At 36.9% G+C, this 72,089-nt stretch overlaps 2 protein-coding genes across 5 annotated transcripts; one reads left to right on the top strand and one right to left on the bottom strand.

Moving 5' to 3' along the window:
* Positions 1-20,567: 20,567 nt before the first annotated feature.
* Positions 20,568-29,456, top strand: SETD9 (SET domain containing 9). Of its 3 annotated transcripts, none has more exons than XM_079145049.1 (6): positions 21,613-21,868; positions 23,310-23,692; positions 25,083-25,206; positions 25,455-25,570; positions 26,409-26,514; positions 29,087-29,456. In XM_079145049.1, the coding sequence occupies exons 1-6, from the start codon at positions 21,771-21,773 to the stop codon at positions 29,172-29,174; spliced, it is 915 nt and encodes a 304-aa protein (XP_079001175.1). In that variant the 5' UTR covers positions 21,613-21,770; the 3' UTR covers positions 29,175-29,456. The 3 variants fall into 3 exon arrangements, with proteins under 3 accessions (XP_079001177.1, XP_079001175.1, XP_079001176.1); XM_079145050.1 differs by having other exon boundaries at positions 21,614-21,868; positions 23,310-23,677; XM_079145051.1 differs by lacking the exons at positions 21,613-21,868; positions 23,310-23,692 and adding an exon at positions 20,568-21,597.
* A 2,149-nt stretch (positions 29,457-31,605) lies between these two features.
* Positions 31,606-63,500, bottom strand: MIER3 (MIER family member 3). 2 transcript variants are annotated; one of them, XM_079145046.1, is made up of 13 exons: positions 63,425-63,500; positions 60,722-60,746; positions 57,786-57,931; positions 48,559-48,693; positions 47,098-47,218; positions 46,004-46,089; positions 45,744-45,816; positions 43,869-44,020; positions 41,151-41,232; positions 39,638-39,729; positions 36,168-36,295; positions 35,745-35,887; positions 31,606-35,634 (listed from the first exon to the last, which is right to left on the bottom strand). In XM_079145046.1, exons 1-13 carry the CDS (start codon positions 63,482-63,484, stop codon positions 35,177-35,179), a joined length of 1,701 nt encoding a protein of 566 aa, XP_079001172.1. In that variant the 5' UTR covers positions 63,485-63,500; the 3' UTR covers positions 31,606-35,176. The 2 variants fall into 2 exon arrangements, with proteins under 2 accessions (XP_079001172.1, XP_079001173.1); XM_079145047.1 differs by lacking the exon at positions 63,425-63,500 and adding an exon at positions 61,582-61,778 and having other exon boundaries at positions 39,638-39,732.
* Positions 63,501-72,089: the final 8,589 nt, after the last annotated feature.

The raw sequence follows: 72,089 nt of genomic DNA, 5'->3' as shown, positions 1-72,089 counted from the left end.
CCAGAACTTCAACTATACTACAAAGCAATAGTAACAAAAACAGCATGGTGTTGACACCAAAATAGACAGGTAGCTCAATGGTACAGAGTAGAGGACACGGACACAAACCCAAATAAATACAATTTTCTCATACTAGACAAAGGTGCCAAAAATATGCAATGGAGAAAAGATAGCCTCTTCAACAAATGGTACTGGGAAAACTGGAAATCCATATGCAACAGAATGAAACTAAACCCCTATCTCTCACCCTGCACAAAAATCAACTCACAATGGATCAAGGACCTTGAAATCAGACCAGAGACCCTGCATCTTATAGAAGAAAAAGTAGATCCAAATCTTCACCTTGTTGGCTTAGGATCAGACTTCCTTAACAGGACTCCAGAAATAAAAGAAGAATCAACAACTGGGATAGATTCAAACTAAAAAGCTTTCTCTCAGCAAAGGAAACTATCAGCAATGTGAAGAGAGAGCCTACAGAGTGGGAGAAAATCTTTGCTACTCATACTTCAGATAGAACACTAGTTTCCAGAATCTATAAAGAACTCAAAAAACTCTACACCAAGAATACAAATAACCCAATCAACAATGGGCTAAGGAAATGAATAGACACTTCACAGAAGAAGATCTACAAGCATTCAACAGATAAATGAAAAAATGTTCACCATCTTTAGTAATAAGAGAAATGCAAATCAAAACTACACTAAGATTCCATCTCATCCCAATTAGAATGGCGATTATCAAGAATACAAGCAACAATAGGTGTTGGAGAGGATGTGGGGAGATCTGTGGTATATATATATATATATATATATATACAATGGAATATTACTCAGCTATAAAGAATAATAAAATTATGGCATTTGCAGGCAAATGGATGAAATTGGAGAATATCATGTTAAGTGAGATAAGCCAATCTCAAAAATCCAAAAGATGATCTCACTGATAAGTGGATGATGACACATAATGGGGGGTGGGAGGAGGGCGGCAAGATTGGAGGAAGGAGGGATTGTATAGAGGGAAAAGAGAGGTGGGAGGGATGGGGGGACGGAAAAATAACAGAATGAATCAAACATCATTACTCTATGTAAATGTATGATTATGCAAATGGTATGCTGTTACTCCATGTACAAACAGAAACAACACGTATCCCATTTGTTTACAATAAAAATAAATTTAAAAAAAATTAATTATGATGACATATGAATAAGAAAGCACACTGCACACAAAAACTACATACACAAAATACTACAAGTATTACATATCTGTGTAAAGATGAATATTCTTATTCATTTGAAGTAAAAAATTATATATAAATATCAAGATAGTTGCATGCCATACACATTTTGAATAAATGTTCTTGAAATTTTTTTTTTTAAAAAAGCTATATGCATAAAGAGAAAAAAAGAATGATGTTGGCTGTGGACTTAGCATAAATAGCTTTTACAATGTTGAGGTATGTTCCTACTATCCCTATTTTTTCTAGTGTTTTTTAGCATTAAGGGGTGTTGTATTTTGTCAAACACTTTCTCTGCATCAATTGAAATAATCGTATGATTCTTAATCTTAAGTCTATTGATCTAATGTATAATATTTATTGATTTCCGGATGTTGAACCAACCTTGCATCTCCGAGATGAACCCCATTTAATCCTGGTGCACTATTTTCTTAATACAGTTTTATATGCAATTCACCAGAATTTTGTTAAGGATTTTTGTGTCTATATTCATCAGAGATATCAGTCTAAAATTTTCTATCCTTGATGTGTCTTTGTCTGGTTTGGGTATTACGGTGATACTAGCTTCACAGAATGAATTTGGAAGGGTTCCCTCCTTTTCTATTTCACTTTGAGGAGTATTGGAATGAGTTCTTCTTTGAAGGTCTTATAGAACTCAGCTGAGAATCTCTCTGGTCCTAGGCTTTTCTTGGTTGTAGGCTTTTAATGACTTCTTCTATTTCGTTGCTTGATATTTATCTCTTTAAATTGTGTATGTCTTCCTGATTCAGTTTGAGAGGATCATATGTCTCTAGAAATTTGTCAATGTCTTTGATATTTTCTATTTTGTTGAAATATACATTTTCAAAGTAATTTCTCATTATGTTATGTATTTCAGTTGTGTCTGTTGTGATATTTCCTTTTTGGTCATGAATTTTAGTAATTTGAGTTTTCTCTCTCCTTCTGTTAGTGTGACTAAGAGTTTGTCTATTTTGTTTACTTTTTCAAAGAAAAATTTTTTGAATTCTTTTGTGTCAATTTCATTGATTTCAACTCTGATTTTAATTATTTCCTGTCTTCTACTACTTCTGGTGTTGTTCTATTCCTCTTTTTCTAGGGCTTTGAGCTGTAATGTTAGGTCATTTAGTTGTTGACTTTTTATTCTTTTCTGGAATGCGCTCCATGCAATGAATTTTCCTCTGAGTACCACCTTCATAGTGTCCCAGGGATTTTGATATGTTATATCATCATTCTCATTTACCTCTAAGAATTTTTTCTCCTCCTTGATTTTTTTCTGTTATCCATATTTCATTCAATAGCATATTATTTAGTCTCCAGGTGTTGGAGTAATTTCTGTTTTTTTATTTTGTCATTGATTTCTAATTTCATTCCATTATGATATGATAGAACACAAACCAGTATCTCTATTTTTTTTTTTTTTTTTTTGCTTTTATCAAGGGCTGCTTTGTGGCATAACATATGGTCTGTTATAGAGAAGGATCCATGTGCTGCTGAGAAGAAAGTGTATTCACTCATTGATGGATGGAATATTCTCTATATGTCTGTTAAGTCTAAGTTATTGTGTTATTGAGTTCTATGGTTGCTCTGTTTAGTTTTTATTTGGAAGATCTATCCAGTGGTGACAGTGGTGTGTTAAAGTCACCCAGAATTATTGTGTTGTGGTCTATTTGATTCCTGGAATTGAGAAGGATTTGTTTGATGTACAGGGATGCACCATTGAGGTATAAATATTTATGATCATTATGTCTACCTGATTTATGGTTCCCTTAAGCAATATGAAATGTCCTTCTTCATCCCTTCTGACTAACTTTGGCTTTAAGCCCACTTTATATAAGGATGGAAACCTCCACTTTTTTACAGAGTATGTGTGCATGGTAGTTTCTTTCCCATCCTTTCAGTCTTAGTCTGTGGATGTCTTTTTCTATGATATGAGTCTGTTGAAGGCAGCATATTGTTGGGTCTTTCTTTTTAATCCCATCTGCCAGTCTACATCTTTTGATTAATGAGTTTAGGTCATTAATATTCAGGGCTATTACTGAGAAATGATTTATATTCCCAGTCATTTGGTCTTATTTTTGTTTTTTAACTTGACTTGGTTTCTCCCTTGATTGACTTTTCCTTTAGGGTAGTTCCTCCCTTTGCTGACCTACATTGTTGTTTTTCATTTCCTCCTCATGGAATATTTTTTGTAGAGAATATTCTGTAGTGCAGGCTTTCTATTTGTAAATTCTTTTAACTTTTATCATGGAACGGTTTTATTTCATCTTCAAATTTGAAGGTTAGTTTTGCTGGGTATACGATTCTTGGTTGGCAACCATGTTCTCTCAGCCTGAAACATGTTGTTCCATGCCCTTCTAGTTTTTAGGGTCTGGGCTGAGAAATCTGCTGATATCCATATTGGTTTTCCCCTATATGTACTCTGATGCTTTTCTCTTGCAGTCTTCAAAATGCTATCTTTATTTTTTTATTTTAGACATTTTCATTATAATGTGCCTTAGTGTGGATCTGTTGTAATTTTGTGCATTTGTTCTGTAAGCCTCTTGTATTTGATTTTCCATTTCATTCTTCAGGTTTGGGAAATTTTCTGATATTAATTCATTGAATAGGTTGTTCATTCCCTTGGTTTGTATCTCTGTGCCTTCCTCAATTCCAATAATTCTAAAATTTGATCTTTTCATGATGTCCCATAGTTCTTGGAGAGTCTGTTCATAATTTCTTACCATCTTCTCTGTTTGATCAACTTTATTTTCAAAATTAAACCTTTTGTCTTCATTATCTGAGGTTCTGTCTTCCAAGTGGTCTAGTCTGTTGGTAATGCTTTCAATTGAGCTTTTTATTTGGTTTATTGTTTCCTTCATTTCAAGGATTTCCATTGGGTTTTTTTGTTTGTTTGTTTTGTTTTGTTTTGTTGAGAATCTCTATCTCTTTGTTGAAATGATCTTTTGCTTCATGCAGTTGCTCTTTAAACTGCTTATTGGTATGATCATTCATTGCCTGCATTTTCTCTTTTATCTCATCCTTTGCTTCATGAATCATTTTAATTATGTATAATCTGAACTCCTTTTCTGACATTTCTTCCCTCATGCTGTCACTGGATTCTATTAATATAGAATCTGAGTTTGTTTGGATCATTTTATTCCCTTGTTTTTTCATGTTTTTCACATACCTTCCCCTCTAGCAGTGCAGATCTGAGTATTGCAATTTTCCCCCTATAGACTTATAGTGGCCCTAAAGGGTTTCCAAAAACTCTTCTTTAAGGGGGAGATTAATATTAGTAGCACCCAGTACAGAAAATATGCAGCCCAAACCCAATAGCCCCTATGAAGATGTTAACAATATTGTCATAATAATCAGAGCAAATGAGTTTAATTATTATCTACAGTATAACAAATAGATTTGCAATAAAGTCTGCAGTTTCTAATGGAGGACAAAGATGATGGGGAGGGGTGTAGAATATAACTGTTAATGGGATAAGAAAAGAGTACATGGAAGTTTTAGATCATAGAAAGAGTGAAAGTGTAATCAAAAGAAGTTGGTTGTTAGTATGAGAAAAGGGAGAGACTCTGAGGAAACAGGTAAAGAAAAGGAAAGTAGAGAGAACAAGAAAAGTAAAGAATTAAAAACTTAAAATTTTCATAAAAAAAAGAAAACACTATAACAGTCATATAGTATTCAAACCTCCCAGTCTTCAGTAGCCTGATGCATGAGAGGAACCTGAAAATGAGCTTCCAGTCTCCAGCAGGCATCTCAGGATGGGATTTGACCCACCTATAGATGGGAGCTACTGCTTCCAGGATAATCCAAGATGGATGCTCTGACTTCCAAATGTGTTGGCAAATGGGGAGCTGCAGCTAGAGGTTTGGGCATGATCAGCCAGGGGTCCTGGAATTGGGGTGTGGATGGTTGGGCAGGGATCCTGGAGATGGGGTGTGGTTGGTCTGGTTGATGGGTCCTGGAGTTGGGGCATAGTCAGTCTGGATGTCCTGGAGGCAGGGTGATGTAGGTTGGGCTGAGGGGTCCTGGAGATGGGGCTTTGTCCATTAGTCGGGTGTCCTGCAGGTCTTGGTTGTTGTCTCAAAATGGCAGCAGCCATGTGTAACCAAACCTGCAGGTACTGTGACAGTGGCCTTCCAGGCAATAGCAGGCAGCTGGTGATCCACTGGCCATCTGCAGTCATTCTGCAGCTACGGAGGACAATCAGCAGGTGGCCCTTGGGCAGTGGGTGATGGGTAGGTGAAAGGCAGGTGATGAGCAGGCAAGAGGAAGGCAAATAGTGGATGATAGGCACCAGTGAGCAATCTGCACTCAAAAAGTAGTTGATATACTGGCAGACTGCAGGTGATTACAGTGGACAAATGGGGTAAACAGCAAGGATTGATAAGCAACAAAGACTGCCTCATTGAGAAACAGATATCCTCTACTTGAAACCTGAATTACAGAGCAACAAGGAATGCAGCCTTCTTGGATCCTCCACTAGTATGCCATCTTGGATCTTCCTATCTCCTGCTTCACTTTTCTTGCTAAGTATTGTTTTGACTGTTCTAGGTCTCTTCTTTGCCCAAATGAATTTTATGATTGCCTTTTCTATTTCTATGAAGAGTATCACTGAGATTTTAATAGGAATGGCATTAAATATGTATAACCCTTTTAGTAGTATGGCCAATTTGACAATATTAATTCTGCTATCCAAGAAGATGGTAGATCTCTCCATTTTCTAAGGACTTCTTCAACTTTTTTACTATTCTTTAGTTTTCACTCCTCTTAGATCAATTCCCAAGTTTTTTGTTTTTGTTTTTGAGGCTATTTTGAATGGGGTAGTTTTCTTAATTTCTCTTTCAGTAGATTCATCACTGATGTATGGGAATGAGTTTGATTTATGGGTGTTGATTTTACATCCTGCTACTTTGCTGAATTCATTTATGAGTTCTAGAAGTTTTCTGGTGGAATTTTTTTGGATCTTCTTAAATATAAAACCATGTCATCAGCAAATATCAATAGTTTGAGTTCTTTACCTATTTGTATCCCTTTATTTCTTCAGTCTAATTGCTCTGGCTATAGTTTCAAGGACAATGTTGCATAGAAGTAGTGAAAGAGGGCATCTTTGTCTTGTTCCAGGTTTTAGAGGGAATGCTTTCAATTTTTCTCCATTTAGGATGATGCCTGTCTTGGGTTCAGCATATATAGCTTTTACAATGTTGAGGTATGTTCCTACTATCCCTAGTTTTGCTAGTGTTTTGAACATAAAGGGGTGCTGTATTTTGTCAAATGCTTTTTCTGTATCTATTGAGATGATCATATGATTCTTATTTTTAAGAATCATATTGTATCTATTGATATGATAAATCATGTTTATTGATTTCTGTATGTAATACCAACCCTGCATCCCTGGGATTAGCCCCATTCAAAAGCACTATCCTTTTAATATGTTTTTGTATGCAATTTGCCAGAATTTTATTGAGAATTTTTGCATCTATGTTCATCAGGGATATTGATCTAAAGTTTTCTTTTCTTGATGTGTCTTTGGTTTTGGTATCAGGGTGATACTAGCCTCATAGAATGAGTTTGCAAGTGTTCCCTCTTTTATATTTCATGAAATATTTTGAGGAGTATTGGAATGAGTTCTTCTTTGAAGATCTTGTAGAACTCAGCTGAGAATCTGTCTGGTCTTGGGCTTTTTGGTTGGTAGACTTTTGATGGCCTCTATTTCCTTTCTTGTAATTGATTGGTTTAAATTGTGGATATCCTCCTGATTCAGTTTGGGTAGGTCATATATCTCTAAAAATTTGTTGATGTCTTCAATATTTTCTATTTTTTTAGAGTATACATTTCAAAATAGTTTCTATTATCTTCTGTATTTCAGTCATGTCTGATGTGATATTTCCTTTTACATCATGTATTTTAGTAATATGAGTTTTCTCTTTTTCTCTTCATTAGCATGGCTAAGGGTTTATGAATCTTATTTTTTCAAAGAACAAACTTTTTTGTCAATTTTTTAAATTTTTCCTTTTGTTTCAATTTCATTGATTTCAGCTCTGATTTTAATTATTTCCTGTCTTCTACTGGTTTTGATTTTTGATTTATTTATTTATTTATTTATTTATTTATTTATTTTTTTTAGGGCTTTGAGATGTAATGTTAGGTCATTTATTCATTGACTTTTTATTTTTTAATGAATGAGCTCAATGCAATGAACTTTCCTCTTAGTACTGCCTTCATGTGTCCCAAAGGTTTTGATACATTGTATCACTATTCTCATTTATCTCTAAGTATTTTTCATTTCATCTTTGATTTCTTCTACTATCCGTTCATCATTCAATAGTATATTATTTAGTTTCCTTGTGTTAGACCAGCTGCTATTTTTTATTTTATCATTGACTTCTAATTTCATTCCATTTTGATCTGATAGAATGCTGGGTATTATCTCCATTTTTTTGTATTTACTAAGAGTTGCTTTGTGGCAAAAGATATGGTCTATTTTAGTGAAAGATCTGTGTTCTGCTGAAAAGAAAGTGCATTTGCTCATTGGTGGATGAAATAGTCTGTGTCTAATAAATCTAAATTATTGATTGCATTATTTAGTTCTATAACTTATTTCATTTTTGTTTGGGAGATCTGTCCAGTAGTGAGAAAGGTGTGTTAAAGGCACCTGGTATTATTGTGTTGTGGTCTATTTGATTCTTGAAATTGAGAAGGGTTTGTTTGATGAACATAGATTCTCCATTGTTTGGGGCATAAATATTTACAATTGTGATGTCTTGCTGATGTATAATTCCCTTAAGTAGTATGAAATGTCCTTTTCCCCTCTGATTAATTTTCGCTTGAAGTCCACTTTATCTGAAATGAGGATGGAAATCCCTGCTTGTTTATGTAATCCATAGGAGTGATAGGTTTTTTCCCCCATCTTTTCACCTTCCATCTGTGAATGCCTTTGCCTATGAGGTGAGTATCTTGGAGAAAGCATATTGTTGGGTCTTGTTTTTTAATCCAATCTGCCAGTCTATGTCTTTTGATTGATGAGTTTTGATCATTAACATTCAAGGTTATTATTGAGATATGATTTGTATTCCTGGTAATTTTGGTTAATTTTTGGTTTTTAATTTGGCTTAGTTTCGCCTTTGACTATTCCTTTAGTGCAGTTCCTCCCTTTGCTGGTTTTCACTTTTTTTTTTTTTTTTCACTTCATTCTCATGGAATATTTTGTTGAGAATGTTTTGTAGGGCAGGCTTTCTATTTGTGAATTCTTTTACACTTTTGTTTATCATGGAAGGTTTTATTTCATCTTCAAATCTGAAATTTAATTTTGCTGGACATAAACTTCTTGGTTGGCATCCATTTTCCTTCAGAGTTTGAAATATATTATTCCAGAACCTCTTAGCTTTGAGGGTTTGGATTGAGAAATCAGTTGAGATCTGAATTGGTTTCCCCCTATATATATATTGATTCTTTTTCTCTCACGGCCTTTAACATTCTATCTTTAATGTGTGTTTTAGTCATTTTCATTATAATGTGTCTTGGTGTGGGTCTGCTGTAATTTTGTACACTTGGGGTCCTGTAAGCCTCTTGTATTTGATTTTCCATATGGTTCTTCAGGTTTAGGAAATATTCTGATACTATGTCATTGAAAAGATTGTGAATTCCTTTGGTTTGTATCTCTACTCCTTTGTCTATTCTGATAAATCTTAAATTTTGTCTTTTCATGTTATCCCATATTCTTGGAAGTTTTGCTCGTCTTCTTACCATCTTCTCTGCAGGTCAACTTTATTTTCAAGATTATATATTTTGTCTTCATTGCCTGAAATTCTATATTCCAAGTGGTCTAGGGTTTCCATTGAATTTAAAATTTGGTTTATTGATTCATTTATCTCAAGAATTTCTTTTTTTTTTTTTTTCAGAATCTCTAACTCCTTACTAAAGTGATCTTTCACTTCCTGTATTTTCTCTTTGATTTCAATTCCTTATATCATTCTTTACTTCACAGATCAGTTTAACTATGTACATCCTAAACTACTCTGACATTTCTTCTACTGTGTCATCAGTGGATTCTGTTACTGGAGCATCTTGGTTTGGGGCACTTTATTCCCTTGTTTTTTCATGTTTGTGTGTTCTCCCATCTAATAGTATGAATTTGAGGCAATACAAGATTCTATCCTATAGACTTACATTGTCTATGGAAGGTTTTCAGTACCATGTGTTTAAGGGAGACCAATACCAACAGCACCCAGTGTATCCAATATATAACATTAACCCTAATAGCTCCCACTAAGGAATCTCCTGCTTTCTCATAATAAACAGAAATGATGAGTTAAATCACTGTCTACAATATAAACAAAATTTGCTAAAAGGGTTCACAATTTCAAATGGTGGACAAAAAGAGAACTGAGGTAGTATAGGATGAGATGTTCATGAGGGAGGAGGAAAGATGCTAGAAGTAAAAATCCACAGGAAGAGTGGTTACTGGCTATTGGCTGAAGAAAGGGTAGAAAGAGAATCCAGGTGAGAGGAAGAATACATACAAAGAAAAAAAAAAACCATAAGAATACACAAAACTGCAAAACACCATTCAAATATCGTTCTCAACAAACTGATGCATGAAAAATACCTTGCTCCAAATATGGTAGAGATGTCAGCAAAGAAAAAACTAAAATAAATCTCAACAGAAAATTGAACAACTCTCTCCATCAGCATTCAAAAGTTTCTCAGCCTATCTCTTACTTCTCAAGGGATTGTCAGTCCCGACTGGCCTTTGCAGACCCAGTCACTATTCCACAGATCTGGGCTTCAGATACCCCAGCATCAGCCATGTTGCAGTCCCAAGATCTCGATCCCAATTTGCAGAGAGATCACCAGAGATGGGCTCACACAAGGGAGCAATCCTAAGAAACCCCAGGAAGACGGCAGCCACCAGCACTCCAGCAGGAAAACTTTGGAGCAGTGAAACCTGCAGGCACCTGGACACTGGACCTCCAGGTCCCAGCCAGTGTCCCAAGATGGATGTCGCTGCATGGACTCAAACCTGCAGTCTCCCTAGTGGGCCTCTGCGTGGTGGTGGCAGTGGTAGTGGTGGAGGGTGAGTGGCAGCTGCACTGGGCAGTAGGTCAGTGGCAGCAGTAGCAGCAGTAGGTGACAGTGGGGGCAGCAGCACCAAAGAAAAGACCTCCAGGTGACCTCTGGGCAGGGGTAGCAGTGTTGGCAGCCAGCATTATTTCTTCTTTAAAGGTCTGGTTTCTTCTTTAAAGGTCTGGTAGAACTCAGCTGAGAATACATCTGGTCCTGGGCTTTTCTTTGTTAGAAGGCTTTTAATTGCTGCTTCAGTCCCATAGCTTGATATTGGTCTGTTCACATTTTCCATATCCTCATAATACAATTTAGGTAGGTTATTCTCTGTCTAGAAATTATCAATAAATTATAGATTTTCTAGTTTGAGTATAAATTTTCAAAATAATTTCTAACGATCCTCCGGATTTTAGAGGTGTCTGTGGTGATATCTCTTTTTCATCCTTGATTTTGTTAATTTGAGTCTTCTTTATTTTGGCTAAAGTTTATCAATTTTGTTTATCTTTTCAAAGAACCAACTCTTTGTTGCATTGATCCTTGCTTTCTTTTTCTTTTTTTTTTTTTTTTTTTTGGTTTGTTTGTTTTCTCAATTTCATTAATTTCATCTCTGATCTTAATTATTTCCTGTGTTCTACTGATTTTGGAATTAGCTTGCTCTTTTCCCAGGGTCTTGAGATTTAATGTTATATTATTTATTTATTTTTTTTTTTTTAATGCAAGAAAGTTAGGGCTGGGGAGATAGCTCAGCTGGTAGAGTGCTTGCCTTGCAAGCACAAGGCCCTGAGTTCAATCCCCAGTACCACGAAAAAAAAAAAAAAGTTAGTGTTAAACACTTTCCTCTGTCTTCATATAACTTCTTACTGTCAGAAATTTTGATATCTTGTATCTCTATTCTCATTTGTTACTAAGAATTTTTTTGTATTTCTCCCCTGATTTTTTCTCTGATCTGTTCCTCATTCAAAACTCTATTATGTAATCTCAGGCATTAATTTTTTAAAAATATTTTTGTTGTTTTATAATTTCACTCCATAATGATCTGATAGGATGCAAGGAATTAACTCTATTTTTTTGTATTTACTAATATTTGGTTTGTGTCCTAAACTATGACTATAAAGAAAGTTCCATGTGTCACTGAGAAGAAAGAGAATCCTATATATCAAGCCTTGAAAGGGAACAGGGGCCAATCAAGATTGCTAAAACCAGCTAAATTGTCTTTCAGAATTTAAGATGAAATAAAAACCTTCCATGAGAAGCAGAAATGAAAAGAATTCATAACCACTAAGTTTCCACTATGTTCTCTGCCATTCCTTTTAATTCCTAAGTAATCTCCTTCCTTCCTTTAGCTAAAGTCTCTAATTTTATCTCTAACTACAGCTTTGGAGCTCCAGATGTGAATATTCAATTAGTTATGTGACATTTCTTGATGACATTTCAAAAACTTCATCCCCCACATCCAATTCATCAGCAAGTTCCATCAGTCCTCTTGTGAAATATATCCTAATCCATCAACCTTCTTCACCTCCACAGTTACCACCTGAATCAAAGCTACCATCATCTCTCAACTGAATACTGTATTAACCTCCTACCTGAACTTCCTTGGTGTACTGGTTGTGTTCATCTATTCTCCATCTGATTCTCCAAGTGATCTTTTGAAATGATGATCAGATTGAATCATCCCCACCCCATGCCTAAAATCTTCCAACAGCTTCCCATTACACTAACAACATTACACTTCTAACTCCTTCCAGAGAATGCAGGATTTGGCCTTCCCTCTTTTACCCTGACTTCATTTTTCCCCTTTTCTTTTCTTAGCATGTTCCAGTCACACTGGAACAAGGGCTTTTCCCTTGTTTGACCATGTCAAGCTTTTCTACCTCAGTGCCTTTGTGGTTCCTATCCAGAGAGTCCACAGAAATCTTTCCAACTCTGGTGACTTCTTGTCATTTAGGTCTCAGACATTCATATCATCACCCTTTCCAATATTACAATCCGTATTTCCACCACAGGTGACCCATCTAAACAGAGATGGGTCCAGCAGTAAACAGATGACACAAATTATGACAATTTGAGAAAAACTGTATAAGGGAAAACACAAAAAGAAGGTACTGAATGATGATGAAAATGTAACCCATCAAGATTCCTAGAATTCAACTGAAGAATGTTTGGAAGGAAATTTATAACTTTAGACACTTATATTAAAAGAGGAAAGGACTAAAATGAGCAACCTAATATTCTACTTTAAGAAACTAAAAAAAGAATAAAATAAACCCATAATAAGTAGAAAATATAAAATATTAAGAACAAAAATCAACAAAAAATATGGAAAAAAACCAGGGAAAATCAATAAAGTTCAAAGTTTCTTTAAAAACCAACCCCAATGACACTCATGAAGAGAATAAAAATTCCCCAAATGAGTAAAAAAAGTGGGGTCATCACCATACATAATACAGACATTAAAAAGAGTATTTATGGAGGTTTCAAGATGGCGGCCTAGAGGGTGGCTGCATTTCATGTTGTTCCAGGACTCAAGATTCAAAAGAGGAGATATTGAGACACTTGGAACCAACTCAAAGCAGCCGGGTGACTCTCACCCGTTGGGAAGGCGTCCCGGATGGGACGGTGGTCCCGGAATGCAGGAAACTTTGTGAAGTAGAGCTGCCGGCAAGACACCCCTCCCCGCGCTGGAGCAGTGAACGCGGACAACTGGGAGCGCCGTAGGGGAGGCCGCTCGGCACAGCGCTGGGACTCGGAGCAACCACTGGGGCTCCGGCAGCTGACCAGGGGAGGAGTGACGAGGAGAGCTATGTGGACTCAGGACACCGGGGCCTGCCCTGAGGAGGAGGAGGAGGAGCATGGCCACTTGGATTCGGAGTGACTGCACCAGAGCTACAGGCGGTTGCCAGAGGAGAAGCCACGCGGCGAGCAGTTTGGACTCAGAACGACTGCTTCTGAACACCTGGGCCTGCCCTGGGGACGATGAGGAGGAGGAGCATGGACACTTGGATTCGGAGTGACTACATCAGAGCTGCAGGCGGTTGCCAGAGGAGGGGCTGCGTGGCGAGCTGTTTGCACTCAGACCACTTCTGAACACTGGGGCCTGCCCGGAGGAGAAGGAGGAGGAGGAGGAGGAGCGCGGCGGGTCCTTTGGACTCGCAGTGACTGCATTAGTGCTCCAGGCGGCTGCTCAGAGGAGAAGGCGAGTGGTGAGTTGTTTGGACTTAAAGCGACCGCTCCTGAACACAGGGGGGCTGCCTGGAGGAGAAGCGTGGTGGGTCACTTGGTCTTGAGTGGCCGCACCAGAGCTCCGGGCGGTTGCCCAGAGGACCCGTGCAGCAGGTCACGTGGATTCAGAGACACTCAGAGCGACCGCTCCTGAACACTCAGGGGGTTATCTGGAGAAGGAGGAGGAACGGGGAGGGTCACTTCGACTCGGAGTGATTGATTGCCCAGGGCTACGGGCGGTTGGTGGGAGGTGGAGGCACGCAGTGAGTTTCTTGGACTCCTAGTGACCGCACCGGAATACTGGGTGGCTGTCTGGAGGAAGAGGCGTGTGGCGGGCCTCTGGGACTCAGAGCGATTGTACGGGGCCCCAGGTGGCTGCTCAGAGGAGGGGCCGCATAGCCAGGCGATTGGGTACAGAGCAGGGTCCCAGGATCTAGGAGGCTTCTTGGTGGAAGAGCCGCACAGAGACAGGCTTAGGGCGGAGCGAAGGTTCCAGACCTGCGGGCAGATTCTCTGAGGAGGGGCAGCCTAAGGAGATTCATCTGTGAAGGGTGAGGCTCCCAGGCCCAGGAGGTAGGGCCGGGCCCCTGGGAACTTTGCAGAGGAAGGCAGCCCAGCCCAGGCGGTAGCTGTAAATTGAGGGGAACCTCTAGGAGGGAACTAACCAGCGAGACCTCCCCACCGGGTGAGTCTTCCCTGCCGGGTGAGGTTTCCCCACAAAGACGGTAAAACCAGAGAATCAGGCCCAAACAGGCCTTGCCTCAGCCCGCAGCCTAGGTCCCCTTTGGATGACCATTGGTCAACAAGTGGAGGCACCTCTGCCCACTAGCAGGTAATATACCCCACCTGAAGGCCACCACTCCTAGAGAGGCAGCTTCCTTGTGGAGCACCGCATTATCAACTTCCTCCAAGACTTCAGCCTACTGAAGGGTAAGGGGGGATACATATAGAAATCTTCAGGGACATTGTAAGTCAATAGAGGAAATCTGCAATATCTCAGCAGTCCACTGAAACCTGAACAATATGAGAAAACAAGGAAAGAAAATGCTGCAAACAAATCTAGATGTTACATCAATAAAACCCAATGACAGCATGGCAGAAGAAATGACAGAAAAGGACTTCAGAATGTACATAATTAAAATGATCAGAGAAGCAAACGATGAGATGAAAGAGCAAATGCATGCACTGAATGATGAGATGGAAGAGCAAATGCAAGCATTGAATGATCGCACCAATCGACAGTTAAAAGAGCAAATACAGGAAGCAAAAGATCATTTCAATAAAGAGTTAGAGATATTGAAAAAAAACCAAACAGAAATCCTTGACATGAAGGAAACAATAAACCAAATTAAGAACTCCATAGAAAGCATATCCAATAGGATAGAACACCTGGAAGACAGAACCTCAGACATTGAAGACAAAATATTTAACCTTGAAAACAAAGTTGAACAGAGAAGATGGTAAGAAATCATGAACAGAATCTACAAGAACTATGGGATATCATGAAAAGGCCAAATTTAAGAATTATTGGGATTGAGGAAGGCCTAGAGAAACAAGCCAAAGGAATGAACAATTTATTCAATGAAATAATATCAGAAAATTTCCCAAATCTGAAGAATGAAATGGAAAATCCAGTTCAAGAGGCTTATAGGACTCCAAATACACAAAATTACAACAGACCCACACCAAGGCACATTATAATGAAAATACCTAACACACAAAATAAAGACAGAATTTTAAAGGCTGTGAGAGAAAAGAACCAAATTACATTCAGGGGGAAACCAATACGTATATCAGCAGATTTTTCAATCCAGACCCTAAAAGCTAGAAGGGCCTGGAACAACATTTTTCAAGCCCTGAAAGAAAATGGATGCCAACCAAGAATCTTATACCCAGCAAAACTTACCTTCAAATTTGACTATGAAATAAAATCCTTCCATGATAAAAACAAGCTAAAAGAATTTACAAAAAGGAAGCCAGCATTACAGAACATTCTCAGCAAAATATTCCATGAGGAAGAGATGAAAAACAAAGAAGCAAATCAGCAAAGGGAGGAATTATCCTAAAGGAATTGTCAAATAAAGGAGGAAACAAGTTGTATCAAACAAATAAATAAATAAAATTTAAAAAATGAACCAAATGACCGGGAAACCAAATCATATCTCTATAATAACCCTGAATGTTAATGGCCTGAATTCATCAATCAAAAGACATAGACTGGCAGATTGGATTAAAAAGAAAGATCCAACAATATGTTGCCTGCAAGAGACTCACCTCATAGAAAAAGATACCCATAGACTAAAGGTGAAAGGATGGGGAAAAACATACCATGCACATGGACTCAGCAAAAAAGCTGGAGTATCCATCCTCATTTCCGATAATGTGGACTTCAAGCCAAAGTTAGTCAGAAGGGATAAAGAAGGTCATTTCATACTGCTAAAGGGAAGCATAAATCAGCAAGATATAACAATCATAAACATCTATGCCCCAAACAGTGGCTCATCCATGTATGTCAAACAAATCCTTCTCAATTTCAGAAACCAAATAGACCATAACACAATAATACTAGGTGATTTTAATACACCTCTCTCACCACTGGACAGATCTTCCAGACAAAAATTGAACAAAGAAACCATAGATCTCAATAACACAATCAATAATTTAGACTTAATGGACATTTATAGAATATACCATCCAACCAAGAGCGAATACACTTTCTTCTCAGCAGCACATGGATCCTTCTCTAAAATAGACCATATATTATGCCACAAAGCTAATGTTAGCAAATACAAGAAGATAGAGACACTACCATGTATTCCATCAGATCATAATGGATTGAAGTTAGAAATAAATGAAAGAGTAAAATAAAGAAACTATTCCAACATCTGGAGATTAAACAATATGCTATTATATGATGAATGGATAACAGAAGATATTAGGAAGGAAATTAAAAAAATCTTAGAGGTAAATGAGAACAAAGAAACATCATATCAAAATCTCTGGGACACTATGAAAGCAGTACTTAGAGGGAAATTTATTTCATGGAGCGCATTTAATAAAAGAAGTAAAACTCAACAAATAAACGACCTAACACTACAGCTCAAAGCCCTAGAAAAAGAAGAACAGACCAGCACCAAAAGTAGTAGAAGACAGGAAATAGTTAAACTCAGAGCTGAAATCAATGAACTTGAAACAAAAGAAACAATACAAAAAATTGACAAAATAAATAGTTGGTTCTTCGAAAAAATAAACAAAATTGATAAACCTTTAGCCACACTAACAAAGAGAAGATGAGAGAAAACCCAAATCACTAAAATTCGGAATGAACAAGGAAATATCACAACAGACAGGATTGAAATACAAAACATAATTAGAAGCTATTTTGAAAATCTATACTCCAACAAAATAGAAAATTTCGAAGACATCAACAGGTTTCTAGAGACATATGAATTGCCTAAACTGAACGAGGAGGACATAAACAATTTAAATAGACCAATTTCAAGTACTGAAATAGAAGAAGTCATCAAAAGCCTACCAACAAAGAAAAGTCTGGGACCAGATAGGTTCTCAGCCGAGTTCTACAAAACCTTTAAAGAAGAGCTCATTCCAATTCTTCTCAAAGTATTCCATAAAATAGAAGAGGAGGGAACCCTCCCAAACTCATTCTATGAAGCCAATATCACACTGATACCTAAACCAGACAGAGACTCATCAGGGAAAGAAAATTTCAGACCAATATCCTTAATGAACATCGACGCAAAAATTCTCAACAAAATTTTAGCAAATCGCATACAAAAACATATTAAAAAGATAGTGCACCATGATCAAGTGGGTTTCATCCCAGGGATGCAAGGTTGGTTCAACATCAGGAAATCAATAAACGTAATTCACCATATTAATAGACTTAAAGTCAAGAATCACATGATTATTTCAATAGATGCAGAAAAAGCATTTGATAAAATACAGCACCCCTTCATGCTCAAAACACTAGAAAAAATAGGGATAGTGGGAACATTCCTTAACATTGTAAAGGCCATTTATGCTAAGCCCATGGCTAATATCATTCTAAATGGTGAAAAACTGAAAGCATTTCCCCTAAAAACTGGAACAAGGCAGGGATGCCCTCTTTCACCACTTCTATTCAACATCGTTCTTGAGACTCTGGCCAGAGCAATTAGACAAACCAAAGAAATTAAAGGGATACGAATTGGAAAAGAAGAACTCAAACTATCCCTGTTCGCTGATGACATGATTATATATTTAGAGGAACCTGGAAATTCCACCAGAAAACTCTTAGAACTCATAAGTGAATTCAGTAAAATAGCAGGTTACAAGATCAATGCTCATAAATCCAACACATTTTTATACATAAGTTATGAATCTTCAGAAAGAGAAATTAGGAAAACTACCCCATTCACAATAGCCTCGAAAAAAATAAAATACTTGGGAATCAATCTCACAAAAGAGGTGAAAGACCTCTACAATGAGAACTATACAACACTAAAGAAAGAAATTAAAGAACACCTTAGAAGATGGAAAGATCTTCCATGTTCTTGGATAGGAAGAATTAATATTGTCAAAATGGCCATACTACCTAAAGTGCTATACAAATTCAATGCAATTCCAATTAAAATTCCAATGACGTACCTTACAGAAATAGAGCAAGCAATTATGAAATTCATCTGGAAGAATAAGAAACCCAGAATAGCTAAAGCAATCCTTAGCAGGAAGAGTGAAACAGGGGGTATTGCAATACCAGATCTTCAACTCTACTACAAAGCAATAGTAACAAAAACAGCATGGTATTGGTACCAAAATAGAAAGGTAGATCAATGGTACAGAATAGAGGACACGGACACAAACCCAAATAAATACAATTTTCTCATACTAGACAAAGGGGCCAAAAATATGCAATGGAGAAAAGATAGCCTCTTCAACAAATGGTGCTGGGAGAATTGGAAATCCATATGCAACAGAATGAAACTAAACCCATATCTCTCACCATGCAAGAAACTAAACTCAAAATGGATTAAGGACCTCGGAATCAGACCAGAGACCCTGCAGATTATAGAAGAAAAAGTAGGGCCAAATCTTCACCTTGTTGGTCTAGGGTCAGACTTCCTTAACAGGACTCCCATAGCACAAGAAATAAAAGCTAGAATCAACCACTGGGATAGATTCAAACTAAAAAGCTTTCTCTCAGCAAAGGAAACTATCAGCAATGCCAAGAAAGAGCCTACAGAGTGGGAGAATATCTTTGCCAATCATACTTCAGATAGAGCACTAATCTCCAGAATCTATAAAGAACTCAAAAAACTCTACTCCAAGAATTCAAATAATCCAGTCGACAAATGGGCTAAGGAAATGAATAGACACTTCACAGAAGATCTACAAGCAATCAACAATCATATGGAAAAATGTTCAACATCTCTAGTAATAAGAGAAATGCAAATCAAAACCACCCTAAGATTCCATCTCACCCCAATTAGAATGGCGATTATCCAGAATACGAGCAACAACAGGTGTTGGCGAGGATGTGGGGAGAATGGTACACTCATACATTGCTGGTGGAGCTGCAAATTAGTGCAGCCACTCTGGAAAGCAGTGTGGAGATTCCTTAGAAAACTTGGAATGGACCCTCCATTTGACCCAGCTATCCCACTCCTTGGCCTATACCCAAAGGACTTAAAATCAGCATACTACAGAGATACAGCCTCATCAATGTTCATAGCTGCTCAATTCACAATAGCCAGACTGTGGAACCAACCTAGATGCCCTTCAATTGATGAGTGGATAATGAAACTGTGGTATATATACGCAATGGAATATTACTCAGCCATAAAGAATGATAAAATTATGGCATTTGCAGGCAAATGGATGAAATTGGAGAATATCATGCTAAGTGAGATAAGCCAATCTCAAAAAGCCAAAGGACGAATGATATCGCTAATAAGTGGAGGATGACACACAATGGGGGGGAGGGAAGGGTTAGTGTTAGGGTTAGAGTTAAGGTTAGGGAGGGGGGCAAGTATGGAGGAAGGAAGTACTGTATAGAGGGTAAAGAGGGGTGGGAGGGGTGGGGGGAAGGGAAAAAATAATAGAACGAATCAAACAACATTACTCTATGTAAATTTATGATTACACAAATGGTATGCCTTTATGCCATGTACAAGCAAAGAAACAACATGTATCCCATTTGTTTACAATAAAAAAAGAGTATTTATGAACTTTATGCCAAAATTGATAATCTGCCCAAAATGAACAAATTTCATGAAAAATAGGTTACCAAACTTGATTCAAATCAAGATAAACAAAAATTGTGAATAGATCAATATCGTTAAAAGAAATTGATAAGAAAACTAAAAATCAAGATGGCTTCACTGGTATATTCAATCTGAAGATTTAAAAACACTTCAAAATAAATATAGGATGACAATAGCATAGAAATAAGACTGACAAAATATATCAATCTGGTAACTGCTGAGGGATCTGTGGAACGCGTAAGTATAGGGTTTGGTTAACGGAAAATTTAGCTTGATCCATCATGTTTCCGTTTGTTCTTAAAGTGTTGTTCTCATGAGCTAACTAAAAATTAATTTTAATACCATAAATCTAAAAAGCACTGGAAATATATTTAAAAACTGTTCGTTTTAAAGACAAGTACATTATTGTAGGAAAAAAATTCAACTAATTATTTTTGGTTCTTGGTAAGTCTGGAGATCATAAAGAATTTCAGCTGGCGCTCAACTGACTTCATTTAGCAAATCAGGTCAATCTCAACAATGCTAAGTTACCAAACAAAGAGTCCAAGGAAAAAGCCCTTAAACTTTGCCAATACCCTACATAATATTAGGATTGAACTAGAGATGTTGGCAGATAACTTTATTTCCCTTTCTTTTAGAATAGAACAAAATATTCCTTAGGCCATGCACCTTTCTGAATTTTCACTAGATCTGAGCTGTTCGATTTCAACTTTAGGTTGGGATTCCCTCTCACTCTCAGGCAAAGACTAGGAAAGCCAAGGAAATGGCACCAACACATTTATTTTCTAATAAATATGGGTCGATTTGAAAATTATTAAGCGATAGTTGTAGTTTGTTCTCATTGGAATTGAGCTTTGTCCAAACCTGTTTTGTGTGTGTTTGTGTGTATCGGAGATGAGTTGTAAAAGTCTTTTCAAATATCACCTATAAAGCGAGTATTTTCTCCATTCTATTTGGTATCACTCTAAATACCAAAAACAGAAAAAGGACAAGAAAACTACAGACCAATTTCTCTCGTGAACAAAGATGCAAAGTTCTAAACAAAATTTTACCAAATGAACCCAAGGATATATTAAAAGGATAATGCATCATTATCAAACTAATCTAGTGACACAAAGCAGATCAATGGTTGCTTGGGGGTTGGGGAGAGGGGCTGGATGAAGGGGTTATAGAAAGTCAAAAGGGACCCTTTGGGAATGATGGATATCCTCCTTATCTTGATAGTGGTGATAATTTCACAAACGTGTCAAAAATTTATCAAACTGATCATTTTAAATATGTGCAGTTATTCGAATGCCAACTAAAGCCGCCTTAAAAAAAAAAAGCTTTGTCTATGTAGACTTGGGTGTTTGGGAGAATGAAGAGAAAAACCAGAGTGAAAACAGGGCACCATCCCATTTCGTCCCTTTAGGTCACGTTCACATACTCTCGAAATCCCCACGTTGGTAACTTTGAGGGAGATGCGCTGGCTGGGAAGGAAGGGCCTGACGTCTGCGGTAGGACTGAAACTGTTTCAGGGAGACGGCTACGGCTGAGAGGCAGCGGGCAGAGGCGAGAAGGAGCGCAGAGCGGAGCCGATCTTGCGGAACACAGAGCAGACTTGCTGGGCGAGATCAGCAGGCGGGACCAGCTGGACAACAGAAGGAAACCAGGAGCCCACTCCTCGCACGCCTTCCTCCAGGCCAGGGTGCCCCTGGAGCCCTGCGACCCTTCGCGCACCATCGGGCCTCGTGTGCGTGTGTACGAACGAAAATACACAGTGGCTGGAGGCAGGAATGGGGACCAGGGACCCCTCCAGCTCCACGCGACTGCTGCGGCCGGCTGGTCAGTAAAGGGGACGAACCGCGCGGGCGAGAGCAGCCAGGCGGTGCCAGGGACGCCGAGGGCGGAGAACCAGAGGGCGGGACAGCGCGCCCCGCTCCTCCCCAGGCCGGGCGGGCCCGACACCGCGACCCGCCTTTCCGGAGCGGTCTCCGTCACGGCGCCAGGCAGTAGCCATGGCGGGCCGTCTGCTGCGGGGCCTGTGGCAGCGATGGCGCCGTTACAAGTACCGCTTCGTTCCCTGGATCGCGCTGAACTTAAGCCACAACCCGAGGTGAGAGAGCTGGGCGGCGGAACCAGACGTCTTCATTCAGCCGGCGGCGCCGCGAGGGTCGCCGGGACTGAGGCGGGAGGAGCCTGAGCCAGGAGGAGCCGAGGCAACCGAAGGGCCCGGGGTTGGCTGGCCCCGGCGTTGGCCTGAGACCCCGTACTAGTTTGGCGGAGGAGGAGCCGGAGGCAGTCCGAGGGGGCGGGGCTTTGGTGGGCGGGCCCACGGTGGGCGGGGCCTGCTGCGGGCGTGGCTGAGGCGAGTGGAGTCCTTGGCGGGCTGGAGGTCTGAAGCGGACGCTGGCCGTAGGAGGGCGGGGCATGTCTCCTCTTTCCCAGTGTGCGCCGCGCTGCGAGGCCTGCGAGGCTGGGGTCGCCCGCGGCTGGTGGCGCGTGTGCTTTTCTGGCTCGCGCTTGCTAGGCTGCTGTGTCTGGGCAAAAATTAGAAAGTTAAAAAGTGTTTACCGCGTGAGAGTGCTGGCTTTTCTCCGCCCAGGGATAGTTAAATGCTCGAACTTCTGCATTGACTTCTCCATAGAAGTAATATCTGGGGTGTAAACAACACAGCTCGGCTTCAAGGATAACAACCTTGGAGTAGCTAACGGGTTACAACGCGCACAGAACAACCGAAAACACGTCGAAGTGTTGGGTTTATGATAGGGGGTCAGTCCCGCTAGCTGAATGAGTCGTCTTGGGGTCAGTGTGATGACTGGCATTAAGAGTGTGCAAGAATCAAGAAGCAAGCAGCGCACTCACCAAGTTGGCAGACTGGTCTCCGAAGGCCAGTTTCTGAAAACTGGCAATCCAGAAGAGCTGGCCCAGAGTTTCATACTACAGAAGATGAATTCTGGTGCATCATTCCCACAGAATGATGAAGCCGGATGTGCTGCCTTTTTGTTCAGAAGTACAAGTACCATTAATACAAGGAAATTGTTATGGAAATAAAAGTGATGTCATTAAAACCTGTACTCCTGGGAGGGAATATGGCAAATGATATAATGTTATGTTTGTCTTTGAAACTGCAAGCCTGAGAAAAAAGCAGTTGCAATATGAGGATTCTCATAATATTCAAATGGCTATTGGGTGTAATGAGGAATAAAAAACTGAGCTACATTTTTCTTTCTGACTCTCCACTTTCGGCTTTAGGACTAGGGGCAAGTTCCCTAACGTCTCCCAAGCTTCAGTTTCTTTGACTGTAAAGATGGAATAGTGTTTAAGGACCCAACAGCCTGTGGCACAGAATAGGCCTGTCATAAATATCGGCTACTTGTGTTGGAGTTAGGTAACGAGAGCTACTCCCAAACAATTCTTTTCTGACCTTAGTTGTATGCTCTCTACACACGTGAGAATAATCTTACAGTTCATTAAGGCCAGTAACGTAGAAAACATCAAGATAGTCTGGCTTCTGTCAGTTGAAGGGTAGTGAATGAAACTTTTCCCATTTTCAGGACGCTTCGATATGTTCCAGAGGAATCCAAAGACAAAATTATCTCAGATGAAGATGTCCTAGGAACATTACTGAAACTTTTCCAGGCTCTATTCTTAAATGATTTCAATAAACAGTCAGATATCTTGACTATGCTTCCAGAACCTGTTAAGTCAAAATATCGAGACCTGCTGGCAGTTCAGCATCAAAGGGTGAATCTACTTGAAAACAAACATCAACAGCAAAATGTCTTTAAACCAGAAGAAATCCTTTATAAGACATTGGGTTTCAGTGTTGCTCGAGCAACTAGCTCACTGATTTCTGCAGGAAGAGGTGTCTTCGTTACTAAAGGATTGGTACCAAAAGGCGCAGTTGTATCTATGTATCCTGGTAATAGCTCAACTAGTACTGCCAGTAGTTTCTTTTAGATCAATAAATAAAAGTTCAGCAAATGTCTAGCCCTGTAATTCTTAGAGTAAGGGGTTGAACTGGAAAGATTTCCATATATTTTTAAAGTTCTAATTTGGTAATTAACTTCATAAATAAATTTTGTTCAATAAATTATGTTGTGTGTTAGATAGTATTCTGGAGTATTTGTTGAGATAATTTTTTTTTTTTTTTTTTTTTTTGGTGGTGGTGCTGGGGATTGGACCCAGGGCCTAGTGCATGCTAGGCAAGCACTCTACAAACTGAGCTATATCCCCAGCCCCTAAATTATTTTTCTTTTAAGGAAATCTTTCTAGTCAGTATTTAAATTTAGAACACAATATGGCCCACTTTGATAAGTTACTTAGAAAGCATTAGAGGAATAAGGCTTAGTTGATAATTAAATATAAAAATGGTATGAGTTGAAACATAAAAGAATTCAAACTCACAAATCACTGAATAAAAACCTTCCTGCTGTTTATACATGTGAAGTATACAAATAAAGCAGCTTCTCTGAAAAAGATTATTGACTAGAATGCTCAGTAGAATATGTTATTTATTAAACTAACTTTCTGTTATTTGAGTATAGTGAAAATGTGTGAACATTTGAGTTAGACTTATGTTTTTAAAAAGTCATTCTGTTAATTTCTTATTTTACATCCGTAAACACAGAAATCTGTTTCTTCCTATACAACTAACCCACCTCTGTAAAGATTCAACAGAATTATTCAACAAACAAATTAATACTAAAATGAATTTAAGATTAATATGCCTGGTACATAGGAAACATCCAGTGTATATTAATTTTCTCCTTTCTCTTTTGCCAGTGAAAGGAGAAAAAGCCTGAATATCAGATTCTTCTATTGCTGCATATGACTACATTATTTATTAGCAAATTGCACTTCTTAAAATACCCTATAGTAAAAAATAATAGAATGAATCAAACAACATTACCCTATGTAAATTTATGATTACACAAATGGTATGTCTTGACTCCATGTATAGACAGAGAAACATGTATCCCATTTGTTTACAATAAAAAAAAATACCCTATAGTAGATGTTAAATCCAATTCTACTTTAAAGTATATATTTATATATGACTTTGTAAAACTGGGTCTAAAATGTAACATATTATCATTAAACCAAGATAGTTATATTTTGTTTTGAGGTGTGGACTGTTGGTTCTGTGCTTTATCTGCCTTTGGGTGCAGTCTCTTTGAAGAGGGAAAGTAACCAAGAGAATGTGATGGAGAAATTAAAACAGATTTTTCTATTTTATATTCATGTACCAGAGAAAGGAAATCCTGAATAGTTTTTTTATGATTTTTACATGTTGCTATAATATGTCTTATTTTATTGTATAATAGGTACAGTATATCAGAAGTATGAGCCAATCTTTTTCCAGTCCATTGGCAATCCATTTATTTTTAGATGCCTGGATGGGGTGCTTATTGATGGAAATGACAAGGGGATATCAAAGGTTGTGTACAGGTAGGTGATGCCCATATTTAAATGTAATTATAGGATAAAGAACCACACTTACTGGCATAATTAAAACCTATAGCATTTGTACTTTAAATAAAAATCTATTTAAGTGACTACTATGTAGCAACTCAGATGTGTTGATTGATTAGACAAGCATTTTTAAAAGAGAAATTCCACTTGTTTAGTTGTAGGGTTAATTTTGTATTTTATTGGAAGATACAGATGCCCCTTAGCTGATGTTTTACCTGTTTCAGATCTTGCAATGGAAGAGATCGACTTGGACCTTTAAAAATGAGTGACAGTACATGGCTAACATCAGAAATTCATAATCCACTGGCTATAGGACAGTATGTCAACAACTGTTCAAATGGTAAGTTGGCATTGTGGGGCTGAGATGAGGTGCAGCAATGGCCAATTCTTTTCCATATGTGCCAAAGGCAGTTGTGTCCTTACAGCTACTCAAAGTCTTTAAGCAACTATAACTTTTTTTAAGAGATGGTATCACAGAATTTGGGGAAATAATGATATACATCATTTGGAAATCTTTAATTTATGATTTTTGTTCAGATATTTCAGTGGACATGGACAATTGACTGAACCCTTTTGATCATTATTATTTTAGCATTTTTTGAATAATTTAGCGATTATTTTATCTGTGTGTTGACATAGCCTTATCACTAGATTGGCATTCCCTTTTTGTTGCTAAATTTATGAGTCACCTTTTTTAAGACTTAAATTTCTCCTAGGTAAAAGTTTGATCATCTGGCTATAACTAGCATATCGGCTTTGGTGTTTAGGAGACATGAACTCGAAGTCTGACTCCTTTATTTAACCATTAACCATTCTGAGTCTTTATTTCATGATATGTTAAAAGTATACAGCAAAACACATAAATATTATATAGTTTATATATATGATATAAATACATATACTTTATTATTTACTTTTTAAATTTTAGTTTATTTCCATTATATTAATTATTCACTACTTTTTGAATATTTATTTTATATATTATCTATTCATGTCATATATATTAAATATGTATATGTAAAATCTAACAGTACCCGAAGCATAATAGTAATTATTATTTTGAGTATGTTCCAATAATTCTGAAAATCATACATTAGGTATGATTAATCAATACTGTGTTTTCCATAATCTTATATCATGCATGGCTCTTTTTCTCAAAATTATGTGCCAATTCCTAGACAGAGCAGCTAATGTCTGTTATCAGGAATTTGATGTGCCTGCAGTTTTCCCTGTAGAACTGAAGCAATATCTTCCCAACATTGCCTACAGTAATGACAAACAAAGGTTAGTATTCTAAGAGCATTTTCTATCTTCTCTCTTATGTAGTACTTAAATATAATTTCTAAGAAAAAGCTATAAAATATTGGGGTAGAAATTTTTTTTAGTGAAAGGTTAAGGGCTGGAGACGAAGCTCAGTAGTAGAGCATTTGCCTAGCATGTGTGAAGCTCTGGATTTAATCCCTACCACCACTACCAAAAAAAAAAAATATATATATATATATATATATATATGTGTGTGTGTGTGTGTGTGTATATACATACACATACATATATATATAAATTATTTATATCAAAAATATATACAGATACACACACATATATGTAATTGACATTTTTATGTTCCTGACACCTTAATGTGTTAATGTAGGCTTATATAAAAGTAAAAATGTTTCTTTTTTTTTTGCGGTACTGGGGATTGAACCCAGGGCCTCGTGCTTGCGAGGCAAACACTCTACCAACTGAGCTATATCCCCAGCCCCGTAAAAATGTTTCTTTAACTTAGTTCATTCTACTTTTTATTACCCATTTTTATTCTATGTAGTACTTTACAGGTAAAACCTTAGAGTTTTTTTCCAAGTGATTTTGTTATTGTTCTACCCACAAAATCTTCAAATATGTTTTTACTTTAATCTTTTTAAGCATCATTTGCTTTACCTCAGAAGAGAGTTACCAACTGAAGAAAAGGGCCAAATTACACTATTGTTTCTTTTCTTTTCCTCATTTCACTATTAAACTTAATAGTGAAAAAAGGGCTATATCTAGAAGACATATATTTTTAAAGTAACATTTTCTGTTAAGTGCGAATACCCAAGGAACAATTTTAAATATAAGAAATTCTGGAGAGCTAAGAATTCTTTATTAATAAACAATGTTGTAGGAAGATATATTCTTTATATCATTTTATTTTATATGGGGTTGTGTGTGTGTGCGCGCGCGCGCTACTGAGGATTGAACCCAAGGCCTCGTGCACAAGTTCTCTACCACTAAGCTACATCCTCAGCCCTTTTTTAAATTTTTTTATTTTATTTTTATTGTAAACAAATGGGATACATGTTGTTTCTGCTTGTACATGGAGTAACAGCATACCATTTGCGTAATCATACAATTACATAGGGTAATGATGTTTGATTCATTGTGTTACTTTTTTCCTTCCCCCCACCCTTCCCACCCCTCTTTTCCCTCTATACAGTCCCTCCTTCCTCCATTCTTGCCCCCTCCCACCCCCCATTATGTGTCATCATCCGCTTATCAGTGAGATCATTCGTCCTTTGGTTTTTTGAGATTGGCTTACTCACTTAGCATGATATTCTCCAATTTCATCCATTTGCCTGCAAATGCCATAATTTTATCATTCTTCATGGTGGAGTAATATTCCATTGTATATATATGCCACAGTTTCTTTTTCCATTCATCAATTGAAGGACATCTAGGTTAGTTCCACAGTCTGGCTATTGTGAATTGAGCAGCTATGAACATTGATGAGGCTGTATCTCTGTAGTATGCTGATTTTAAGTCCTTTGGGTATAGGCCAAGGAGTGGGATAGCTGGGTCAAATGGAGGGTCCATTCCAAGTTTTCTAAGGAATCTCCACACTGCTTTCCAGAGTGGCTGCACTAATTTGCATCCCCACTAGTAATGTATGAGTGTACCTTTTTCCCCACATCCTCTCCAACACCTATTGTTGCTTGTATTCTTGATAATCGCCATTCTAATTGGGGTGAGATGGAATCTTAGTGTAGTTTTGATTTGCATTTCTCTTATTACTAAAGATGGTGAACATTTTTTCATATATCTGTTGAATGCTTGTAGATCTTCTTCTGCGAAGCGTCTGTTCATATCCTTAGCCCATTTGTTGATTGCCTCAGCCCTTTTTTTAGAATTTTTTTTTTTTTTGAGACAATGTCTCACTAAATTGCTCAGGCTGTTCTTGAGCTTCTTTTGATCCTCTTGCCTCATCCTTCAGAGTAGCTTGAATTGCAGGTGGGCAGCTGGGATTCTAGGCATGTGCCACCATGTCCAGCTATATGGGACCCATTCAACTGTCCTTTCAAAATGAATGATATTTAAAACTTGGACCATTCATTATACTTAAAATTTAATGACTTTTATGTCTTTACATGTGTATGTTAGTGTGTTTAGGTTTTTCTTAGCTTATACCTTCCAGGAAGTTTGAAGGCATATTTATAAGCATCTTGTTTCTTTTAGAAAAAAAGCCTTTTAAAAGTTTCTACTTAAGCAATGTTTTTATCTTTGAGAATATGAGATACAAATTAACAAAAGAATGGTAAACTGTAATCTTTTAAAAAAGGATTAAAATCCTTTATGTGATACCAGTTTTTGAGGACCACAAAAACATTTTCAGAAGAGGTGGTTGGTTGTATAAACTTATTTGTGGTCTTAAATGTTATAGAATAGACATATTCTAGAATACCTGCATCCGGAAAAGCACTATTATTTCCTCATACAAATTGAATATATAAACTAAAATGTAAGGAATCTGAGAGAAAGTTATAATGGTTGTATCAAAAATGTGAACAGTTTTGTTAATACCTTTTGCATATTTTTCTCTTTTCAGCCTACTTCGGTGTGTTGTTCTTATTGCACTTAGGGATATTGAGCAAGGAGAAGAGCTGTTCTCAAACTACTACACGATTGTCAGCTAACTTGGCGAATTAGAAGTTAGATTTTTTACTTAAGCTATTGAGTTAATTCTAAATTTTTTTTCTTTGTTAATCACTTCTCTGAGTTCTACCTGTAGAACAAATATTTTGAGACCTAATTGGCATAGGTTTCTATTAATATAGTTATGTTCTTCCATTTTCAGTGGTAAAAGCTATTTGCTTCATTACAATTTCAAATTTATAGTGCAATTTGAGTTCTAATTGGTTTTCACCTAAATACACAATAACTTATTAAATTAAAACTACTTGAACTTATAGTTTCAATTTTTCTTGTATTTATTTTGAATACATTTGTGATGGTTTATAAAATTTAGCCAGGCATTAGCAATTCTTGTAGTACTGTTAATATGTACAAACTTCTGTAAAAACATTTATTTTTACAGGATAAAGTAAAACATACCTTTTGTGTTGCTATAAGTAAATTGGTGTATACATGTATAATTTTAAAGGTTGTTCCAGCTGAGAGGGGAAATGTGAAGCCATTATTTCTCGTTGAACAGTTACACTCATACACACACACACACACACACACACACAAATTTTTACATAGTGCAAGAAAGATTATTTTAGCCTGAAAATACCAGTAAAGGATAGTTGGTAGGAATACCTGTTCTGCATGGTTCATGGTTTTGTGTGTGGGGCTTCTATTAGTAATGCTCCTAGCCTCTTTCCACCCATTGGAGAATACCAGTTTTCTGATTGTCTTTTGGAGAACTGGGCACTCATGGCCCACACCCCTCCAGCTCTTTCTCTGTGGAGGAAAAATGTAAGCCTGTACAGTCACAGCTCTGAGGTCACCTGCCTGAGTTTTATTAGTAATGTTACTTTTGATTAGTAATGTTTACTTCATCCACCAGATTTCTCTTCAAACTCTCAGTTCCAAACTTGGGTAGGAAGGAGGATGTTGTTTATTGGGCCCGTCAAACCCTCATGAAAGCTGTATAATCAGATTCTGATCATCTCCACTGGTATACCACCAGTTCTACTCACTAGTTTATTGCAATTTCAATGGCTTCCTAATTGGTTTCCCTTTTTCTACTCCTGACCCTTACAGAATATATCTCCAAGAGTGATTATTTTAAATTAAATCCAAGTCAGATTTTGACACACACCTGCTCAAAACCCTCCTAATATCAGAGTGAATGCTTAAATCCTTCATATTCAGGAGCTAGCTGCTTGTCAAATCAAATCTCATCTCTTCTTCCCCTTGCTCACTTGCTCATTCTGTCCCAGCCACACCTGCCTCCTAGCTACTCCTTGTACCTGCCTCAGCAAACTTTTACTCTGCCTGCACAGACCTTACCCCAGACAGCCACATTATTCTCTCTCCGTCACCCTCTCAGTGAGGAGGCTTGTCCGACAACCTTACTGAAATTTACAACACCCTACTCCCTTCCAGTACTCCCCATTCCACTTCCCTGTTTTTCTCTATAGCACTTATGAGCAGAAAGCTCATATTATAGTAAAGGTGCAAACGGGAAGTTGCAAAAGAGGAAGTAGGGAAGCCAGTCAGAAATTTGGCCATGATGTCCCTAGAAGTCAGTGGAAAGTATTCTACTTCCACAGGGCTTCTCCTCCCTCCCCTAAGGCCTGAAGTACCACACATTTCTCATATAGCACATGACAGCATTTTTAGTTATATTCAAAATACTTGTGGTGCTTCTGTGCATGCATGGACCACAAATCTCTCAGAGGAAAGCCCTTTGGTGTCTAAGAGTGAAAGAATGTAGTTATAAACAAGTAGCCAAGAGTAGTAGAGGTGTTTTCCTTCATTTGTGCCTTTCTTGACCTTGTACACAATATAAATGTTATGTGTAATCTGATAACTGCAATTTTTAGCAGGGAGTACTGGGAATTGAACCCAGGATCACTTTACTATTGAGCTACATCCCTAGCCATGCCCCCACTTTAAAATTTGAAACAGCGTCTCGCTAAATGCTGAGGCTGGCCTCAAACTTATCATCCTGCCTCAGCTTCCCAAGTCACTGGGATCACAGGTTTGTACCACCGTGCCCAGCTGATAACTGCATGTTAAGAATGGAACTAGGGAAAGCTCTAGTCAGAGCAAACGAAATATGGGGACAAACATGAGAAATTAGGCTAAATAAGATCTTTGGCTTGAAAAAATGAAGGCTTAGGAAAGATGTTAAGTAGAGTTGATGAAACTGAGTTGAAGAAACAGTTGCCTAGAACAGCATGTGAAACATGAGACATTCAACAAATGTTTTCTGAATTAAACTAGAATTCTCCCTTTGGGACAATTAGATTTTATTATAGACAGAAAACTTACAGGGAATTTACAAGAATTTATCTACTGACTTTATTACTTACCTACCAAATACTTATTTACTACATCTAAAATCAGTTTGAAGCTGGTATAATCTACCTATTTGGTAAAGCTTAGGATTTGTTAAAAAAATTTTTGGCAAATATTCATTCACACGAAGCAAGAAAAAAAAGATTTCCAGATTTTTATTTCTGGAACTGTACACCAGGTATTAAAGTACAACAAATACAAAATAATGCTCAAAAAAATCAGTGTTTATGTACAAATATTAAAATCAATGCAACAATAGCAACTTCCTCTTGAACATCGGATACTAAAACTTGTTCTGATTGTCACTAATTTATCTCATACTCACAGGGTACTTATTTCAAACTGGGACAATTGGAATCACTGGTCATCTAAGAGGAATATTAATATCTACCATATTTAACAATAAAACTAATAGTTTCCTCCTTTTAGTGAAAAAATTAGGAACTTTTTAAAAAACATAGTAATGTCAATATTTTTATAAATTATTTCAATTTCCATTTGTAGACAATGTGCTTTGAAACTCTGGGCAAACAATCTCCTTGGTGGTCAGGTTTATTTGTTAGTTTACATTCAAAGTTGAAGCATTTACTAGAGACTTTGGTTAAATTAAATAGTATCACTACGCTCTATTAGATCTGACGTTCTCAAATATTTATGACCCTCAATTTTAAAAATTAAAAAGGAAACGATTGCACAATTCTTTGACCTAATTGTACAGACTTTAGTATTTTTTAAACAGTATTCTACATCTTTCAAGTAAATTCAGCAGTTGACCATGACAAGAGGAAAACCAAACACTTAAAAAGCTAGCATGGAAAAGATGAGTATGACTAACAAAAGTAAAGTATTGCTATAATCACAGCACCAATTACAATTCTAAATGAATCCACTGTCCTCTTCAAATTCCCTGTACATAAAAGATACATCAGCCAACACTGCAACTGCTCACCATGAATTTTTGGTTTGTTCATATGAAAATAATGCGGCAAAAGAAAAAAAAGAATTTATCACAGTTTGTTATAAGAATTGTGCTTTTAACACTTGATAATAAAGGCGCTGTTTCTTCATATGATTTCAAATCAGATTTTTCATGCTTTCAAACGCAATTCTTTTAATAAACAGCAACAAACTCTGTTAGGATGCTTAAACGGAGAGAAAAAAAAAAAACCAGTAAATCCAGCTTTTAAAAGAAAATTCAATAAATAGCTATTTTACATGGATAAAGTCATAGTGGTACAATTTGTGAATGTCACATCAAGCATGCACAAAAATGGTATTATACATGACAGAAGTAGTCAGAAAATATTGAATTAGATCTAAAAAGATATGAAGGATTTACACATATATACAAAAATCTTGCAAATTATTGCCTCATTTTAACAAGGAATTAAAAGTAAACGTTACCAGCTAGTTAGCACTCTCCAAGAGGCTAAAATCAGATTGGCATTTAAAAATCTATTAAACTAGCTGGAATTTATTTTTCTCTCATATCATTTTCTAGATTTTGGTCAAAAATATTTAAATAACTAAAGTGTCCATTCAACTTGCTGATAATCAAAACTTTAGATAAGAAACACTGTTTCCATCTTATATCAAGATCCCAGCAATGCATAGATAAACTGAATATATTACTGCATCAGCTAATGAGAATGGGCATGTAAGTGCAACTGGTATTAGCATTCAGTCATCTTTGTGTAAATTATTTATACAGACCAGCCACTGTAAACCCAGAGTGAAAATTAAAATTATAACAATGGAAGATTATGGCCAGTATCTTACTAAATAATAGAAAGTGTATTGATTTTTAACAAAAGAAATAAGGTTCAAAGTTTAGCACAACAACACAGCAATAAGAAGCTAACAACTTGGATAAAAATATCAGAAAGCAACAGAGCCCAGGCTACCCATTATTTACTGTGCATACAGGAATGCTAGACTTTAGATGTATAAATTAGAGACTGATTTTAAGTTATTAATTTAACTACTTTTGTCCACTGTGCTAAACTAAATTTTATAGTAAATGTGCTACTGCGTAAACACTTCAAAGCAATCTTCATTAAAATGCTGCAAAGAAAAAAACAAGAATACACATCATCCAAAACTAAGGATGTCATTGCAGTTCACAGTTTGTATAATAAATACCCTCCCTTTCAATCATTACTAAGACCACTAACTACATCCTATCTACTCATCAGCACAACCTTGAAGCGATTTACACTTACAAATGTTAGCAATACAGCCAAACATTTTTTTTTTTTGCAAAGCGACACAACTAGTAAAAATCAAAAATTTTAGTTAAGACGGTGCAAAAAAAGGTAATTGTTTTAACTGTACTAAAAAAGCAAAGCTTATTATATCCTAATACTGTATTACGTATTGTCTGATTTACCTTATAACTTAAAGATGCATGTCCATAGAACAGAAATGGCCAAAGTTTATGACGATGGCTTCTCATTCACGTTTGGAATAAAAATAAAACCGAGTTTTGAGATGCAGCTGAACATCTGTCACTTTTTAAAACTTAAAAGTGGTAACGTACCATTCTATTTCAGATAGGCACTCACATTTCTCTTGCCAACTGCTCAAGCTAAACAAAAGAGCTTAAATATACTTCAAGGTTCTACTGCATTATGCATAAAATCTAGAAGTCCCTCTAAATATTAACACTTTGAACTGCAGTGCTACAACTTAAAAGAGGTGTCCCAAAATGTAAACCATTGAGTGGCAACATCCTAGGCTTTGTAGACTGTGCGTCTGCAAGTCAACTGCCTCAGGATAAAGTAAATTATCAGTGACCGGTATGGTTTAAGATTACAATCTTAACAATGGTGGACAAAACCCCATAGGAATACCACATCTTCAAATACCAATTTTTAGCCAGTAAATGAAATTACACAGAAATCTCCCGGCAGTAAAATGACCAACTCTGTGTAAGGTAGCCCTGGTCTAGAATTTTTAAACAGGATCCAAGCAAGAGTCTTCATAATTTGCACACGGTTCCTCGTGCTGGCTTCCATAAAGATGTACTTGCTGTTTTGTAAACTGAAGTGCTCTAGTTGAATAACATGAGAGAAGTTTCCATTTTTTAAAAAATCCTTGCATGTTTGTGCAGTTTAAAGAAACCTACCCCTGCTTTTATTAATAAAGAAAACAAAACCAAAAAAAAAAAAAAATGCTACATTGAGCAGGGACTGGGATTGGTACCTGTAAACATTGATATTCCACTGCATCCATTACGGCAAAAGGAATTTACAGGAAAAGAAGCCACACCATTCAGTTCAGAACATCTGTGCTGGTTTTGAGCTGGTGGCCTCTTGTCTACAGGTTTTAAAATTGGGTATGGGGGCAGTGGGGAACAGAAAAGAATAGAAAAATAAGGGAGAGGGGAAGAGGTACTAGGGGATGAGGAAGAGAGAAGCAGAGCTTAAAGCTGCACCACAGAGTTCAATCTTAGTTCCCAACTCTGCTGATCATAGTTCATTTCCACATTTATGGATTGAAAAATGAAAATACTCTTGATAAATCAAGATATAGTTCTATACATACTGACATCACTGATGTCATAGTGAAAAAGATTCAAACTTCCAGTGAAAGACTATGCAAACCTGATAGCTCCCCTCAAGTTTACTGGTACTGCACACCCACTGTCTCTGGGCTCCTCCTTGGGTCACTCGGAGTGAAGGGCGGTGTGCTGATGCAGAGTGTGGGCACTGATGAAACCATTGGTCTCGTTGGCAGACAGACTGCCGAAGTCAGCCACAGAGACTGCCATTTTGGCACTGGTGATGTGATGTGTGTGATTTTCAAAGTCCACACCCAAATTATTTACAGAAACCTCATTCATAAAGGATTCAGGGACAGCAATGCCCATTTTCAACCTTTTTGCTGGTCTTTCTGATTCTTCACTGCACATGTTCATAGGGTTTAGCTCCGAGTGATAAAATCCAGTCTCAAATAAATTAAAACAATCACTTTCCCCATTGCTAGGCAGGGTGAGTAACTCTTCTGTTACAACAGGCACATGATTTACTTGTCCACGGGGTGTGTTGCCCAGTGGAGGAAAGCTATCATCCAAACAATTCACATCCGTGGGGTTGCAGACGGTTGCTACACTGTTGGTCAAAGCTAAAAAGAAATGGAGAAGAGTTTAGGTAAGTGGTCCTTTGATGTGAAACAAATAGCACACAATTCTGCATCATGCTATACTAAAGTACACAAAATGATCTTTTCTTTACCTGTCAAGTCACTGGCAGTGAAGGAGTTGAGAATGTTCAGCTGTTGATCAGGAATAGGCTCAGGCCGGTTAGAAGTTAAGGCTGAAGAATTTACTGTCCCACCCAGAGCTTCTGTCTCATCTACCAAACGATCCATATAGTCCCTGAAAAATACAGACCAATAATTTTATGATTGCCTGGTGCAGCAACACACACCTGTAACCCCAGCGGTTCGGGAAAATGAAGCAGGAGGATTGAGAATTCAAAGTCGGTCTCAGCAATTTAGCAAGGTCCTTAGCAATCAGTGAGACCCTGTTTCAAGGGCAAACCTATAATAAAATACAAAAAAGGACTGAGGTTAAGTGCTCTTGGGTTCGATTTCAAGTACCCCCATCCAAAAAAAAAAAAAAAATAAATCACTGAAGTCAAGTCCATGGTACTTACGTAACTCCAGGGTGATGGTTATATCGTTTCTTTCCAAATCTTGTCTGTTGAGCAAAGTAATCATACCGTTCAGATTTCTTCCACATATAATAGAACGCTACACATTCAGCAACTGTTCTAGTTCTCACCTAATGAAAAAAGGTAAATTTTTTAAAAACCAGTACAGCCAACCCACTGTTTTTTTAAGCAACTTTCTTTCCCACAACAATGAAACTTCCATCCATGGATCTTATTATCTATCCTCCCAATTATGAAATTCTGAACACTTTTATTAGTGCAATGTCTTTACATGTAAAAAGGCAGTTTTCAAAGCCCGAGGCTATTTTTTTAAAAAGAAAAAATGTATTACTTTATAAAACAAGTGTACATTCTGAAATCATCTCCCACATTTAATGAAAATCCTAAAATAATGTCATCCCTTACCTTTCTTTACTGAATTCTATGATTCTGACTACAGCAGGAATTCCTAATCTTAGGATTAACCAATGCCCAATGGGTCCATGAATGGTTTTCATTGGAATCTATTAATTCCCAAAAACATATGCAACTACACTTTTCTGGGGAGAAGGAACACAGCCTCATTAGATTACCAAAGGATTCTGTTATCCAAAAGAGATTAAGAACCCTTGGCAAAGGAATCAGCAACATATAGCATCTGGAATCTAAGATGATTTGCTAGCTAAAGGATGGGTTTTTTCCCCTCCAACATGTGTTTGGCTCTTAGCTCCAACAGATTTTGGTAATAACTTTTAAGTCTCACAAACTTGGCTCCATATCCAAACTAGGGCTAACTGTTACATATAGCCACAGGCATGAGTTCAGATGAAAGGACAAAATTCATTATGCTTATCCAGTAAACATCTATTTTTTTCCCTGAAGAAGAAATTTAAAATACCCAATAAAGAAGTTTCAGAATCGCTATCCTGCTTCCTGAGTTGTGATTTTAAGATAACTAAAATAGGGACAAGCTTTTTAAACCAAGAAATACAGTATACCTTTCAATAAACATCATTAACTATAAGTCTTCGCAGAGAATGCAGGCTTCTTGGAGCCACAGACCTTTTCTGTCTTATTCACTGATGTATCTCTAGAGCCTAAAACAATAGCTGGTAAGTGGAAGGACATAATTGTTTATGGAATGAAGGGATAGAATAAATTTCACAAATCATTGCAAAACTAATGACTTTATTTTGACTAAAAAGGACAACCCAGAATTCTTTAAAAACTTTTATTTAACCACTAAAGACTTCATTTCATCTTTGAGAAAATCAGGCTTTCTTACAGACAAAAAGCATGAAATTTTCAACTCATAATGAAAGGTGTAGCTAATGCAATATAATAAGAAAGAGAAATAAAAGGTATACAGATTGGGAAGATGAAAAAAACTTATTTCTAAATGACATAATTCTATACAGATGATCCCAAAGAATCAATGAAAAAAACCAGAACTAATAAGCAATTATAGTAAAGTTGAGGGATTCAAAGTTAACACACATAAGTCAACTACTTTCCTAAATACTAGTAATGAACAATTGAAATTTTAAAAAATACAACTTTACATTAGCACCCCCCATAATACTTGAGTATAAATCTAACAAAACATATGTTAAGATCTACATGGAGAAAAGTACCAAACTCAGATTAAAGAAATCAAAGTACATATTTTATATTCACGGATAGGAAGACTTATTATTGCTAAGCTGTCAGTTCTTCCCAACTTGATTTATAGATTCAGTACAATCTCAATAAAAATCCCAACAAGTTATTTTGTGACTAATGACAAAATAATTCTGTATGGAAAGGCAAAAGACCCAGAACAGCCAACACAATATTGGAGGAAAAGTCAAAAGGACTGATACTACCTAACTTCAAGACTTATTATAAAGCAACAGTAATCAAGACAGTGTGGTACTGGAGAAAAAAAAAATGGATAAATAGATTAACAAAAGAGGCTAGGATTATACCTACATATATATAGACAACTGATCTTTACCCAAGGAGTAAAGACATTTCAAGGGAGGAAGGATAGACCGTCTTTCCTACAAATGATGCTAGAACTGGACAATGACATGCAAAAAAAGAAAAAAAAAAAAAAAAAAAAGAATCTAGACACAGACCTTACATCTGTAGTCTGTAGAGAGTAGTTTTAAATTTATGCTGAAATTGAGCAAGAAAGTAGAATTCCCATATCCTCCTGCTCACACACACGCATAGGTTCCCTCACCATCATAGCTTCCCTCAGCTGTCTCACACCAGAGTGGTATGTTTATTAAAACTGCTGAAGTCACATCGAAGCATAATTGCCACCCAAAGACCATAGTTTACATTAGGGTCCTCACTTCACACTGTACACATATAGGTTGACAATACAGATCACCATTACTGTACTATACTGAATGATTTCACTTTCCTCAAAATCCTCTGTATTACATCTATTCAAACAGCCTTTCTGCTTAACCTCTGATAACCGACAATCTATTTATTACCACTGCAGTTTTGCCTTTCCAGAATGTCATACAGTTAGAATTGTGCAGTATGTAGCCTTTTCAGATTAGCTTCTTTCACCTAATAACAGGTATTTATGATTCTTCATGACTTCTTGAGGCTTAGAGCTTATTCTATGTTAGCACTGAATAACATTCCTATTATCTGGTTGTGCCACAGTTTAAATATTCACCTCAAAGGAGATATTGGCACCTTCCAATTTTGAGCAATTATAATTAGAGCTACTCTGAACATTAGTGTGCAGATTTCTGTGTAGACAAGTTTTCAATCTATATGGGAAAATATCAAGAAGCAGGACTGCTAAATCATTTAGTACATCTATGATTGTTTTATTAAAAACTACCAAATTGTCTTTCAAAGTGGCTATAGCATTTTGTATTCTTTTTTTTTTTTTTTCTTTTGCAGTGCTGGGGATTGAACCCAGGGCCTTGTGCTTCCGAGGCGAGCACTCTACCAACTGAGCTATCTCCCCAGCCCACGCATTTTGTATTCTTATCAGCAATGAATAAGAGTTCCTATTACTCCACAACATCCTCAGCATTTAGTGTTTTGGTCAGAATATAATTTTAGTTGCTTTTAATAACAATGTTTACTTCTTCAGCAACTGCAGTTCTTACTGCCAAAGAGAAGCATTTTTGAGGCCAAAAACCTCTAAATAGCTGGGAAGAAAATGAAATTCAAGGAAAAATGTGGAACAGTGTGAGTCTTCTGAAAAATATAGTGAATTCATTTTCTGTGAGTAGAATTATTATGATAACTGTTTATATCAAAAAGATGTTGACTATACCATCCCATGAGCAGGCTGTAGCATTTATAAGCAAATTCCAATCATATTTAGAAAAATATGAGAAATGTTACTAACAGGGAAAATTAACAAATTGTTTCTCCTATTCAAATGACATGGTAGTTGCTTATATCCATTGCAATTACTAAGTAATTTCTCAAAACTAATGTACCCAACTAACCTTATTCTTCTGAATAAGATGGAAATCTTTTCCATAAAGCATGAGCGCATGTTCAAAACTTCGGCATTCTTCTTCTGTCCATGCAGTCATTCCTTCTAAAAAAAATTTTTAAATGAAATTCACTGGCCTCAAAACTCTTTAATGTGAATCAACGATACATTTTCAGTACATTTTTTCTGTAACAGGCCAGAAATTCATTCTTCTCTCTCACTCATGAACACACAAATACACACAAATTCTGTATGTAGGAAATTTCATTTAAGATTATAAATGCTTTTTTCCCAGTGAATTGTGTAATTAGAATTTAATGGGTTTTTAAAAGATAACATGCTTTTCCAATTTTTTTTAAAAAAACAAGCATATAATGTTCTTAGAGAAAAAAGGGTTATTTTTTCCATGGAATAAAAAAAGGCCTCATTCTGGTTTTACAAAGACCATACATTCTTTAGAGACCATCTATAAAGTCAACACATATTTATTTATTTAAAGTCAGTATGTGAGGGCTATACTTAGAAATATAAAGAGAATAAGAAACAGTCCATGTTCTCAAATCATTAAATCCCATTAAAAATTCCCAGCAGATGTTAATGGTGATGAACTAAAAATCTAGCTGGGCAAGAACGTGGAAAGTCTTTACAAAGCCACAGCCTTTGCTTAAGAATTAGTTTATTATTCCCTTTTATTTCTGAAACATCTTACTCAAGTACACTAGGGACCAGTCCCCAAAATCATAAACAGTAGTCTTACAATAAAGGTGAAAAATAGTCTGAACTAAGGAAAAAAACAGTATTTAGATTATGAGACTTCTAACAGCTTAAAACTATTTTTTTTGAAAGAAGCAACTTTTACAAGGGAAATATTTCCATAAACTGTTTCAACCTATAAATTTAAAAGTACTATTTTCAGTTTTTCTATTTTTCCAACCTATTTATATTACTAAGTATTACTTACACTCTACCTACACTTAGTGGAAGATATGATAATGCTTATCCATTTACACAATGAAATTAAAAGTTAACCATTTTTCTTAACACACATGAAACAAAACCTAAGCACTATAAAAATGTGATATGATTACCAAAAATACACTCTTGCAATAAATTCAAGGAAATATCATATATTTGTTCTTTTTTTTTTAACTGTCTCCTTTTCATTTTCTGTCTAAATTTAAAAAAAAAGAAAGAAAAAAAATACCCCAACTTTTTCTTTCAGTGAAATCATAAAATCATTCTTTTCAATTACTTTGGATATACTGTCATCTTTTGGGTATGCTTTGTTCTATAACTATTTCTTCAAGAAAATGTAGGTGACAAGGAGTAAATATATATGAAAATCTCTAGTATGTCTAAAAATAGCAAGAAATGGAAAATTTACTTGCTATGAAGATGAGCATATTTTACAAAAGTGTTATAGGACTGCTCTGTCCTTTCCAATACTTAACTTATTCTGATCCCCAATGACCACTGTCTATCATCATTTCCATTCCCATCTCTTGAATCGAAATGTTTCTTACCATGAGATGCTTTTCCATTGCAACAGTACCTTTCGATTGCTTCCTTTACATTGTGGTTACATTTGAGAAGTTCATACAATGCCTAGGAGAGAAAGAAGGAAAAACAAAACTCAATAAACATCAATAATAGTTCACATATAACAGCATTTTAAGAAACAAGTATACTGGCTGCAATGACATTTGAAGATACATAATCATCCTGCAAATTGATTCTGGTACCTTATACATTTATTCAGCCTTCCTTTGCCTCTCAGAAAGTCATCTACCAATATAATTCTTGATTTTTTTGTTGTTTTTAATTTCTGGGCCTTCTGAGCTGAGAAATTCCCATATTTTAGAAGACTTTTTCTAGTTGGGAAAAATTACAATTATGGTCTATTTCTTAATGTCATTCCCCCCACATTTTATTTTTAATAAAAGGGAACAGGAGCAGGCCTCAAATAGGACTAATACTTCAGTGACTGGGGTTTATAGTGGGCTCAGTTATTTTCATCTAATATGAAAGGTACCATTTATTTCAATTAGAATTTCTATCTGTTGGAATTATGAATATAATAAGTAGAAGACATTCAATCGGACATTTAATAATAACCTTTCCAAGTATGTTTCAATAAAGGTAAGAATGACTGAATTCTGAAAAAAAAAAAAAAATTTTAATACACCAACAGATTATATTGAAAAATAATCACCTCAAGTTGCCAAAAAAGCACCTAAGTCAATGCTATTTCTACTATTAAAAAAGACAAAAAGAAATCATTACAAATGGATGGATAGTTTCTTCCTATATATTAAACCAATGGGCCAATATTATTCTTAATGAGAAAATCTCAGATATATTACTTCCTTCAAAAGCAGGTCCCAAATCACTTTTACTACTAAATGTCTCTGAAAATTACAGCTAATGCTTGAAGACATGTAACAGGAAAGACAGATATAATAATGGCAAAGAAGGAGCAAAATTATAATTTAATAATAACTCTAAAACTAGAAAAACCACCTACCAATGTATGCAATTATGATTCATCAATCAAAATAATTTTGATTTTTTTTTTTTTTTGGTGGTGCTGGGGATTGAACCCAGGACCTTGTGCTTACAGGTAAGCACTCTACCAACTGAGCTATATCCCCAGCCCAATTTTGATTTTTTAAAACTACTAGAAAAGCAGAGAAACAACTGAAAAACCGAAGTTTCACTATCTTAAGATAAATTTTAAAAACTGATTTTTGTATCAACAATATACAATTATAGTGTCAATGGACCTTTATTTTTTTTTTCATTTTTCTTTTATTTATTTATTTATTTTTTTAATTTTATTGTAAACAAATGGGATACATGTTGCTTCTCTGTACATGGCGTAAAGGCATACCATTTGTGTAATCATAAATTTACATAGAGTAATGTTGTTTGATTCATTCTGTTATTTTTCCCTTCCCCCCACCCTGGACCTTTATTTTTTATTTATTTATATGTGGTGCTGAGAATTGAACCCAATGCCTCACACATGCTAAGCAAGCACTCTACCACTGAGTTACAACCCCAGCCCCAACAACAATATATAATAATTATAATGGAGATTTTGTTTACAATGGCAATAAATAAAACACAGATATAAAATATACAGAAGAATTATGAGATGCAGATTCAAAAACAAAAATATTTGAGCAGTTAAAAAAGTAAAGTAAATGGAGGCTCAGGTAATGTTCTTAGAATGAAAGGTTTAATGTTTTAAAGTTATTCTTTCACAATCAATCTACAGACTTAATGAACTATCAATACAAAATCCCAATGGGATTTCTTTTTGACAGCTGACAAAAAACTACTTTTATGTTCAACTAGTATGACTTCCTTATGTTACTTAGAAATTCTTGTTTAAGGGATGGGGATACAGCTCAATTGGTAGAGTGCCTGCCTCGCATGCACAAGGCCCTGGGTTCAATCCCCAGCACCACAAAGAAAAAAAGAAGAAAAGAAATTCTTGTTTGAGCCTAACTATCTCTGGATACCCACTAATCAGAATCACCAGCTTGTAATACTGAGTGAAAAAAGTGCCACTCAGGGCAAAATGATGCCAGAGAGTCAAAATGTGGGGGCATTAAGAAAGCCTGTAATAGGCAAAACTCCCATCCCCCCATCCCACATCATCAGCAGAGTGTTCTGCATCTATAGGTACACAAAGGTTTAGCAAATGCTCCTAAATCAAATTTATATACTCTTAATACACATTACCTTTTAATCACCTCCTGAGTAGAATTCAAAAAATAACTCAAATACCTTTATCATGAAATCTGAAAGTCCGGCCATAGAGAATACTTAAATAAGAGATATTAAAAATACAAGACAGAATAGTCATTAAAAATGAGGTATTAAAGAATTCTCAATGGTAAAGGAAAATAAGATTAGGTGATTAAAAGGATATAGAATGGTATAAAGTGAGATATGAGTATATGTATAGAAAAAAGGACAGGGCTGGGGAGATAGCTCAGTGGTAGAGTGCTTGCCTTGTAAGCATGAGGCCCTGGGTTCAATCCCCAGCACTGCCAAAAAAAAAAAAAAAAAAAAAAAAAAAAAGAAAAAAGGACAGAAGACACAAAACTATATTGTACAGAGTGGTTACCTCTTAAAATAAAGATGAATTTTTTTAAACAAGTACTTTACAATCAAATATAAGAAATCAAGAAGTTAGCTGTCATTTCAAACAGAAGGTGAATTATACCTACCTGTTCATTGTCCCTTGTGTGTGCTCCCACAGAAATCCTATCCATTATTTTTTCATTTCCAGTTCTTAATGAGGTCTCAACAAGATACTCCTTAACTTTGCTCTCCAAAACCACATCAGGACGCCAAAGTAACTGGTCTTCATTTTCATACACTGATAAAGAAAATCCCATTAACACATTAAAAACAGTGAACACATTAAAAAAGGTACACAAACTTCCTCTATTTCAATAGGCTAAACACTGAAACAAGTTTGAGGACACCAGTAATTTGAATGCAATCAAGTAAATTTAAGGGAAAAAAAATCAGATAATCAAACAATAAGAAAGCCACTTTTTTCCTTTATTGATTGTTTCCCAAAAAGATAATTTTTATTTAAAGGAGGAAACAAACTAGTCAAATCTTCCTAGGGAGGTTTTTGGAAAGAAGGGCAAACAATAGAGAACTAAATGTTCTACACTATCTTAGTGACTGAAACATTAATAAATGAAATGTCACTAAAAGTTTATGTCTTATTAATTGTATTCTACCACCTTACTCAAAGCTTCTACTTTATAGATGGCAAATGTTTTTATCTCAGTGTTTCGCGTGAGATCTATTCTTCTAGTGTACAATACTTTATAAATATAGCTTTAAAAAGTAATTTATTAATAGCTCATTATATACTTCGACTGTGGTAAATGCTTTACATTCAGAACTGTGTAAGAAGGCACTCTCATTCTAGTTAACAGAAAACTTAAAAATAAAGTGTGCCTGTGCATGAAGATGACTTCTTAGAGAAGTTTCTCAAACAAGTTTCTTTCCTCTTTGGTCACCGCTGAAATAGGTAAAATAGTTAAGATTAATTCCCTTAAAAGTTAGAGGAGGTACACCTTCCCTCCTCATTTTGCAGAACAGACAGACTATTACCTCCATTATGTTTGACCTCAGAACCTATGGCTGCTCAACAGATACTAGGTTCCCAGGGTGTCTGTGGTACTGGGGTGGAAGGTAAGATGCTGGTGCAGCAAGATCATCAGCTATTGTTTGCGTCCCGATGATAACCGTCTTCCATCAAGTTGAAAACAGTCTAGAAAAATGGAGTTGCTAGGTGGCTGACGAGGCTAAGAACCCCAGAGTAGCCTCCTTTAAATGGGGGATGAACTGGCATGTTTAAAAGGAAGAAAAAACTTGGAAGGCATTGTGTTGGCTATGTGGTTTTTGCTCTTGAGACTTCATAGCAAAGAACAACTCATTATGGAAAAGACCAAGTGCCCAGGGAAATATTTCAAATCTACTTGGTTTCCAAGATCAACTAGGAAAGCATACCTGTATTTATATTTCCTACAACCTATTCCCTCCATACTTTTAGAACAAACTACAGTTGGAATCTACCAAAAATGCGAGGAAAGACTGCATGTAAGTAGGGATGTACAGCAAAAGCAGCAGAATCCTTCCATTCCTCCTCCTGCTCTTTCAGAGCTGGGGCAAAAGAATTTCTTCTAGTCTCTTTTTTTGTCAGTTTTCTCTCCACAAGACTGTCCATACATTCTCACTACTTCAGGTGATGAGATTCTACTCACGCAAGACACAGATTAAGGTGATAACCCGTTTGAACAAGCATCGAGTTACACTGGCTAAGACACACCTGTGTGTGGAAGGGGCTCTGAGTCTCATGGTTGGTTACTTTTGATGTGTTTTCCCTTTGTTAGGTCTAAATAGTCTCACTCTAGAAGTTCCTCCAAAACCTAAATCTATCTTTATTTTTGTCCAGGCTAGTATATAATCTGATATTTAACAATCCTAAATCTATATTTTTGTCCAGGCTAGTATATAATTAGATATTTAAATAAACACATTAAGTCTATCAAACACCATCAAAATCAAGTATTCCTTACCTTTTTCATCACCATCATATTCTCCAAGATAAGGGGGAATCTCTGCCTGATATTGTAAACCAATCATTATTTCCTACAGATAAATTTAGAAGTAAAAACAAGATATTATAAACACTTGAAAAAAGAATTCCTAAAATTATTCATTGGTTTCTACAGGTCCAAAGAAACAACAAAATGACCATAAAATTACTTCACAAATGTTTTCAAAAGGGACTTTAGTCCAAAATGGTCTAACAGATTATAATGGTAATTCAATTTACCTTCCTCAAATCTTCTGGTGAGTTACCACTGTCTGTTTCAACATCTTCTACCTCTGATTCCTTATCACCATCACATGTAGTATTTGCTTTAAAGAAAATTTTTAAAAGATTTTTATTGTTGACTTTTTCAGTGAATTGGAAAATATCCATTATATTGCATTTTATAAAAATCTGTTGAATAAATGAGATCAGCATAAATCTCATAAATGCACTATTTTCACAATGGACTTTAGTCAAAATAAGATTGTGAAAACTCTATTATAATTATTACAGTATACCATTAAATAGATTGGGAAACAAAAAGAAATCACTGTGATCAACTTAAAAAGACAGCAAAGCACTAGAGTTCTGATTACATTAATCCAGGAAATATACACAAAGAGCTAGATTAAATCCATCAAAATGGTTTGTGTGCACACTCATACAGTGTACATTTGAACTTGTTAACCAAACAGCTTCTACCATAAATATACCTCAAAAAAAAGTGAGATTGCATTAAAAAATACTTATTTCAGTCAAAAATCTTTTTAATGTTACCAATACACATTAAGGGATAACTCCAAAAACGAACAAGAAAAAACGAATGAATCACTAAACAGAAAAACACTTTTTAACACTGATAAGTTTTCAAAATGAGGAGAGCAAGGACCTTTTAACAGAAATCCAAAATTCATCTCTTAAACGTCATGATTAAACTAAGATGGGTTACTATAGCAATACGTGAGCCTTGGGAAACAATGCAGCCTTGCAAAACTAAATCAATGTTTCTATTTTTAAACAGCCTATTAGTTTACCTCTATCCCAATAAAAAGGTGATAATATTGTTCCAATTACAATAATATTTTATTTAAACTACATAAAACACAACATTCTAGAATAAACGACTGAACATAAATTACTGAGTAATATAATGTACTAAAAAACTACATTTAATCAATAATGACTGGGCTGGGGATACAGTTCAGTGAGGCCCTGGATTCTGGGATCCACCTCCAGCACTGTGTGTGCACATGTGACACACACACCAAAAAGCAAAAACAACAACAACAACAACAACAAAAAGAACCACAAACAGTAATGTCTGGGTTTCTTACATCGTAAAGGCCTAGGGAAAAAATCGGAAGTTTCATGAGAAGTCACAGAGGGTGTCAGATCATCTGCAGAAGACTGAGTTTCCTCATCATCACCTGACAAGAGGTCTTTTGCTATTTCCTCCTGGAAAAATAGGAAGGCAGTGCTAGTTAAAAGGGATTATATTTCATCAATTAAGAAAAATATCTTTTTTATTTTTTTTTTAAATAATACAGTTAGCAATTGGTTGATGTCTTATTAGTTTGGCAAAGTAATTTTGAAATCTATAATTTACTTCATGTAAATAGTAGGACATTTAATATTTAATTATACATTTAATAATATACTATTAATAAGAATAATACAAATGCAATTATACATTTAAAACAAATAATTTGCCTAATTCATGGAGCTAAAAATGGAGCTAAAGGCTAATTTTCAACAAAAATAATCTGACTTCTAGCCAGGTATAGTGGTGTGAATCCGTAGTCCCAACTACATGGGATGATGAGGCAGAATGACATAAGCCCAAAAGTTCATGGCCAGCCTGAGCAATATAACAAAACCCTACCTCAACCACTACCCCCAAAAAAAACCATAAAAATAATCTGATTTCTAAGTGGTTAACAATTATATTTCCTTTCCATCAACAATAAACAAAATTTTTAAAATGCTTTCAAATTCCACTCTTTCAACAATTTAAAAAGTCCAATTAATTAACAGCTCCAACTACTGATAGAATTTTAAAAGCAAGTTTGAATTAATTGTTATATACAGTCATCCTTGTGTCTAGTATATAGCATCATGTAATATTAAATGATAATGGAAACTGAGGTTTGTGGTACATTTAATATCACGTTTAACTGTAAGTGGAAACAACATAACTCACAGAAGAGGTTCTAAAATGTGTCCTTGCCTAAGACCTGAAAGGCAAAGAAAGCATTCCAGGGAACTATTAGCAAAGCGCAGGCTGTATGGACTCTACTCTGCAGGCAGTGGGCCTCACCACTACCAGTTTGTGTTAGAGACAGATCATCACAGCCTTGGCTGCCATGGCTGCTGTCACTCCAAGAGCCCAGAAAGTAGAACTCTCCAAGTACTCCATGCCTAAGTCAGCTGGGTCTGAAGGTTTCTAGGGGTTTTATTAATCAACACATTCCTATGTTTATAAGTTGAACGAAGTTCAGGCAAAATCTATTTAAATACAATGTCTCTAACGCAAAAGAAAAATGAAAAAATACTAGAGAATAGTTAAGCATGTAGTAAATTCCTACCTGCCACTCTTAAAATAGTAGCTATTACTATTATTAAAAATAGTGTGATCAAAGCTATTAAACAATGTTTAAATCAAAATGATAAGAGCTATGGGTCAATATAAGTTTACATGCCCCAGCATTATAAAACGCTTTAAACAAAAGGAATTCTAATCAAAACAGTCAACAGTAATATAGATCTTGAATTTTCGTTTAAATGCTTGTACTTACTTTGTCTAGTGTCATATCTGGTAATTCATCTGCAAGTTCACTTGGGGAGCTGTTTGCACTGGAATTGGTAACTGCTGGAATTGTAGGTTCATAGCCATAGAATGCCAGTAAATCTTCTAAAGGCATGTTTCCTTCCTATTTAAGTCAGGGCACAAACAGGAACTTAGTAGATGTCACAATATCAAACTGCAGGTAAACTACAAAGTCTTAAGTTCATAAAGCACATTATCAAAATAGCAGTTGTTCAACTTTTAGTTTTTCTCTTTGTACTACTTCAGAAAACAAGACTGAACTCCTAGAGCTCTAACGTAGTAACAAAACTCAGTTTTTATTTCCCAACATAATTTCATTCTTTTAAAAATTATCCAAGAATTTGCTTTAGTGAAGATCTTTTATTTAACTTTCACATTATTATAAAGATCTGCCTTGAAAATATTTCCAATCACTTCATGTAATTTGTTGCTTGTTTCCTTGCAATTAACTAACACATGATTCTTGTTTATTCTTCCTATTAATTAGAAGATAATGAATCTTTGGTTGAACACAATAACACTGGAAAAACTTATATGTTAGTGTTCAAAGTATGATTATCCTTTGGCATTCTTACTACTATATCTGATATGTTATATCAGTCTATCCTTCCTTTTCCACAAACATCTGATGAAGACTGTATTAATCTCTCTCACAGGTGAAAAAAGTGAAGTTTAATTTTGGGTTTGAATCCCAGTTCTGCAAGTTCTCTTACTGACAGCATTGCTTTGATGAAATTACACACATTGGCTCCAGTGCCTACACCATCCCTGAGAGTGACGCCCAGTACTGTTTCCCCCTCAACTAGTCCATCTGAATATATGTGCTGTATTTCTCTTTTAAAAAGATTTTAGTTTAAAAATTCTTTATAACTACTATTCAAATAACTAACTTCAAAACTATATAATCATGAACCAATTAAAGTGTTAAATATTTCAAAAGATGTTTTTGTCCATCAATTTAAGAGACTTATTTCTAAAGCTTGCTTATTGGTTTAGTTTTTTTCTTTTAGACAAAACACCGAAGTCATGAACATAGAGTATGAAAATGCTAAAGCAAAATGTGCAAAAGGGGGCTGGGGATATAGCTCAGTTGGTAGAGTGCTTGCCTCACAAGCACAAGGCCCTGGTTCAATCCCCAGCACCGCAAAAAAAAAAAAAAAAGTCAAAAGGTGCTCACATGTGATCACTAAGTGAGCCGACAATAGCTCACATACATACACATATACTATAGTAATAACTCCTAAACAGTTTTGGGTTTGAATCCCAAAAGGGATGAAGGCTCTGAAGATCCCAAAAATATGGACTTTGCTTTACAAGTATGAAACTTACATACCACTGTGCCTGACTGGAGACTGAAGCACGCCGCTAAATGAACTTAGGATAAGGGATATGATAGAACATGAATTCATAAATTTGCAGTAGGAGACATACACCTTTCTTTACACTGACCTCCTCCCATCCCCTGCCTAATAGTGCTAGGGATGGAACCCAGGGCCCTGCACACACTGGGCTACAACCCCAGCCCAGATATATGCCTTTCCAATGACTATAAAAATCATGTCACTCATGAAATCAGCTTGGGAATAAAATCAACTTAAAAAACAAAACAAAACAAAACCACAGCAACAACAACAACAACAAAAACCCTGCTTTGGGAGCCTAGAGTCAGCACATATCTAACTGGATGGTCAGGACAGACACAAATTCACCCATACTGTGGATACCTCCATGAATTATTCTTTTCTCAAACCAAAAACCCTTGAAAGTAACCAGAATCCAACTTAGAGTCTCTTATAGCAGCCCATTCCCTTTGGATCATATTAGTTACACTATATGAAGCAATTTGGTTTGTATACTTTGCCAAACACCTGACAGTAGCATTCCTCTAAAATCTCACAGTAGACTCCCTCTACGAGGGGGGAAGATGGCATTTTCACTTGTTAGCACTGATGGTGCACCTTTCCATCATGGATTAACTTCTATCTGGGTACTTTACTGAGGTTTACTGTCTATGAATATATAAATTTATAGTGAAGTTCTTACACTCAAAGAACTCAGTGCTAGTGAGAGAAATTGTCAAGTTAACAATTATAATACAATGTAATGGCTGCAATACCCAATCCTAGAATTAGTGCCATGAATTTGTGAATACGAAGAAGGGAAACATACACCCCAGGAAAAATGGTATCAAGCAGAGAGATAAACACAGAGGGAAAACAATGAGTTGTCCTAAAAAGAAAAGGCTTTTGAAAGATAAGGGATGTGTCCAAGGGAGGTGTGTCCATCATCAGTGACACACTGACTGAGCACTGAGTATACGCCAGAAGGCCACCGCTGTCAGGTGCTGGTATGAAACACAGGCCTTGCCCTTTCGTCGCTTACAGTCTATAGAATACTGATAAAATATAAATATAGAACTGCCAATTATGACCACTTAAAAGGAAACACAGTGAACCCTGAGATACAGAATAACATTAGGGGTTCATTTTTATGGAGTAGCAGAGAAAGACAGAAAATGATCTCAGCTGAGGCTCAAAGTCTGAGATATGGCCAGTCCCCTGAAAAGCACTTCAAGCCAAGGAAAAGACCTGTGAAGCATGAAGCTGGGTGCCACTAAACTGAGTGGCCAACACTCACTGAGTAGAATGAAGAGTGGCTCAAGAAAAGAATGGCAAGAGAGGTTGGGACAGATCAGAGGAGGGCCTGTGGCCAGGGAAAGTAACTTGGACTTTATTTCCAGAGCAATGGGAAACACTGGAGAATTATATAAATGAAGAGATATGACATTATTTCTTTTAAAAATACTGGGAAGATGCATGAAGAAAAGTCAGCAGGGTGGGGATGGAGAAATACAAAGATCACTTAAGAAACCTCATGCTGACCTAAGGTAAGGATACAGACATGGACAGAAGTGAATGGATGAGACACATCCTGGGGTGGAATCAAATGGGTCACTGGATGTGGGAGTGAAGGGAGAGGGAAAGACAATCTGCAGGTTTCTATTTGAGCAATATCCACAGGGTGGTGACCTCTGGACAATAAGTGAGACAGAAGACTAAAGGAAGAAAAGGTTGCTGAAGGAAAAAAATGAAGAGCTCTGCAGAAGACACAAGTTAAGTATGAGGGAATTATGAGACATCCAAGTAGAAAAGTCAAGTTGGCCATGAGCCTGGAGCTCAGAGAATCAGGCTGGGCTAAAGATATAAGTCTGGCATTCATTAGCATCTAGATGATATTTAAAGCCATAGGAGTTGATGAGCTCACCCACCAAGAGGGCAGAGAGAAAAGAGAGGGGATCTGTGCTTTATTAGAAGACCTTTCAGACCTATTACCATACAGGCAACAAGATACACGTCTAAAAAATCTTAAACCATGATTTGCATTTTTGCAAAAACATTCTAGGGGAAGTAGAACAATGAGAATCTGAACTAAGGAAGAGAATTATTTTTGCTAAATTTAGAGAAAAGAATTGGTTTCTTGACTTAATTGAAGAAGGAGTGAAAGCAACATAGGAGTATAAAAGACCTGCAAGATTTCTGGCCCAGGAAGGTAGAGACCTACCGCACCATTATGAGACAGAAACACAAACTCAAGGGTTTATCATGGTGATGATGAGTTTAAGGCAAAAGCCAAAGTAGTAGCCCTGAACGAGATCACCCAGAGAGGGTACACGGTGAAAAGACAAAGCTAAGGATTTGGAGAATGCCATCAACTAAAATGTGGGCAAAGACAGACAAGCCCATAAATGAGAGGAAAAGGTCTGAGAGTAGACTCGGAACTAGGAGAGAGCAGGATTACGTAAAATAAGGAAGAAGCAAGTGTGGAGAAACCAGGGATGGTCACTTAGGTCAAACACCAAAGAGAAATCAAATGAAATAAACAGACAAGAATTCTTAGTATTTAGCAATCAGGCATTATTGATGACCTTACAGTGACATGGAAGAAGTCCAGCTAGGACCAAAATGGGAGGAGAGAGAGTACATATACATCTCTGAAACTGGAGAATGACTGAGGGTCAAGAGACAACTTTTTCCAAATGTTGGAAATGCACAAGTTAAGATTCTATGTCGAAATTTAAAACAAACAATAATAATAAATTGAGGGGCAAGAGGGATGTGATCTATGGGTTAGTTTGGGATATGGCAGATACTTCTGGGACAGGAGAAAATGTAAGAGTGTACGTGGGGAAAGAGGAGGTTCTTGGGAGTCACTCATGAAAAACCCCACTTCACCTGCAAAGACACAAGCATGATGGGAAAGAGGAGGTTCTTGGGAGTCACTCATGAAAAACCCCACTTCACCTGCAAAGACATGAGCATGATGATCTGTTGAAGGAGACAAGAACCACCTTAGTGGAAACCTCCTTACTGAGTTCAAGGGATGCCACTCTATAGCCTCTTCTAGAGGGGACTGGAGATAAATTACAAATTATCTACAATAAAACTGTTAAAACTGGAAAAGGTGAATCCAGTCTCTGAAGCACTTCACATATGAACTTTCTATTACAGCCTATCAATAACATACTCAGCCCTCTGAAGCATAAAAACAATTTTTTCAAAACTGAATTAGTAAATTTCAAAGTCTCCAAGGATTTGTGGTGGCAAGATTTACTTAGAAGTTTGATCCAGCAGCTCATCCCGGGTAGAAAGATTTTTCTCTCCTGCCTTATTTTTGGAGACATTTTATTGAAACTACTTAATTTTAAGTAACACAGTTGAGTCTGATCACAATTATAAACAAACTTCTTTATAAGTTGATGGTCTGTATTAGAAAAGTATGAGATTCAGAAGCAGACTTCACAACAATTGCTAACAATTACCCTGGGCAAATCACCTAACCCCTTTCACCTCCATTTCCTTATCTGTAAAAGAGAAAATACCATTATTTCCTTGATTCTATTAAGCATAGCCTCACATGTCAGAAATTAGGATGCAACCCATTATCAACAAAACAGTATTCCTCTTTGAACCCACTACACTATTTCTAAACCAATGGCACATCTTACACTCAATAAGGCCTCTGAGCCAAGAAAATGCTGCCTATACTTATCTGATGCACCTGATGAAGTTGCTGGATAGGTCAAACAAGACTGTAAGTGAGATGCAGATCAATTTCAGTAACTAAAGTAACATCTGTCTAATACCTTGCAAAACAATACATAAATTTCAATGTTTTTTTTAAATCACCTATACTAAAAAGTTTAAGTGGTATAAATGATGATTTAAAAAAAAAACTTTCTCATTTATTTACACTCTTCTCAATTTTTTTTGGAATTTTTAAACATTAAGGGGAAACCTATATTTTAATTAAACCTATATTTTACCTTAAATGGGTAAGAACTGTTTTAAAGTTCTAGACTCACTGGGCGTGGTAGCTCACAACTGTACCTCGAGGAACTCAAGAGGTTGAGGCAGAAGGGTCGGAAGTTCGAAGCCAGCCTCAGCAACTTAGTGAAGCCCTGAGCACCTCAGTGAGACCTTGTCTCAATATAAAAAATTTAAAGGTCTTAAGGATAGAACTCAGTGGTAAATTGCCCCTGGGTTCAATTCCCAGTACCAAAAAAATAAGTAAACAGAGTTCTAGATCCTATCTAGGACTATTAAATTAAAAGCATTCAGAAAGCAGTAACAGGAAAAAATTAAAATATATAAAGTTATGACAAACCCTTTAGTATTTTTAATAATTACAATCTAGTCACATAATCTAGTCACAAACTTATCAAAGAGCTACTATAAGAAAACTGATTTTGTTCCTCTCTTATTTTCTGTACATGATATGGAAAAATTTCCACAAGAGCCCAAATTTGTAAGTACTAAAGTACAAGCCATATTTATAGCTGACAATCAAATTTATTTACCATGACATAAAAGCTTATTTATAAATCAAAAATTCACATCATGTCCCTAAGACTGTTAACATAAACCATTACCTAAATCACTATTCTAATAATAACTTACTTTAAGATATAATCAAAATAAATCAAAATTTTCTTCTAAAAATTAAATAATCCTTACTCTCAATGTTTGTCTCTTTTATTTCCATGATTCATTACAAATCAATAAAGAGTAGAGACTACAACTATGCTTTACTACAGATAAGAAGCACAAATAAGAGGAAGTAAATAGACAGTCATGCTTAGAAATAGCTCTTCTTATTCACTGCTCCACGAGAGAAAGATCAACTTTCTGAATGAAGACAGTTCTTGGGACTTTCTAGGATTTATTTAAAGGTTGTCTGTATTTTGCCAAGAAGCAACAATACAAGTACATACTGAGAAGCTGAAACACTTAAGGACATATGATTTTTCTGAATGTACAAATTTAGTGATATTACAAAATAAAGATATAATTACCAGCATTTACTAAACAAAATAAAAGTCACAGGAGAAGGGACAGGAGTTTCTGTGACTAGCTAAGTTAGTAATTATTTGTTTTTGATTATTTCTCTGTATCTTCATTTTAAAACTTTTTAATTATCTATTCTTTTTTTGAGACAGGTTCTTGCAATGTTGCCCAGACTGTTCTCAAGTGATCCTCCTATCTTTGCCTCCCAAGTAGTAGGACTACAGGCATGCATGCAATTCCCTTTTGAAATTCATTCAACACAGACCAAGGCTTCTATTATTAGAGCCTCTCAAAAATTAAAACTTAAAATCTGAAAAATAAAATTTTACCATCTTATAAACTTCACCACCAGATTACCCATACTGAAGTAGTAATGTTTTAATAAATGAAACATATTTCTACTTTATTGACAAACATTTATTTGCATGCCAAACTGCAGTCTAATCTGTTTCTTTTTTTCTGGTACTAGGCATTGAAACCAGAAGTATTCGACCACATCTCCAGCCCTTTTTATTTTTTAAGACAGAGTCTTACTAAGTTGCTAAGTCTGGCCTCAAACTCAGAATCCTCCTGCCTCAGGCTCCTGAGTAACTACGACTACAGATGTGCACCACTGCACCCAACTGTATTTCTATCAAACATTTTCTTACATCATGTTGAACTAGATTGTCATCTGTATACTTTTTTTTGGGGGGGGGGGGGTGCTGGGGATTGAACCCAGGGCTTGTGCTTACAAGGCAAGCACTCTACCGACTGAGCTATCTCCCCAGCCCCGCCATCTGTATACTTTTAACAACAAACTCATTATCAAGGATGGTCAGACTACCTGAGACTTCTGCCCCATGCCCATAAAATATGCCAAGAGCAGCATTCTGACTTACAACATAGGAAAGAAATATTGTTATGTTAAGAAGCTACCCTGAACTTCCACACCTCTCACTACTTCCTTCCTCCATAGTTGTCACAAGAATATCATGTTAAAAATCTTGTTCCCATTGCCACACCATATTAGAGTGTAAGCTCCTAGAATTCAGGGACATCGTCAAACTGGTCATTTTTGCAATTCCACAGACCCTGACTCCGTGATAACATCAGCTGAATTGTTAATTCTCAGTTACTCTAGGCTGCCCATTCATAAGTAGTAGGAAAGAATTGCCAGAATGAAGGCAAAGTAGAGTTTGTATCTTTTCTCATCAACAAGTAGCATTTTATCATCACCATGAAAGGAGAAGCAGGCAAAAGACTTCTTTTTCAACAAAGTATTTCATGATATTTTTAATTTTATATTCATAAATCTATTTGGCTTTTATAGGGTATACTATTTAAGTGAATAAATCTAATTCTAATTACAATCCTGTTGGATTAACTAATCAAATGATTCAATTTGTTTAGAAAATGTTAAGTTAAGTCTCCTGGAGCAAGGCTGGGGTCTAGGTCCTGAAGACTCTGCCTTCTGTTTCTCTATGCATTAACATGAAGGCATAAATGCAGTAACACCCCACCTGACTCACAAAGATAGTTAAGTAGAGAAGATTACATAAGAGGGTGCTTTACCTTCTACAAAAAAAGAAAAAAAAAGATATAAGAACTTAGAAGAGCCACCTATAATCCCAGCAGATCCAGAGGCTGAGCCAGGAAGATTACAAGTTCAAAGCCAGACTCAGCAACTTAGTGAGGGCCTGTCTTTAAATAAAATACAAAAAGGGATGGGGATGTAGAACACTGGTTAAGTGCCCCTGGGTTCAATTCCTGGTATCAAAAATAAGATCTTAGAGGATAGTATTAATCAATATTATCAATATTATTCCTGAAAGCTTTTTTTTCCCTGAGGTGATTAGAAATTTTCAGTAAGGTTCATTTACAGGGAAGTATAATCCTAGAGTTTTCAAGCTGACCCCTATGAAGGCCTTTCTTTTTAGTCCTAGTATAAATACAGGTTTAAAGAACAGTTCATTTATTTGTACTGATTTTGGGTTTAAAAAGTTATAAACTGGGGCTGGGGAGTTAGCTCAGTTGGTAGAGTGCTTGCCTTGTAAGCACAAGGCCCTGGGTTCGATCCCCAGCACCCAAAAAAAAAAAAAAAAAAAGTTATAAACTAAGCCAGGTACATGCCTATACTCCCTGTGGCTCAGGAGGCTGAGGCAGGAGGATCACAAGTTCAAAGCCAGCCTTAGCAGGCCCTAAGCAACTTAGGAAGACCCTATTCCAAAATAAAAGAATTAAAATAGAAAGTGCTGGGGATGTGGCTCAGTACCCCTGGGTTCAACCCCTGATACCAAAATGAATAAATAAATAAAAGTTATAAATTACATTCAATCCTAACAACTTTTTAAAAGATGATTAGGAGGATAGAGGATAGCATTACCATTTGATTTACATTTGAAAATACGGTAAAACTTTTCCAATGTCCTTAGAGCATTCCATAAATTGTAAGTTATTTGAAGGAAAAGACTTCTTCCTGTATCTATTATACTACTTAATTTTGCCCTTAACAGAACGGTACGATATAATGAAAAGAGGGCTAGAGTGGGATTCAGAATTGAGTTTAGGGTTTAGAATTCTCTATATTACATTTTCTCTTGTGTAAGAGGACTGGGGATACCTATTTCACTGTGCTAACAAAGGCTAAAAAATAAAGTTAACAGATATAAATTAATTTTGAAAAATTAAATGAAAATACTTACTATGCTACTCTCAAAATGAGAAAACCAATGGCATTCTAAAGTGAGGTTAAAAAAAAAGAAAAATGCACATGGTATTTTTATTTCAGTTAGATTGCAAAATAATTTACAAGAGGATTTCAAAATCTTTACATAATGTTTGTGTTAAAGTACTAAAATAAAACCTTTACCTTTTCTAAGTCTTCAATTTCCGAACTGAAGTTTTTACCCTCATCCATCATTTCTTCTTCTTCAAGAGTTCTTTCATCATCATAGTCATGGACCAACATCTCAGCAGTGGGGTCAAAATCATGATCCTCAGAAGACAAAGACCCAACTGAAATGAAACAAACTGAATCACTTTACACATTCACAAGGTTATTTACAAAAGAAAATAAAAATGTGTTCTTCTGTCATTTCCTTTTAATACTTAAATGAGGGTCTTATTAAATTTACTATATATTTCACAGGTTATAAAGTAAGACCATGTGGTTCTGAAGATACTGAAATCAAAAGAAGAACAATGCAGAATAATTTACAAACACTTTTACAAGGGGTCTAATCTATGAGAAAACAACTTACAATAGCAGCAAAGTGATTTAAATGGTGTGGTCTTAAATAAATGTTCCAATAGCAAAGCAGTGAAATTTGCTTATTAGTTAATTTAAGACGTGTGTTTAAAAACAAAGGCAAATGTCAGAAGGATTAAATTTCCATAAATGAAGGTTTCTCGAGAATCCACTATATGTTAAGGCTAACACTTCAGAAGAGAATATAAATTTTACCAAATTCTAACCCTCAAATAAAGATACAAAACTCAACAGAAATTTTGCTTATATTTGTCGATCAAATTTCTGTGAAATAGCTATTCAGAAATTTAGTTTTTAAAAGCACTGTATCATTTTATGTATCTGTAACAGTATTTCAAGTTCCCCAGCATTAATCTGACAGGCATTTGTAAATCTATGCTTTACTTTAAATTACTAATACAGTTGTTAGGATTATACAAAAAGACCACAGAAAATCATATCTGAAAGTTTTAGAAGATATAGCCCATTACCTATTGTTTTGGTCAATTCATACTTGTTTATAAAATTGTAAATAGCAAATATGAAGTCAACTGAATATTCCAGAAATAAAAAAAAATAAATAAAATCCATAATCCCAACAGAATAAAATATAACTTATAAAAAACAGCCCTTTCTCCATGTTTTACTCTAATATCTAATTCAATTAGACCAATAACTCTCAGAACATGAAAGGAAAGTAGTATCAGAATCTGGAGGAGGAAGAAAAAGTTGATCTACTTTCAGCCAAACTAATATTTTAAAATTTCAAATATTTAAACTCAACGTGAGATCATTACCAAACAGTGAGATTGGCCAAAATGTTTTCACTATGGAAAAACTACAGATAAAATTCAATGTTTCTGATCCTGAGGTCAGAGAACTCCAACCATTAGTCCAAAGAATACAATTTCTATGGTACTTAATTTTTAGAAAGCTTACATTATGATGCTATTTCTTTGAAGTTGAAAATATTATCTGCTCATCTGAAAAACATGAAGTAGGTGTGGCTTAACTTAACTTTAAAGACAAAGATGAGCATTTATTAACTAGCTGAAAAATACAACATACACCATTACAGATTTTCTTTTCTAAGGAACTCCTAGAAACTACTACTGCTATGTCAGGTTGTCCTGGATAAAGCAGAAGGGCCTGAGGGTCCATTCCTGGCTTAGTCCTTGGCTTTAAAGTCATTTAAATTTTCTGGGTATAGCTCAAGCGTTTCATTTGTAAAACACATAGGGTTGGCTGAATAGACTTAAGAGTTCCTTTCAGTTCCAAAATTCTCTTAAAAACTGGCTAACTGATTAAAAACAGGTTATAAGTGTCTGTTTAGACATCAACAGCACACTGCGTTTTGGCTTTTTATTTAGATCATAACTTCTAACAGACAGTGATGCAAAGTGGAAAATTTCCATTATCATCCAGATGTTTGGCATCATGTACATAAATATTCTTTCCCTGAAAACAGTCATAACAAAGAAATGTTTGTCTCAAAATTAGCAAAGCTTTTTAAAACAATTTTAATGTATAGATAGCTATTTTTAAAATAATAATAAATTCCTTCTATTTGGTGTTAATTATAATACCTTAAATGATAATCAAGTAAGACCTTGAACTACATACAAAAAGTAATATTGCAAAAAAAAAAAAAAAAAAAAAAAAAATGAATTGTCCGTTCTATGGCAACATGCAATGAAAAACTTGGGGGCTCATCCATACTCCACCAAGTTATGTCTCTTAGTAGAGTGATTTAAAAGTCTCCAGGTGAACTAAAGGAAGTGGACAGATTCAGAGGCGCTTTCCCTGAACCCTATGACAGGGGAAAGAGGGGAGCTGAAAAGGGGATGAGAAGTTGAAACAAAGACCACTGCACATCTTAGCACAGGAGGAAAGGTCCCACAAGCCCCACATGTAGCGCATTCAAAGGAGTTCCTTGTTTTCCTCAGCTTCTAACCTCAAAAAGATTAAGAAACACTGTTCTAGATGCTCTAATGTTGTCTCAGCTCAAAAATCCTCTAGCACCCCAAATTTGTAATATCTGTATTTTTTTAAGTAGCTTTAACTCTCAATTTTCACACAAACTAGGCATTTCCCAGTTATGAAAAGGAGACAAAATAAGGGGAGATGGAGAGTTCCAGTTACCAATGAACCTAAGCAGCCCCAAGGTTCAGAAAACGTAGAGATGAATTTCTCGAAAAAATAGAAATTAAAGTTGGTGGAAAGTTAATTTGGTATTCACTGTTTTGGACGTGGAGGAAAACACATGATATGTGAAAATTAAAGGCACTATTTAAAAGAACACTTGTCTATTAGCAGCTTTCTAACAAGGTGTATTTTTCAACATGCAAGGGGGAAAAAAGAGTGTAACTGTTCTTTTCTCTAACAATTTAATTACCAAATGCACATTGAAATTCTTAATTTAATTATCATATGCACACTGAAATTCTTAACAATGGAAAACTACAGGATAATTTTTCAAGCACAATTCTTTACCAACATGCCTTCGAGACCCCATTAACCTCTGGGACCCACCGAAGAGGTAAAAAAAGAGGACAAACCTGGGCTCGAACTTCCAAAAGAAGCCTAGGAGAGAGAAGAAAACGTGAGGTTAGATCGCGCAGCCAGGAAAAGAGGCAGCGCCGGCAACAGGGCGCAGAGGGGGCGGAGTCGAGCGCTCCTCCGCAGCTGCCAAAAAGTGCAAGACGTAGCTTCACTCCAATCGCTCCGGGCCCCTTTCGGGCCCCCTCTTGGCTGCCTCGCCTTCCTCCTCGAGTCCCCAGTGTACAAACTCGCAGACCCGGGACGAAGCCCAGAGTCTAACAGGCAACTGCAAGCGGCTTTTTGAAGCTCAGCAAGTTTCAAAGCGGAGAAGCAAAGCACAGAGAGTCGGCTCGCAGCATCAGTCCCCCATCCCCGGCATCTCGGGAGTACCCCAATTCCCACCCGGCTCTCCACCGCCCCAGGCAACTCCTCGAAACGCAACCTTTTCCTGGAAGGGTTTCGCCTTCTAAGAGTGCCTGCCCCTTGGGGCCTTGGAGCCCCAACTCAGGGACTGTCCTCTGCCCGAAACGTAGGCCAGCTCGAACCGGACACCCGTCCCCAAACCAAAGCGGGAGCCCCCCATCTTCTTCCGACTCCAGGGACGCGGCCCCTCAGTTAGGGGGATACTGGTTCCTTCGGGGGTGTTCAGTCTCTCCATGGACCCGCCAGCTCGCCCCTCGGCCCAGCCAGCTCCTGCCGAGGGGCTCGGTCGCGCCGCCCCCTCCCCCCAGTTCACTAGTCCCGGGGGAGATGGCCCGGGCAGCTTCGATTGCCCAGCATTCTCCCTCCACCCAGAAAAGAGGGGCTATCGAGCCACTCTCCTAGGGAGGGCGTCAGGGATCCAGGTCTGCCCCCTTCACCCCAGGGGCGCCCGCACCTCCTGGGCTGCGGGGCGGGGAGTCCCGCTCTTCTCCCGCGAAGCCCGGCGGCCGCGCATCCCGCTCCTCTCCGCACCGGGAGCAAAGTGGAGCGTGCGGCTCCTTGGCGCCGCAGCCCGGGTCTGTGGGCTAGGGGCGCAGCGCACTTCTCCCGTAGAGCAGTGGCGCAGCCCGCTCCCCGCTTTGCAATCCGGCCGCGGAAGGGGGGGCGATCGGCCGGTTTCCACCCACCCGGGCTCCGAAAGGAGGCGCGGAGGGGCCGGCGGCCGCGTCAGCGGCCCGGGACACGGCACAGCGCCCACCCCGGGCAGGGGCTCGCTGCCGACGGCCAACGCCTCGGTCCGGCTCCATCGCCCGGTCGGGCCGGGGCCGGAGCCGCCGCGGCCTAGTCCCGGAGGGAGACTGCTCCCGCGCCCGCTCCCGCCCCCCGGCCGGCCCGGCCGCGGCCCGTCGCCGCCCCGCGACCCCCGCCTCGCCGCGCCTCCCCCCGTAGGGCCACGGGAGGAGCCCTGGATCCCCCAGGCTGCTCCGGGGGTCGAGGGGGGCCTCCGGGTGCCGGCTCCAGCCCGGCCGCTCCTGCCCGGTTTCCCTGCTCACCTCCGCCATATTGGTACCTTTAGGGCGAACGAGCAGCGCCGAGCCCAGTCCCCGGATGGGGCGCCTGAGCCAATCGCAGCCGCCGCCGCCGCCGCCGCCGCGGTCCGCCCGGCACCCGCCCGGCGGTAGAGGCGGCTCGGCCCCTTATAGGGCAGGGCGGCCCGCGACGCCCCCGGCCCGCTCGCACGCCCACCCCGCCCGGCGGCCCCACAGGGGCCCGCGCCCGCCTGTCTCTGTCCCGGCCCGCACTCAGACTCTGCCGTTCCTCTCCTCCCCTCCGGAGTAAAGTTCCTGCCGAATTAGAGGCAACCTGGGGACTGACGGACGCGGGACAGACCCATGTCCCGCAGTGGAGGCTCAAGAGCAGGGGGTGTGCGGGGAACCGACCCACAGAGACTCCCTTGCAATAGGGCATGAGGGAGGCTGGCAGGATACTTTGGCCTGGCAAGAGACTTGGAGGGACAACTCGACACACGTGCCTAAGGTAGAAGAGGAGGCGATGGATGAACTAGAGAAGGAGTAGATGGACAGATGGAAGCCCTGGGAAATGGAGAGGTGACTTGAGGGGCTGCAGAATCAGTATAGAACAAGAGGTCAGCGACTAGGCACTTCAGGGTTTCCCAGAGACCTGCAGGAATTGGGTGTGCAGACCAGTGTGCACTGGCTTATGGCGTAGTCTGTGGAAGTAGATTTTTGCCAAACAGGCTCTGGAAGTAGTGATAGTAGAACAAAAGGCAACAGGGCAGGGAAATGATGATGAACATACTTGCACAATTCAAAGAAGACTCTCATAAAATATATTATGCACTTATGAAAAAAATTAGACCAGTCCTAGGGATTGTTAATCACAAATAATAGTCTAGATGAGCCAGAGGTACATACTCGATAGATCTGTTAAAGAATAGGAATAGTGTATCAAAGACCTTGAACAGAATCTTAAAAACTCCACCTCCCACTCTACAAAACAACCATTTGTTCAAGCTCATAAAAAGGAGGCAGTCCTATGGGCAAGTGAATGAGCAGGAAAGGGAGAACAAGGCTTAGGGATATAACTTGCTCCTTCAGATGCTTTATTGCCATTTGCCATTGGAGGAGCTAAGTCTAACTTCTGGTAGGTTCATATCTACACTGAACAATTTTGAGCAAAGTACACAAAAATATACACTAACACTAAAATATAAATATAACTGACTAGGTGGTCCACAGATCTAATTTTGCAATAAGTTTAAGTCAGTATGCAGTTACCTTGGCAGATTTGGAAGACAAACAGTTGTCCTCAGGTGGGAGGCCAGAAATCATGTGCATCACAAGGAGAGTCTACTGGAAGGTACCTGGATATGTGAGATGGAACACAATCAGGAAATTATAGTTGGGTCTAACAGAGGTTTATAAAGCATGACCTCAGACACCAGAGCTCTGAGAGCTGTTTGCTGAAACAACAATATTAAATAATAAAGGCAAGGTCTATGTTGTAATCTCACAAGTTTAGAAACTTTTTAAGGCTAAAACTTTTCATACCATTAATTCAAATGTGAAATGTTGGATTTTAACTTGGGATCCCCTCCTGGTCCTTCACTCACTGCGTAAATACTAAGAATGAGGCTGGAGACTGGGTTACAAGGAGGAGGGGAAAGGGTTACTTTTGAAATTTTTCCAAGGCGTCTCAAAATCAACTTGTACCACTGGCAAAATTTATTTATTTATGGAAATTTTAGGGAAAAATCACTTCGACTATTTCAAAAAGACATGGAAAGTTACACTTACCCTGCTGTGAAAGATATCTTGCGACCTTTTGTCTAGTCAAATAACTCAAAAACAGCTGAACTTTGAAACCAGAGGCTTGGCACACATTGTACGGACTGTCCTCAATGAGGCATTCAGAATTTTCAAAGTGAAAAAATGACTTGACATTAAGTGCAAGTGATCAACCCTAGAAATGAGGCAGTGAGCATGCCCTATGGACAAAGCCATTAAATAGTACCCTGAGCAGCACAATCAGTCTGAGCCAGGGATATGAACTGTCAAGAAAGGGTGTCCAACAGCTTGCCTTGTACTTTTACACCAGGAAAAAAAAAAAAAAAATTTCTTCATAGCAAACCTGAGAAATTCAAACAATAAATGTGGCCTTAGATTACATTTTGCCAAATCTAAGAAATACGCAGAAATTGTGCCACTTGCATGAACTTACCAGTTTCTGCAGATTCTCCTTTGTAAAGATTTTGTAGCAGAATTTGTCATTTTGACAGTTTATGTGCTCTCCCTCATAGTATATAGTTTAGGGAGTATGTGTCCATGGTATTAATAATTCATAGAAAGATAAATGAAGCTAAATTAATTAGCAGTTTAAAGCAGCAGAGCTACTTTCTCCCTCCCAATCACTAAAGATTGACCACCCATTTACCTAACACATTCTTCTTATGATGAGGTGTGTAAAGTCTACTATGTGAAGATAGATCTTTTGGGTTTTGTGTGTGTGTGTGTGTGTGTGTGTGTGTGTGTGTGTTGTTATTGTTTTTGACAAGGTTTCCAAGAGTTGTGGATAAAAATTATTTTATTCCAGGGAGTTGAAATAAAAATAGTATTTTTTTACTGCTATTATCATTCTGTCACTGTGCACAACACAACACCATACAACAGGTGGCATTATATAGAAAGGAAATCCTACACTGCATGACAGGCACTGTAGGACCACCATTAAAGTCCTTGTCCCCAAAAGATTATAATCTGTTGGTGATAAATGGGGACAAGAGCATGGAAAACTCAAAATTAAAATCTCAGTAACCGCATAAGTAGAACCAAAATGTAACAGGTTCTCTAGCCATCTTTAGAAATGAAATAAGTGAAGAAAAGGTCACGAATGTGTGATTTGAGAAAGTTTCCATTAAAAACATACAATAAGGAAAATGTGCATGTAAAAAATGAAGACCAATGAAACTAATAAGACCAAGAAGTTAACGCTAAATAAAAAGTAAGAACAAAAATATGTAGGTTACCATGTGTAATATGAAATATGAGAGTTAAGCTATAAATTTAGCTTATAGCTATCTGGCAGCCAAAGGGAAGGAAAAAGAGTAAATACAATCAGTTGCTTGATTTTCATTGTCTTTGAGACGATATCTACAAATTTGTCTGTGGAAACAAAGGTTTTCAGCAGACTCCAAGAGAAATGTCTTACCTGAGCTGTGTGGTAATAACGTGGAAACATGCCAGGTCCCCAAATGCACAAGCAGGTTGTATAACACTTTCTTTCAGTGACTACCCATGAAAGTCAAAGGCTTAGTATGAATGTATGACCCACGAAAGCAGTTTTTAATAGGGTCACAATAATACGATATGAGTATTTAGGTTTCTGCAGATTCCGTCTTAACCCAAGGGAAAACAATTAGCTATCTAAATGTTTCAATCTCAAATATCTGTAGAAGTCAGGCAGACATCATGAATGAATAAAACAGACTAATGTGGACAAAACCAGTGTAATGACATAACTTGGACTTACATTCTGCCTATATGGGGCAGCCACTGCTCTTGCCCAGGGAATCTGTGGGCCCAGCACTTCTAGACACTGATTTTCCACAGATGGAAAGCTGAATTTTTAGGTGAAATCTCCTGATTTTTAAAACTGGTCAGCTACTTTTTAAAAATAAACATAGCATAGGTCAAATAAATCCCATTAAGTAAATCATGGTCAGCCCACGAACTTCCTGTTTGCTAACTGACCTAGAACAACCTATTAGTAGTACCTGTTGCTGGCAGTGTATTTCAGTTGTAGAAGGCTTGACTAGCACTGAGTACAATACCCAATACCAAAAAAATGTTTTAAAATAACAAATAGATAAAATAAAAGAAAGAAAAAGAAAAAAAAATCACCTCTTAACATGACTTTGGATAAGGTTTTAATGCTAACAATTTGAACCAGTATCAAGGCAAACTACTTGCATTTTTCTTTTCTTTTTCTTTTTTTTTTTTTGTCGGTACTGGGGATCGAACTCAGGACCTTGTGCTTGTGCGCTCTACCAGCTGAGCTATCTCCCCAGCCCTGCATTTTTCTAATTATGTCGACTTCTCCCATGTGATACTCAAAATATTTTATATTGGAACCAATGACCACTTGCTTAAGAAATCTAATTAGTAATAATAAGTTTTGCCTAGACAAAGATTGCTAACCAAAAGGAAACGGTCTGCAGTAACTAAAAGAAAGAAAGGAAGGGAAGGGTTCACATATATCAAGATCTCCTCAGTTCATTTCAAAGAAGAAAGGAAACTGATCGATAGATTGGGGCCATCCTTAAATAAGATGGATGCCTCAGGCTAGCATATCCTTTTAAGTGAATCCATTTAAATCTTCCAATTCAGTAACTCTACATTTAACTGATTGTAAACTTTTATTGTTTAAAAGTTTAAACAATTGCAAAGTATATATATTTTTTATATACTATATATATATATATATATATATTTTTTTTTTTATATGATAAAATAAGGTCATTAGTCTGCCAGGCCTGGTGGTGCCTGCCTGTGATCCTACTGGGTTGGGAGGCTGAGGCAGGAGGATCGCAAGTTCAAAGCCAGCCTCAGCAATTTATCGAGGCCCTAAGTAACTCAGTGAGCCTGTCCCTAAATAAAATATGAAGAGGGAGGGGGGATGTGTCTCAGTGGTTAAGTGCCCCTGGGTTCCATCTGCAGTTCAAAAACAAAAGGCCATTATATAACACTTAACAATGTATATATGCAATGGAATCTAAATACCACAGCTATTTGATATTTCGCATGCTTAAAAAAATGAAATATATAAACATGTTTCTTCTTTAACAATAGGGAATTTTCTCCTTTAATTCATATTCCTATTCTGTTTTCTCAAAAATAAAAAAAGAAAGCATAAAATGCTTTATGCTTAGAAGCCTTTTATTGATAACTTATTTTCTCTTCAACAAAATCTCTATAAATTGACCATCGAGATTATTAATTGTTCTACAGATTGAGTTATAGTACAATTATTATTAATTCGCAATTGACCAAAATAATATACGTGTATTAAAATTTTTGATTAAAGTTTATTGAACAAAAGTCAATCTTTAAGATGAAGAGGACCTTTAAAAATTAATTCATGTACCTTTGGATGAATAATATTTATTGCTAGAATGACAGTCTAATATCAATTCTATTCTTATTATTTGTACAGAAGTAAGCTTTAAGAAACTATATTCATAAAATAAGTGGGAACAGAAATGTTATTTAACCACTCAGTTCATTGACCTCCTTCATAATCTACCATGTTATAGTTTCTATCATCATTAGTTTTAATGATCCATACACTAATGTTTTAAATGTCTTCTTTCAATTTTGTTGAAAGTAAAGATTTAAAAGCTAACCGACTTGCAAAAGAATTTGTAATTGAGTCCTTTACTTGTTCATTCTAATCAATTTCAATTTTGGTATTATCAAAGAAGACTTTGCCCAGACTTACCAAATAATTATGATTCGTATTGTTTGTTTGTTTGTTTTCACTTAGAGACCCCTGTTTAACTCAACACACTCAGAAAATGGAGGGAAAATGGAAGTCTTCTTAATGTCAGTACTCTCTTGCCAATATATTATTTTTAAGTAAAATGCTTATATATTATTACACATTTAAAGTATATTTTTATCAAAACCTTGAAGCTGCAGATTAAACCCTTTCAGTTTATAGAAAATGTCTGCCACATAACTTTACTAGCAAAGTCTGCCTCCTTTATCAAACCAAATTGCCAAGTCAAACTTGCATTCTTTTATAAAATGTCTGATTTCATTTTTCAATTCTAATGAGCATGTTAATTTTATTTGAGGCATGTTTAAAATCAATGAGAAATAAATTACAAAACATATATTACTATATAGATTGCTAAAAATAGGCAATTCAAAATTAAAAGGATGTAAGATCTAATAAATTAACTTATTCATTTTATAATAAGGTATAAAAATAAGAGTAATCAATATACAGTTCCTTGTTACTTAGTTCATTGTAATGTAATGTGTAGCTAAAAGTAATGTTCATTTGCAAAGAATAAGATAAAAGGCACAGTTGGGGTTTTTGTTTTTTTATTTTGGTAATTATGTGTTATGGATTGAATGTTTATGTTCTCCTAAAATTCATAGGTGGAAGCCCTAACACCCAGTGTGGCTGCATAGCTGTGTGCCTGAGTACGACATTTTGGTCAACAACAGACCGCATATATAATAGTATGTACCATTTAGTTAGCCTAGGTGTGCAGCAAACTATATTATTTAGGTTTGTGTAAGTGCACTGTGATGCTATGATGTTTGTTGACAACAATGAAATTCTCTAATGACACATATCTCAAAATATGTGCCCATTATTAAGTCACAACTGTATTTGGAGGTGGGGCCTCTAAGAAAGTAAAGGGTTAAATGAGTTCACAGGGGTGGGAGGGGGGTGGGGGACCTGATCCAATGATTAGTGTCCTTATAAGAAGATGAACCAAAGAGTTTATTCTCTCTCTCTCTCTCTCTCTCTCTCTCTCTCTCTCTCTCTCTCTCTCTCTCTCTCTCTCTCTCCCTCCCTCTCCCTACTCTTCTACCCCTCCCTCTTTCCCTGTGTGCATGCAGCAAGGAAACGCCTGTAAGAACACAGACAGAAGGCAATCATCTTTAAACCAAGAGGAAAATCCTCACCAGAAACTGACCTTGCTGTAATTTGATCATGAACATCTGGCTTCCAAAAGTGTGAGAAAAAAAAACAAAAAATGTGTGTTGTTTAAATAATTCAGTCTGTGATATTTTGTTATGGCACAACACAACAACATGAAGTCATTAAACTCTGATATACACTCTTGGAACAGAAGATAATTATGAGTAAAAATTCAGAAATTCTACATTGATTTCTTATATTCAATTGTTTTCTTATATATTTGATGATAATGAAAAGTATATGCTTTTAAAGATAATCAGTCCAGGAGGTACCCTTTCATCTTATTTTAAATCAAAAGTAGAAAAATATTACAAATGAAATTATTATATAAGAATTATTACTTATGGCTTTTATCCAATGTTCATAAAAATATGGAAGTCTCTGAAAACATTTCTATTTCTTCTTCAAATCATGACCTATAGATGAGTATTGAGAGTAATTGAAAATACTTAAATTTCAACAAAATGTATTTTTTCTACCAATGCTGGCTTCTTTACTTTGCTCTTTCTACTCCTTCTTTCAAGTACAATGCAATAGTCAAAGGAGAGAAGAAAGTCATTAAATGAAAAGATCTGTCCCTTGGACTGCCTTTATTATACATTATAATGAACCTGATATCAGAAAATCCCAAGAAGGAACAAAACACCTCATTCCTCACACCATTCTTAACCTTTAACTAAAATATATGTAAGACAGGAAGAATTAGCTTGTAGTAAATAGGTCTTAAAACTTATTGTATATTCTTAATTTCAGTGCGCATTTTGAAATACATACTGTGAAGATCTCTTCTTTTATCTTATTACCTCTGATTTAAAAAAAAAAAAAGATTCACTTCTCTAAAATTGACTAAAAAAGTGGAGCAAACCAACTGTAAGTAGTTACTTTGTAGTTCTATGTTGTATTATATGAGAATGGAAGATAGAGGGGGTCTTGAAAATGCTTAAATTTAACACAAAGGAAGTTGGGGCAACCAGCTTAAAGAACTGGACTTGCAAAGGACAAAAACAAATAGGGACTTCTCTTGATGAAGGCTCACTATCACCTCCCAATGCAAGTATTAGCAGAAATAGTCTTATTGAATGGCCGGAAAGTTTTCTTGCAGAAAGAAGGCACAACTTACAGAATTTTCCATTCCACTCAATGAGCACACTCCAGGTTTAGCCTGAGATGGGAGATGGGAATCTTCCATAGTGTTGGTTGGCTTCTCATAGTGTGAACATCTTGCTGCATTGAGTGTAATTCTGGTGTTTAAAGAAACACTTTTTTTTCTTTTGGTACCGCATGGTCTAAATTCAAGCCAAGTCCTTCATCTGGTATTCAACTAAAGAAAAACCCAATATTGAAAGAAAATTGGCTACATTGGACTTTTTTGGGAAGCTGTATATCTACTGTCAATGTGGCACTTTCCTAAGTTTTTTTATTAAAGTTTAATTTCTTTTAAAATTATTATTATGAAATAGTTTAGGAATATAAAAACTTTCCTTTTTCTCTCTCCCCCCCACTGGGCCTCATTGTGCTGGTGATTAAACCCAGGGTTTCATGCATGATAGGAAAATGCTCTGCCACAAAGCTATACCTCCAGCCCCCAAAACTATGCTATTTAGGTTGTTTTCTTTTTTCTTTTTTCTTTTTTTTTTCTTTAGTTTGTTCATACCAAATGCAAATACAATATGGTTCCACTTATAAGCACTAAGTACATATTACTTTATATCTCCCAACTACCTTGTGAGATGGATGTTATCCCAGTTTACAGATAAAGAAAATTAGAGAAATTAAAACCTGGTCCCCTTGTAAATGACAGACCTAAATTTGAGTCTAACTTCTTGAATTGAAAGCCTGGACACTGTTCTTCATATCAAGGTGTTGATGCTTGAACCAAGAACCACTCAGAGAAAGATAGCATGTAAGTGAAATCTTTTTATTTATTTATTTTTATTGTAAACAAATGGGATACATGTTGTTTCTCTGTACATGGCGTAAAGGCATACCATTTGTGTAATCATAAATTTACATAGAGTAATGTTGTTTGATTCATTCTGTTATTTTTTCCCTTCCCCCACCCCTCCCACCCCTCTTTTCCCTCTATACAGTCCTTCCTTCCTCCATTCTTGCCCCCCTCCCTAATCCTAACTCTAACCCTAACACTAACCCCTCCCTCCCCCCCATTATGTGTCATCCTCCACTTATTAGCGATATCATTCATCCTTTGGCTTTTTGAGATTGGCTTATCTCCCTTAGCATGATATTCTCCAATTTCATCCATTTGCCTGCAAATGCCATAATTTTATCATTCTTTATGGCTGAGTAATATTCCATTGTATATATATACCACAGTTTCATTATCCATTCATCAATTGAAGGACATCTAGGTTGGTTCCACAATCTGGCTATGGTGAATTGAGCAGCTATGAACATTGATGTGGCTGTATCTCTGTAGTATGCTGATTTTAAGTCCTTTGGGTATAGGCCAAGGAGTGGGATAACTAGGTCAAATGGTGGTTCCATTCCAAGTTTTCTAAGGAATCTCCACACTGCTTTCCAGAGTGGCTGCACTAATTTGCAGTCCCAACAGCAATGTATGAGTGTACCTGTTTCCCCACATCCTCACCAACACCTGTTGTTGCTTGTATTCTTGATAATCGCCATTCTAATTGGGGTGAGATGGAATCTTAGGGTGGTTTTGATTTGCATTTCTCTTATTACTAGAGATGTTGAACATTTTTCCATATGTTTGTTGATTGCTTGTAGATCTTCTTCTGTGAAGTGTCTATTCATTTCCTTAGCCCATTTGTTGATTGGATTATTTGCATTCTTGGTGTAGAGTTTTTTGAGTTCTTTATAGATTCTGGAGATTAGTGCTCTATCTGAAGTATGATTGGCAAAGATTTTCTCCCACTCTGTAGGCTCTTTCTTCGCATTGCTGATAGTTTCCTTTGCTGAGAGAAAGCTTTTTAGTTTGAATCTATCCCAGTTATTGATTCTTGCTTTTATTTCTTGTGCTATGGGAGTCCTGTTGAGGAAATCTGGTCCTAAGCCGACATGTTGAAGATCTGGACCTACTTTTTCTTCTATAATTTGCAGGGTCTCTGGTCTGATTCCAAGGTCATTAATCCATTTTGAGTTTAGTTTCGTGCATGGTGAGAGATATGGGTTTAGTTTCATTCTGTTGCAAATGGATTTCCAATTCTCCCAGCACCATTTGTTGAAATATGCAAAGGGGCCATT

This window comes from Sciurus vulgaris, assembly GCF_902686455.1.
Source record: "Sciurus vulgaris genome assembly, chromosome: 6".
Taxonomy (NCBI): Eukaryota; Metazoa; Chordata; class Mammalia; order Rodentia; family Sciuridae; genus Sciurus; species Sciurus vulgaris.
This window is presented reverse-complemented; position numbering and strand designations above follow the sequence as displayed.

Coding starts and splice junctions, on each gene's coding strand:
- SETD9 (XM_079145049.1), top strand. CDS start 21,771: ATGGCGGGCCGTCTGCTGCGGGGCCTGTGGCAGCGATGGCGCCGTTAC. Junction 23,693..25,082: donor TCCTGGTAATAGCTCAACTA/GTACTGCCAGTA, acceptor ATTGTATAATAG/GTACAGTATATCAGAAGTAT. Junction 25,207..25,454: donor ATATCAAAGGTTGTGTACAG/GTAGGTGATGCC, acceptor TACCTGTTTCAG/ATCTTGCAATGGAAGAGATC.
- MIER3 (XM_079145047.1), bottom strand. CDS start 61,641: ATGCGCGGCCGCCGGGCTTCGCGGGAGAAGAGCGGGACTCCCCGCCCC. Junction 48,694..57,785: donor AAATTGAAGACTTAGAAAAG/GTAAAGGTTTTA, acceptor TGACTTAAATAG/GAAGGAAACATGCCTTTAGA. Junction 36,296..39,637: donor ATCTTATTCAGAAGAATAAG/GTTAGTTGGGTA, acceptor TTTTTTCATTAG/GTGAGAACTAGAACAGTTGC.